The sequence below is a fragment of the Procambarus clarkii genome, chromosome 2 (genome assembly GCF_040958095.1).
Source record: "Procambarus clarkii isolate CNS0578487 chromosome 2, FALCON_Pclarkii_2.0, whole genome shotgun sequence".
Lineage (NCBI taxonomy): Eukaryota > Metazoa > Arthropoda > Malacostraca > Decapoda > Cambaridae > Procambarus > Procambarus clarkii.
The window spans coordinates 47,193,063-47,263,967 of record NC_091151.1 but is presented as its reverse complement, the minus strand read 5'-3'; the positions used below and the strand labels follow the sequence as shown (position 1 = coordinate 47,263,967).

Below are 70,905 nucleotides of genomic sequence, written 5' to 3'. Positions count from 1 at the left end.
CCCCCCAAGCCCTACCGAGAACCCAGCCCCAAGCCCTTACCGAGAACCCAGCCCCAAGCCCTACCGAGAACCCAGCCCCAATACCTACCAAGAACCCACCCGAAGCCGGACAGACACCCACCTGGAGCCCGAACAGTCACCCACCCGGAGCCCGCCAGTTTAGTAAACCGGAGCCCGCCAGTTGAGTGAACTGGAACCCGTCAGTTGAGTACCTGGAGCCCGCCCAGAGCCCTACCGAGAACCCACCCTGAGCCCGACCAAGAACCTACCCCGAGCCCTACAGAGGTTCCCCAAGCCCGAGAGCCTATCCCGATCCCGAAAGAGCCCACCCCGACCCCTACCGAGAACCCACCCCCCAAGCCCTACCGAGAACCCACCCCCCAAGCCCTACCGAGAACCCACCCCCCCAAGCCCGACCGAGAACCCCCCCCCCAAGCCCGACCGAGAACCCCCCCCCCCCAAACCCTACCGAGAACCCACCCCCCCAAGCCCTACCGAGAACCCACCCCCCCAAGCCCTACCGAGAACCCACCCCCCAAAGCCCTACCGAGAACCCACCCCCCAAGCCCTACCGAGAACCCAGCCCCAAGCCCTTACCGAGAACCCAGCCCAAAGCCCTACCGAGAACCCAGCCCCAATACCTACCAAGAACCCACCCCAAGCCCTACCAAGAACCCACTCGAAGCCGGACAGACACCCACCTGGAGCCCGAACAGTCACCCACCCGGAGCCCGACCAGTCAAACACCCGGAGCCCGCCAGTTTAGTAAACCGGAGCCCGCCAGTTGAGTGAACCGGAGCCCGCCAGTTGAGTGAACTGGAACCCGTCAGTTGAGTACCTGGTGCCTGCCCCGAGCCCTACCGAGAACCCACCCTGAGCCCGCCCAAGAACCTACCCCAAGCCCTACAGAGGTCCCCCAAGCCCGAGAGCCTATCCCGATCCCGAAAGAGCCCACCCCGAGCCCTACCGAGAACCCACCCCCAAAGCCCTACCAAGAACCCACCCCCAAGCCCTACCAAGAACCCACCCCCAACCCCTACCAAGAACCCAGCCCTAATACCTACCAAGAACCCACCCCAAGCCCTACCAAGAACCCACCCGAAGCTGGACAGACACCCACCTGGAGCCCGAACAGTCACCCACCCGGAGCCCGACCAGTCAAACACCCGGAGCCCGCCAGTTTAGTAAACCGGAGCCCGCCAGTTGAGTGAACCGGAGCCCGCCAGTTGAGTGAACTGGAACCCGTCAGTTGAGTACCTGGAGCCCGCCCCGAGCCCTACCGAGAACCCACCCTGAGCCCGACCAAGAACCTACCCCGAGCCCTACAGAGGTTCCCAAAGCCCGAGAGCCTATCCCGATCCCGAAAGAGCCCACCCCGAGCCCTACCGAGAACCCACCCCCCAAGCCCTACCGAGAACCCACCCCCCAAGCCCTACCAAAACCCACCCCCAAGCCCTACCAAGAACCCAGCCCTAATACCGACTAAGAACCCACCCCAAGCCCTACCAAGAACCCACCCGAAGCTGGACAGACACCCACCTGGAGCCCGAACAGTCACCCACCCGGAGCCCGACCAGTCAAACACCCGGAGCCCGCCAGTTTAGTAAACCGGAGCCCGCCAGTTGAGTGAACCGGAGCCCGCCAGTTGAGTGAACTGGAACCCGTCAGTTGAGTACCTGGAGCCCGCCCCGAGCCCTACCGAGAACCCACCCTGAGCCCGACCAAGAACCTACCCCGAGCCCTACAGAGGTTCCCGAAGCCCGAGAGCCTATCCCGATCCCGAAAGAGCCCACCCCGACCCCTACCGAGAACCCACCCCCCAAGCCCTACCGAGAACCCGCCCTACCGAGAACCCACCCCCCCAAGCCCTACCGAGAACCCCCCCCCCAAGCCCTACCGAGAACCCACCCCCCCCCCAAGCCCTACCGAGAACCCACCCCCCAAGCCCTACCGAGAACCCACCCCCCAAGCCCTACCGAGAACCCAGCCCCAAGCCCTTACCGAGAACCCAGCCCCAAGCCCTACCGAGAACCCAGCCCAAAGCCCTACCGAGAACCCAGCCCCAATACCCACCAAGAATCCACCCCAAGCCCTACCAAGAACCCACCCGAAGCCGGACAGACACCCACCTGGAGCCCGAACAGTCACCCACCCGGAGCCCGACCAGTCAAACACCCGGAGCCCGCCAGTTTAGTAAACCGGAGCCCGCCAGTTGAGTGAACCGGAGCCCGCCAGTTGAGTGAACTGGAACCCGTCAGTTGAGTACCTGGAGCCCGCCCCGAGCCCTACCGAGAACCCACCCTGAGCCCGACCAAGAACCTACCCCGAGCCCTACAGAGGTTCCCCAAGCCCGAGAGCCTATCCCGATCCCGAAAGAGCCCACCGGGAGCCAACCCCAAACCCTACCAAGAACCCACCCCCAAGCCCTACCAAGAACCCACCCCCAAGCCCTACCAAGAACCCAACCCTAATACCTACCAAGAACCCACCCCAAGCCCTACCAAGAACCCACCCGAAGCTGGACAAACACCCACCTGGAGCCCGAACAGTCACCCACCCGGAGCCCGACCAGTCAAACACCCGGAGCCAGCCAGTTTAGTAAACCGGAGACCGCCAGTTGAGTGAACCGGAGCCTGCCAGTTGAGTGAACTGGAACCCGTCAGTTGAGTACCTGGAGCCCGCCCCGAGCCCTACCGAGAACCCACCCTGAGCCCGACCAAGAACCTACCCCGAGCCCTACAGAGGTTCCCCAAGCCCGAGAGCCTATCCCGATCCCGAAAGAGCCCACCCCGAGCCCTACCGAGAACCCACCCCCCAAGCCCTACCGAGAACCCACCCCCCAAGCCCTACCAAAACCCACCCCCAAGCCCTACCAAGAACCCAGCCCTAATACCTACTAAGAACCCACCCCAAGCCCTACCAAGAACCCACCCGAAGCTGGACAGACACCCACCCTGAGCCCGACCAAGAACCTACCCCGAGCCCTACAGAGGTTCCCGAAGCCCAAGAGCCTATCCCGATCCCGAAAGAGCCCACCCCGACCCCTACCGAGAACCCACCCCCCAAGCCCTACCGAGAACCCGCCCTACCGAGAACCCACCCCCCCAAGCCCTACCGAGAACCCACCCCCCAAGCCCTACCGAGAACCCCCCCCAAGCCCTACCGAGAACCCACCCCCCCCCCAAGCCCTACCGAGAACCCACCTCCCAAGCCCTACCGAGAACCCACCCCCCAAGCCCTACCGAGAACCCAGCCCCAAGCCCTTACCGAGAACCCAGCCCCAAGCCCTTACCGAGAACCCAGCCCCAAGCCCTACCGAGAACCCAGCCCAAAGCCCTACCGAGACCCCCCCCCCCCCCAAGCCCTACCGAGAACCCCCCCCAAGCCCTACCGAGAACCCCCCCAAGCCCTACCGAGAACCCCCCCCCAAGCCCTACCGAGACCCCCCCCCCAAGCCCTACCGAGACCCCACCCCCCCCAAGCCCTACCGAGAACCCCCCCCCAAGCCCTAACGAGAATCCACCCCCCCAAGCCCTACCGAGAACCCACCCCCCCAAGCCCTACCGAGAACCCACTCCCCCAAGCCCTACCGAGAACCCACCCCCCCAAGCCCTACCGAGAACCCACCCCCCCAAACCCTACCGAGAACCCACCCCCCAAGCCCTACCGAGAACCCAGCCCAAAGCCCTACCGAGAACCCAGCCCAAAGCCCTACCGAGAACCCAGCCCCAATACCTACCAAGAACCCACCCCAAGCCCTACCAAGGACCCACCCGAAGCCGGACAGACACCCACCTGGAGCCCGAACAGTCACCCACCTGGAGCCCGACCAGTCAAACACCCGGAGCCCGCCAGTTTAGTAAACCGGAGCCCGCCAGTTGAGTGAACCGGAGCCCGCCAGTTGAGTGAACTGGAACCCGTCAGTTGAGTACCTGGAGCCTGCCCCGAGCCCTACCGAGAACCCACACTGAGCCCGACCAAGAACCTACCCCGAGCCCTACAGAGGTTCCCCAAGCCCGAGAGCCTATCCCGATCCCGAAAGAGCCCACCCCGACCCCTACCGAGAACCCACCCCCCAAGCCCTACCGAGAACCCGCCCTACCGAGAACCCACCCCCCCAAGCCCTACCGAGAACCCACCCCCCCAAGCCCTACCGAGAACCCCCCCCCAAGCCCTACCGAGAACCCACCCCCCCCCAAGCCCTACCGAGAACCCACCCCCCAAACCCTACCGAGAACCCACCCCCCAAGCCCTACCGAGAACCCAGCCCCAAGCCCTTACCGAGAACCCAGCCCCAAGCCCTACCGAGAACCCAGCCCAAAGCCCTACCGAGAACCCAGCCCCAATACCTACCAAGAACCCACCCCAAGCCCTACCAAGAACCCACCCGAAGCCGGACAGACACCCACCTGGAGCCCGAACAGTCACCCACCCGGAGCCCGACCAGTCAAACACCCGGAGCCCGCCAGTTTAGTAAACCGGAGCCCGCCAGTTGAGTGAACCGGAGCCCGCCAGTTGAGTGAACTGGAACCCGTCAGATGAGTACCTGGAGCCCGCCCCGAGCCCTACCGAGAACCCACCCTGAGCCCGACCAAGAACCTACCCCGAGCCCTACAGAGGTTCCCCAAGCCCGAGAGCCTATCCCGATCCCGAAAGAGCCCACCGGGAGCCAACCCCAAACCCTACCAAGAACCCACCCCCAAGCCCTACCAAGAACCCACCCCCAAGCCCTACCAAGAACCCAACCCTAATACCTACCAAGAACCCACCCCAAGCCCTACCAAGAACCCACCCGAAGCTGGACAAACACCCACCTGGAGCCCGAACAGTCACCCACCCGGAGCCCGACCAGTCAAACACCCGGAGCCCGCCAGTTTAGTAAACCGGAGACCGCCAGTTGAGTGAACTGGAGCCCGCCAGTTGAGTGAACTGGAACCCGTCAGTTGAGTACCTGGAGCCCGCCCCGAGCCCTACCGAGAACCCACCCTGAGCCCGACCAAGAACCTACCCCGAGCCCTACAGAGGTTCCCCAAGCCCGAGAGCCTATCCCGATCCCGAAAGAGCCCACCCCGAGCCCTACCGAGAACCCACCCCCCAAGCCCTACCGAGAACCCACCCCCCAAGCCCTACCAAAACCCACCCCCAAGCCCTACCAAGAACCCAGCCCTAATACCTACTAAGAACCCACCCCAAGCCCTACCAAGAACCCACCCGAAGCTGGACAGACACCCACCTGGAGCCCGAACAGTCACCCACCCGGAGCCCGACCAGTCAAACACCCGGAGCCCGCCAGTTTAGTAAACCGGAGCCCGCCAGTTGAGTGAACCGGAGCCCGCCAGTTGAGTGAACTGGAACCCGTCAGTTGAGTACCTGGAGCCCGCCCCGAGCCCTACCGAGAACCCACCCTGAGCCCGACCAAGAACCTACCCCGAGCCCTACAGAGGTTCCCGAAGCCCGAGAGCCTATCCCGATCCCGAAAGAGCCCACCCCGACCCCTACCGAGAACCCACCCCCCAAGCCCTACCGAGAACCCGCCCTACTGAGAACCCACCCCCCCAAGCCCTACCGAGAACCCACCCCCCAAGCCCTACCGAGAACCCCCCCCCAAGCCCTACCGAGAACCCACCCGCCCCCAAGCCCTACCGAGAACCCACCCCCCAAGCCCTACCGAGAACCCAGCCCCAAGCCCTTACCGAGAACCCAGCCCCAAGCCCTACCGAGAACCCAGCCCAAAGCCCTACCGAGACCCGCCCCAAGCCCTACCGAGAACCCCCCCCCAAGCCCTACCGAGAACCCCCCCAAGCCCTACCGAGAACCCCCCCCCAAGCCCTACCGAGACCCCCCCCCCCAAGCCCTACCGAGACCCCACCCCCCCCCAAGCCCTACCGAGAACCCCCCCCCAAGCCCTAACGAGAACCCACCCCCCCAAGCCCTACCGAGAACCCACCCCCCCAAGCACTACCGAGAACCCACTCCCCCAAGCCCTACCGAGAACCCACCCCCCAAGCCCAACCGAGAACCCACCCCCCCAAACCCTACCGAGAACCCACCCCCCAAGCCCTACCGAGAACCCAGCCCAAAGCCCTACCGAGAACCCAGCCCCAATACCTACCAAGAACCCACCCCAAGCCCTACCAAGGACCCACCCGAAGCCGGACAGACACCCACCTGGAGCCCGAACAGTCACCCACCCGGAGCCCGACCAGTCAAACACCCGGAGCCCGCCAGTTTAGTAAACCGGAGCCCGCCAGTTGAGTGAACCGGAGCCCGCCAGTTGAGTGAACTGGAACCCGTCAGTTGAGTACCTGGAGCCTGCCCCGAGCCCTACCGAGAACCCACACTGAGCCCGACCAAGAACCTACCCCGAGCCCTACAGAGGTTCCCCAAGCCCGAGAGCCTATCCCGATCCCGAAAGAGCCCACCCCGACCCCTACCGAGAACCCACCCCCCCAAGCCCTACCGAGAACCCACCCCCCCACTCCCTACCGAGAACCCACCCCCCCAAGCCCTACCGAGAACCCCCCCCAAGCCCTACCGAGAACCAACCCCCCCAAGCCCTACCGAGAACCCACCCCCCCCAAGCCCTACCGAGAACCCACCCCCCCAAGCCCTACCGAGAACCCACCCCCCAAGCCCTACCGAGAACCCACCCCCCCCCAAGCCCTACCGAGAACCCACCCCCCCCAAGCCCTACCGAGAACCCCCCCCCCCCCCAAGCCCTACCGACAACCCACCCCCCAAGCCCTACCGAGAACCCACCCCCCAAGCCCTACCAAAACCCACCCCCAAGCCCTACCAAGAACCCAGCCCTAATACCTACCAAGAACCCACTCGAAGCTGGACAGACACCCACCTGGAGCCCGAACAGTCACCCACCCGGAGCCCGACCAGTCAAACACCCGGAGCCCGCCAGTTTAGTAAACCGGAGCCCGCCAGTTGAGTGAACCGGAGCCCGCCAGTTGAGTGAACTGGAACCCGTCAGTTGAGTACCTGGAGCCTGCCCCAAGCCCTACCGAGAACCCACCCTGAGCCCGACCAAGAACCTACCCCGAGCCCTACAGAGGTTCCCCAAGCCCGAGAGCCTATCCCGATCCCGAAAGAGCCCACCCCGAGCCTGACCGGGAGCCAACCCCAAACCCTACCAAGAACCCACCCCCAAGCCCTACCAAGAATTCACCCCCAAGCCCTACCAAGAACCCACCCCCAAGCCCTACCAAGAACCCACCCCCAAGCCCTACCAAGAACCCAGCCCTAATACCTACCAAGAACCCACCCCAAGCCCTACCAAGAACCCACCCGAAGCTGGACAGACACCCACCTGGAGCCCGAACAGTCACCCACCCGGAGCCCGACCAGTCAAACACCCGGAGCCCGCCAGTTTAGTAAACCGGAGCCCGCCAGTTGAGTGAACCGGAGCCCGCCAGTTGAGTGAACTGGAACCCGTCAGTTGAGTACCTGGAGCCCGCCCCGAGCCCTACCAAGAACCCACCCTGAGCCCAACCAAGAACCTACCCCGAGCCCTACAGAGGTTCCCCAAGCCCGAGAGCCTATCCCGATCCCGAAAGAGCCCACCCCGAGCCCTACCGAGAACCCACCAACAAGCCCTACCGAGAACCCACCCCCCAAGCCCTACCGAGAACCCACCCCCAAGCCCTACCAAGAACCCAGCCCTAATACCTACCAAGAACCCACCCCAAGCCCTACCAAGAACCCACCCGAAGCTGGACAGACACCCACCTGGAGCCCGAACAGTCACCCACCCAGAGCCCGACCAGTCAAACACCCGGAGCCCGCCAGTTTAGTAAACCGGAGCCCGCCAGTTGAGTGAACCGGAGCCCGCCAGTTGAGTGAACTGGAACCCGTCAGTTGAGTACCTGGAGCCCGCCCCGAGCCCTACCGAGAACCCACCCTGAGCCCGACAAAGAACCTACCCCGAGCCCTACAGAGGTTCCCCAAGCCCGAGAGCCTATCCTGATCCCGAAAGAGCCCACCCCGAGCCCTACCGAGAACCCACCCCCCAAGCCCTACCGAGAACCCACCCCCCAAGCCCTACCAAAACCCACCCCCAAGCCCTACCAAGAACCCACCCCAAGCCCTACCAAGAACCCACCCGAAGCTGGACAGACACCCACCTGGAGCCCGAACAGTCACCCACCCGGAGCCCGACCAGTCAAACACCCGGAGCCCGCCAGTTTAGTAAACCGGAGCCCGCCAGTTGAGTGAACCGGAGCCCGCCAGTTGAGTGAACTGGAACCCGTCAGTTGAGTACCTGGAGCCCGCCCCGAGCCCTACCGAGAACCCACCCTGAGCCCGACCAAGAACCTACCCCGAGCCCTACAGAGGTTCCCGAAGCCCGAGAGCCTATCCCGATCCCGAAAGAGCCCACCCCGACCCCTATCGAGAACCCACCCCCCAAGCCCTACCGAGAACCCACCCCCCCAAGCCCTACCGAGAACCCACCCCCCCCAAGCCCTACCGAGAACCCACCCCCCCCAAGCCTTACCGAGAACCCCCCCCCCAAGCCCTACCGAGAACCCACCCCCAAGCCCTACCGAGAACCCACCCCCCAAGCCCTACCGAGAACCCAGCCCCAAGCCCTTACCGAGAACCCAGCCCCAAGCCCTACCGAGAACCCAGCCCAAAGCCCTACCGAGAACCCAGCCCCAATACCTACCAAGAACCCACCCCAAGCTTTACCAAGAACCCACCCGAAGCCGGACAGACACCCACCTGGAGCCCGAACAGTCACCCACCCGGAGCCCGCCAGTTTAGTAAACCGGAGCCCGCCAGTTGAGTGAACCGGAGCCCGCCAGTTGAGTGAACTGGAACCCGTCAGTTGAGTACCTGGAGCCTGCCCCGAGCCTTACCGAGAACCCACCCTGAGCCCAACCAAGAACCTACCCCGAGCCCTACAGAGGTTCCCCAAGCCCGAGAGCCTATCCCGATCCCGAAAGAGCCCACCTCGAGCCCTACCGAGAACCCACCCCCAAGCCCTACCGAGAACCCACCCCCCAAGCCCTACCGAGAACCCACCCCCAAGCCCTACCAAGAACCCAGCCCTAATACCTACCAAGAACCCACCCCAAGCCCTACCAAGAACCCACCCGAAGCTGGACAGACACCCACCTGGAGCCCGAACAGTCACCCACCCGGAGCCCGACCAGTCAAACACCCAGAGCCCGCCAGTTTAGTAAACCGGAGCCCGCCAGTTGAGTGAACCGGAGCCCGCCAGTTGAGTGAACTGGAACCCGTCAGTTGAGTACCTGGAGCCCGCCCCAAGCCCTACCGAGAACCCACCCTGAGCCCGACCAAGAACCTACCCCGAGCCCTACAGAGGTTCCCCAAGCCCAAGAGTCTATCCCGATCCCGAAAGAGCCCACCCCGACCCCTACCGAGAACCCACCCCCCAAGCCCTACCGAAAACCCACCCCCCCAAGCCCTACCGAGAACCCCCCCCCCCCAAGCCCTACCGAGAACCCCCCCCCCAAGCCCTACCGAGAACCCCCCCCCCAAGCCCTACCGAGAACCCTCCCCCAAGCCCTACCGAGAACCCACCCCCCAAGCCCTACCGAGAACACACCCCCCAAGCCCTACCGAGAACCCACCCCCCCAAGATCTACCGAGAACCCACTCCCCCAAGCCCTACCGAGAACCCACTCCCCCAAGCCCTACCGAGAACCCACCCCCCCCAAGCCCTACCGAGAACCCACCCCCCCAAACCCTACCGAGAACCCACCCCCCAAGCCCTACCAAGAACCCACCCGAAGCTGGACAGACACCCACCTGGAGCCCGAACAGTCACCCACCCGGAGCCCGACCAGTCAAACACCCGGAGCCCGCCAGTTTAGTAAACCGGAGCCCGCCAGTTGAGTGAACTGGAGCCCGCCAGTTGAGTGAACTGGAACCCGTCAGTTGAGTACCTGGAGCCCGCCCCGAGCCCTACCGAGAACCCACCCTGAGCCCGACCAAGAACCTACCCCGAGCCCTACAGAGGTTCCCCAAGCCCGAGAGCCTATCCCGATCCCGAAAGAGCCCACCCCGAGCCCTACCGAGAACCCACCCCCAAGCCCTACCGAGAACCCACCCCCCCCAAGCCCTACCGAGAACCCACCCCCCCAAGCTCTACCGAGACACCCCCCCCCAAGCCCTACCGAGAACCCCCCCCCCAAGCCCTACCGAGAACCCACCCCCCAAGCCCTACCGAGAACCCACCCCCCAAGCCCTACCGAGAACCCAGCCCCAAGCCCTTACCGAGAACCCAGCCCCAAGCCCTACCGAGAACCCAGCCCAAAGCCCTACCGAGAACCCATCCCCAATACCTACCAAGAACCCACCCCAAGCTTTACCAAGAACCCACCCGAAGCCGGACAGACACCCACCTGGAGCCCGAACAGTCACCCACCCGGAGCCCGACCAGTCAAACACCCGGAGCCCGCCAGTTTAGTAAACCGGAGCCCGCCAGTTGAGTGAACCGGAGCCCGCCAGTTGAGTGAACTGGAACCCGTCAGTTGAGTACCTGGAGCCTGCCCCGAGCCTTACCGAGAACCCACCCTGAGCCCAACCAAGAACCTACCCCGAGCCCTACAGAGGTTCCCCAAGCCCGAGAGCCTATCCCGATCCCGAAAGAGCCCACCCCGAGCCTGACCGGGAGCCAACCCCAAACCCTACCAAGAACCCACCCCCAAGCCCTACCAAGAACCCACCCCCAAGCCCTACCAAGAACCCACCCCCAAGCCCTACCAAGAACCCAACCCTAATACCTACCAAGAATCCACCCCAAGCCCTACCAAGAACCCACCCGAAGCTGGACAGACACCCACCTGGAGCCCGAACAGTCACCCACCCGGAGCCCGACCAGTCAAACACCCGGAGCCCGCCAGTTTAGTAAACCGGAGCCCGCCAGTTGAGTGAACCGGAGCCCGCCAGTTGAGTGAACTGGAACCCGTCAGTTGAGTACCTGGAGCCCGCCCCGAGCCCTACCGAGAACCCACCCTGAGCCCGACCAAGAACCTACCCCGAGCCCTACAAAGGTTCCCCAAGCCCGAGAGCCTATCCCGATCCCGAAAGAGCCCACCCCGAGCCCTACCGAGAACCCACCCCCAAGCCCTACCGAGAACCCACCCCCCCAAGCCCTACCGAGAACCCCGCCCCAAGCCCTACCGAGAACCCCCCCCCCAAGCCCTACCGAGAACCCCCCCCCAAGCCCTACCGAGAACCCCCCCCAAGCCCTACCGAGAACCCTCCCCCAAGCCCTACCGAGAACCCACCCCCCAAGCCCTACCGAGTACACACCCCCCCAAGCCCTACCGAGAACCCACCCCCCCAAGCCCTACCGAGAACCCACTCCCCCAAGCCCTACCGAGAACCCACTCCCCCAAGCCCTACCGAGAACCCACCTCCCCAAACCCTACCGAGAATCCACCCCCCCAAACCCTACCGAGAACCCACCCCCCAAGCCCTACCGAGAACCCAGCCCAAAGCCCTACCGAGAACCCAACCCCAATACCTACCAAGAACCCACCCCAAGCCCAACCAAGGACCCACCCGAAGCCGGACAGACACCCACCTGGAGACCGAACAGTCACCCACCCGGAGCCCGACCAGTCAAACACCCGAAGCCCGCCAGTTTAGTAAACCGGAGCCCGCCAGTTGAGTGAACTGGAGCCCGCCAGTTGAGTGAACTGGAACCCGTCAGTTGAGTACCTGGAGCCTGCCCCGAGCCTTACCGAGAACCCACCCTGAGCCCAACCAAGAACCTACCCCGAGCCCTACAGAGGTTCCCCAAGCCCGAGAGCCTATCCCGATCCCGAAAGAGCCCACCCCGAGCCCTACCGAGAACCCACCCCCAAGCCCTACCGAGAACCCACCCCCCAAGCCCTACCGAGAACCCACCCCCAAGCCCTACCAAGAACCCAGCCCTAATACCTACCAAGAACCCACCCCAAGCCCTACCAAGAACCCACCCGAAGCTGGACAGACACCCACCTGGAGCCCGAACAGTCACCCACCCGGAGCCCGACCAGTCAAACACCCGGAGCCCGCCAGTTTAGTAAACCGGAGCCCGCCAGTTGAGTGAACCGGAGCCCGCCAGTTGAGTGAACTGGAACCCGTCAGTTGAGTACCTGGAGCCCGCCTCGAGCCCTACCGAGAACCCACCCTGAGCCCGACCAAGAACCTACCCCGAGCCCTACAGAGGTTCCCGAAGCCCGAGAGCCTATCCCGATCCCGAAAGAGCCCACCCCGACCCCTACTGAGAACCCACCCCCCAAGCCCTACCGAGAACCCACCCCCCCAAGCCCTACCGAGAACCCACCCCCCCAAGCTCTACCGAGACACCCCCCCCAAGCCCTACCGAGAACCCCCCCCCCAAGCCCTACTGAGAACCCACCCCCCAAGCCCTACCGAGAACCCACCCCCAAGCCCTACCGAGAACCCAGCCCCAAGCCCTTACCGAGAACCCAGCCCCAAGCCCTACCGAGAACCCAGCCCAAAGCCCTACCGAGAACCCAGCCCCAATACCTACCAAGAACCCACCACAAGCTTTACCAAGAACCCACCCGAAGCCGGACAGACACCCACCTGGAGCCCGAACAGTCACCCACCCGGAGCCCGACCAGTCAAACACCCGGAGCCCGCCAGTTTAGTAAACCGGAGCCCGCCAGTTGAGTGAACCGGAGCCCGCCAGTTGAGTGAACTGGAACCCGTCAGTTGAGTACCTGGAGCCTGCCCCGAGCCTTACCGAGAACCCACCCTGAGCCCAACCAAGAACCTACCCCGAGCCCTACAGAGGTTCCCCAAGCCCGAGAGCCTATCCCGATCCCGAAAGAGCCCACCCCGAGCCTGACCGGGAGCCAACCCCAAACCCTACCAAGAACCCACCCCCAAGCCCTACCAAGAACCCACCCCCAAGCCCTACCAAGAACCCAACCCTAATACCTACCAAGAATCCACCCCAAGCCCTACCAAGAACCCACCCGAAGCTGGACAGACACCCACCTGGAGCCCGAACAGTCACCCACCCGGAGCCCGACCAGTCAAACACCCGGAGCCCGCCAGTTTAGTAAACCGGAGCCCGCCAGTTGAGTGAACCGGAGCCCGCCAGTTGAGTGAACTGGAACCCGTCAGTTGAGTACCTGGAGCCCGCCCCGAGCCCTACCGAGAACCCACCCTGAGCCCGACCAAGAACCTACCCCGAGCCCTACAAAGGTTCCCCAAGCCCGAGAGCCTATCCCGATCCCGAAAGAGCCCACCCCGAGCCCTACCGAGAACCCACCCCCAAGCCCTACCGAGAACCCACCCCCCCAAGCCCTACCGAGAACCCCGCCCCAAGCCGTACCGAGAACCCACCCCCCCCAAGCCCTACCGAGAACCCCCCCCAAGCCCTACCGAGAACCCCCCCCCCCCCAAGCCCTACCGAGAACCCTCCCCCAAGCCCTACCGAGAACCCACCCCCCAAGCCCTACCGAGTACACACCCCCCCAAGCCCTACCGAGAACCCACCCCCCCCAAGCCCTACCGAGAACCCACTCCCCCAAGCCCTACCGAGAACCCACTCCCCCAAGCCCTACCGAGAACCCACCCCCCCAAGCCCTACCGAGAATCCACCCCCCCAAACCCTACCGAGAACCCACCCCCCAAGCCCTACCGAGAACCCAGCCCAAAGCCCTACCAAGAACCCAACCCCAATACCTACCAAGAACCCACCCCAAGCCCTACCAAGGACCCACCCGAAGCCGGACAGACACCCACCTGGAGACCGAACAGTCACCCACCCGGAGCCCGACCAGTCAAACACCCGGAGCCCGCCAGTTTAGTAAACCGGAGCCCGCCAGTTGAGTGAACCGGAGCCCGCCAGTTGAGTGAACTGGAACCCGTCAGTTGAGTACCTGGAGCCTGCCCCGAGTCCTACCGAGAACCCACCCTGAGCCCGACCAAGAACCTACCCCGAGCCCTACAGAGGTTCCCCAAGCCCGAGAGCCTATCCCAATCCCGAAAGAGCCCACCCCGACCCCTACCGAGAACCCACCCCCCAAGCCCTACCGAGAACCCACCCCCCCAATCCCAACCGAGAACCCACCCCCCCAAGCCCTACCGAGAACCAACCCTCCCAAGCCCTACCGAGAACCCACCCCCCCCAAGCCCTACCGAGAACCCACCCCCCCAAGCCCTACCGAGAACCCACCCCCCCAAGCCCTACCGAGAACCCACCCCCCCAAGCCCTACCGAGAACCCACCCCCCCAAGCCCTACCGAGAACCCACCCCCCCCAAGCCCTACCGAGAACCCACCCCCCAAGCCCTACCGAGAACCCACCCCCCAAGCCCTACCGAGAACCCACCCCCCAAGCCCTACCAAAACCCACCCCCAAGCCCTACCAAGAACCCAGCCCTAATACCTACCAAGAACCCACCCGAAGCTGGACAGACACCCACCTGGAGCCCGAACAGTCACCCACCCGGAGCCCGACCAGTCAAACACCCGGAGCCCGCCAGTTTAGTAAACCGGAGCCCGCCAGTTGAGTGACCTGGAACCCGTCAGTTGAGTACCTGGAGCCCGCCCCGAGCCCTACCGAGAACCCACCCTGAGCCCGACCAAGAACCTACCCCGAGCCCTACAGAGGTTCCCGAAGCCCGAGAGCCTATCCCGATCCCGAAAGAGCCCACCCCGACCCCTACCGAGAACCCACCCCCCAAGCCCTACCGAGAACCCACCCCCCAAGCCCTACCGAGAACCCAGCCCCGAGCCCTACCGAGAACCCAGCCCCGAGCCCTACCGAGAACCCACCCCCCAGCCCTACCGAGAACCCACCCCCCAAGCCCTACCGAGAACCCACCCCCCAAGCCCTACCGAGAACCCAGCCCCAAGCCCTACCGAGAACCCAGCCCCAAGCCCTACCGAGAACCCAGCCCCAAGCCCTACCGAGAACCCAGCCCCAAGCCCTACCGAGAACCCAGCCCCAAGCCCTACCGAGAACCCAGCCCCAAGCCCTACCGAGAACCCAGCCCCAAGCCCTACCGAGAACCCAGCCCCAAGCCCTACCGAGAACTCAGCCCCAAGCCCTACCGAGAACCCACCCCCAAGCCCTACTGAGAACCCACCCCTAAGCCCTACCGAGAACCCACCCGAAGCCGGACAGACACCCACCTGGAGCCCAAACAGTCACCCACCCGGAGCCCGACCAGTCAAACACCCGGAGCCCGCCAGTTTAGTAAACCGGAGCCCGCCAGTTGAGTGAACCGGAGCCCGCCAGTTGTGTGAACAGGAACCCGTCAGTTGAGTACCTGGAGCCCGCCCCGAGCCCGACCGAGAACCCACCCAGAGCCCTACCGAGAACCCACCCTGATCCCTACAGAGAACCCACCCCTAGTCCTACCATGAAAACACCCTGAGCCCTACAGAGAACCCACCCTGGGCCCGACCAAGAACCTACCCTGAGCCCTACAGAGGTACCCCAAGCCCGAGAGCCCATCCCGAACCCGAAAGAGCCCACCCTGAGCCTGACCGGGAGCCAACCCTAAGTCCTACCAAGAACCCACCCCGAAGCCGTACCAAGAACATACCCGAAGCCGGACAGACACCCACCTGGAGCCCGAACAGTCACCCACCCGGAGCCCGACCAGTCAAACACCCGGAGCCCGCCAGTTTAATAAACCGGAGCCCGCCAGTTGAGTGAACCGGAGCCCGCCAGTTGAGTGACCTGGAACCCGTCAGTTGAGTACCTGGAGCCCGCCCCGAGCCCTACCGAGAACCCACCCCGAGCCCTACCGAGAACCTACCCCGAGCCCTACAGGGAACCCAACCCCCCCGAGCCCTACCAAGAACCCACACCCCCCCCCGAGCCCTACCAAGAACCCACACCCCCCCGAGCCCTACCAAGAACCCACACCCCGTGAGCCCTACCAAGAACCCACACCCCCCCGAGCCCTACCAAGAACCCACCCCCCCCCCCCCGAGCCCTACCAAGAACCCACACCTCCCCGAGCCCTACCAAGAACCCACACCCCCCCGAGCCCTACCAAGAATCCACACCCCCCCCGAGCCCTACCAAGAACCCACACCCCCCCGAGCCCTACCAAGAACCCACACCCCCCCGAGCCCTACCAAGAACCCACACCCCCCCAAGCCCTACCAAGAACCCACACCCCCCCAAGCCCTACCAAGAACCCACACCCCCCCCAAGCCCTACCAAGAACCCACACCCCCCCAAGCCCTACCAAGAACCCACACCCCCCCCCAAGCCCTACCAAGAACCCACACCCCCCCCAAGCCCTACCAAGAACCCACACCCCCCCAAGTCCTACCAAGAACCCACACCCCCCTAAGTCCTACCAAGAACCCACACCCCCCCCCCCAAGCCCTACCAAGAACCCACACCCCCCCAAGCCCTACCAAGTACCCACACCCCCCCAAGCCCTACCAAGAACCCACACCCCCCAAGCCCTACCAAGAACCCACCCGAAGCCAGACAGACACCCACCTGGAGCCCGAACAGTCACCCACCTAGAGCCCGCCAGTTGAGTACCTAAAGCCTGCCCGGAGCCCCGACCGACAACCCACCCCGGAGCCCCGACCGACAACCCACCCCGGAGCCCCGACCGACAACCCACCCCGGAGCCCCGACCGACAACCCACCCCGGAGCCCCGACCGACAACCCACCCCGGAGCCCCGACCGACAACCCACCCCGGAGCCCCGACCGACAACCCACCCCGGAGCCCCGACCGACAACCCACCCCGGAGCCCCGACCGACAACCCACCCCGGAGCCCCGACCGACAACCCACCCCGGAGCCCCGACCGACAACCCACCCCGGAGCCCCGACCGACAACCCACCCCGGAGCCCCGACCGACAACCCACCCCGGAGCCCCGACCGACAACCCACCCCGGAGCCCCGACAGAGAACCCACTTGGGGCCCGACAGAGAACCCACTTGGGGCCCGACAGAGAACCCACTTGGGGCCCGACAGAGAACCCACTTGGGGCCCGACAGAGAACCCACTTGGGGCCCGACAGAGAACCCACTTGGGGCCCGACAGAGAACCCACTTGGGGCCCGACAGAGAACCCACTTGGGGCCCGACAGAGAACCCACTTGGAGCCCGACAGAGAACCCACTTGGAGCCCGACAGAGAACCCACTTGGAGCCCGACAGAGAACCCACTTGGAGCCCGACAGAGAACCCACTTGGAGCCCGACAGAGAACCCACTTGGAGGCCGACAGAGAACCCACCCCGCGCCCAACCTTTCATGGAGAAAATTGAACACCAGGCGACAAAAATAATTGCAGAATGAGGTCTAGTTTCATACCATGAACGGTTGAGGGTCACAGGGCTAACAACACTGCAAACTAGGCATGCCAGGATGGATCTCACCGAAACTATTAAAATATCGACTTGAATCGACTTGAGAATGGTCCAGGACGGACCGAAACTCGTCGTCCCTTCAACTTCTAGTGTGTGGTCTGGTCAACATACTTCCGCCACGTTATTGTGACTCATCGCCTGCCTATTAAAATATTGAACAGTTTCGAAGATATGGATCCAGAGAACAACTTCAAAAGGTCAGATGGAACACGAACAAGGAACAACGGTTTCAAGTCCAACAAGCCGCAGTGTAGGACTGAAAACATAAGCTATATTTTCACCCACAGGGTTATAAACCCATGGAACCGCCTATCTGCTAAAGCAGTAAATAACATAACACTTGAATTGTAAAATCCAATTTGAAAAAAAAATCGGAACAAATGGGGGACCTGATCTGCTACCAGAAATTTTAGCCAAATATCCCCAGTCTGCTAACTGTAGGTAGTAACCGAGTGATTAAATTGTAACCTATCCACCGTTGCCCACTGGATGGGGGGCGGTGTGCAGGACAAACATAAATTGTGACACTAGCTCTCCACATATGTCAGGTGCTTAATTTAGAACCTATACTTGAGGTCGATCTCGAACCCATTGTTGATGTGACGACTTATATTGAATTTTGTAACAAGCTCATCAAGATTGTAACTTGCTTAGCTAAATGAATTGTGGGGTTCAGTCCCAGAGCCCATTATGTGCCTCTGTAACCCTTTCCACTACCGCCCAGCAGAGGTACAACAGATACTCAGAGAGAACTATCAACATCAGAGGCCCGAGACTGTTCAACACGCTTCCACTACACATAAGGGGCATAACTGGCCGACCCCTCACAGTGTTCAAGAGAGAACTGGATAAGCACCTCCAAAGGATACCTGATCAACCAGGCTGTGACGCATACGTCAGGCTGCGAGCAGCCGCGTCCAACAGCCTGGTTGATCAGTCCAGCAACCAGGAGGCCTGGTCGACGACCGGGCCGCGGGGACACTAAGCCCCGGAAGCACCTCAAAGTAGCCCACAAGATGGGTATGGGGTGCATAATAAACGAACTAAACTAACATTGATAGGCATTGTTCGAAGCAAACTCCATACGCGAAACCCCATATAATTCTATATACTGTGTATATATAAGATATAAATATGTCAAAAAGAATTATCACTCTTACCTGGAGCAATGTTGCCGATGTCGGAAATCAGCGGTACATGTTGTCGCGTTGGCGGCAGCGACACTACTGAGCAGCTGAGCCTTCAACGACCAACCGCTGTTTGAACGCCATTTTGAAATTCCAGGGGCCGGATTCAGGCCAGATTCACGAAAGCACTTACGCAAACACTTACGAACCTGTATATCTTTTCTCAATCTTTGGCGACTTTGTTTCCAATTATTAAACACTTAATGAGCTCCGAAGCACCAGGAGGCTGTTTATAACAATAACAGGAGTTGAATGGCAAGTTTTCATGCTTGTAAACTGTTTAATAAACGTAACCAAAGCCGTCAAAGATTGAGGAAAGATGTATACGTTCACAAGTGTTTGCGTAAGTGCTTTCGTGAATCTGGCCCCTTAGAGTAGGTCATTTTTTCTCTACTACATAACACTGGGATCGATTAATGATATTGGAACATGACCAAAATATTATAGCTGGTGAATCTAGTGAAGAGGAATCCTTCGTGTTAGTTATATATGCATTCTCTGCTTGAAACTTGAAGTAAATATGTGTTTGATGATAGTAGAATTAGTTTTATAATAGCAAGATATTATACCAGTAGTTATTAAGTAAATAAACACTGGTGAACATGAAATATGAGAGAAGGTGATGAGCCCTGCCTGATGGGATCATTTACTATCACCAAATGCCCCTGTTCACCTAGTAGTAAGGGTGTACCTTAGCTATACATACCCATTTCTAATTTATTTAGTTTGGTTTTATTTTGAAATTAAATCTGGGTGAGACATAAAATAAAAATATGCTGCACAAATGATGTTAGGTAAGGAAAAGGGTAAAAATGTCAAAAACTTTATTCATTGAATATTTAAAGCTATAATTATGACTATATAGACTACTAAAAAAGAGAGAGGGAAGTAGGGGTCCAAGACCTCTTCCTGTTATACAATTTGGGTGTGGAACAAGTAATTATCAAAAGAAGGCACCATGCCGGGAAGGCTATGTAGCAGTAAGGCAGTGAGGTGAGGCAGCTACTTATTTGAGAAATGCTTATTTTATTTACCTTATAAGCTGAGGCAACTTATTTTATTTGAGGAATACTCAGCTGATTCCTCTACATTTAGCATGGAACAAATTTGTGTCCAAGACCTCTTCCTGTTACTCAATTTGGCTGTGTGTAACCAAACTAGAAGTGCTCTACAAATCAAGGGACCCAGAATGTGGAATGACCTCCCGAATCATGTCAAAGGCTGTACCTCTCTCAACCAGTTTAAGAGTTAAACCAAGTACTGCCTAATTAACTCCATGTAACCTAACTTACCTCCTAAATGTCAACCCATGTCTTGCTATTTTTTAAACAACGCTGTTCACCAACATGTGCAATTGCTGATTTATGCTATGTTAACCCCCTTTTTGTATTTTTTATTCCTTCTTTCAACACAATTTATACCTAATCTCGATTGCTATTAAGTTTTAGTCTGTGTTTTTTTCCCCCCACACCTTGCCCGAAATGCTATGAGTATTAGTGGCTTTAGGTATTGTATGTACTAGCTCTGCCTATAAATCCAACATTATGTTTGTAAATCAACTGTATGTACTTTTCCTGAATAAAATGTATTTATTATTTATTTTTAATCAGTAAGTATTAAAAGAAGGCACCAAGCTGGGAAGGCTATGTAGCACCATTGTGTGTAACAATAAACCAATTTTTTTTTAACAAATAATGCACCTGTATGGGAAAACAAATCCTGTCAGCTGTAAAAATATTGATGCAGTTATTTAAATGAAAAATATAATGAAAGAAATATTACTGGTTTATTTTTATCCTATCTTTTAGTACTGTACAGTATATCCAAGGAAGTGAAAAATTAAGACATAATACACAATTTAATGAATGATTAGCATGGATTAGCAGTTCAAAAGAAATATGACTTGTATTACATATCAACATGAGATCTTAATGATCCATGGTCAACATGATTTAATAAGGATAATACAGTACTGTATTTGTAATAATACAAACTATAATTTAAAATCTTTATTACTGATTTTTTTTATTAAGAAGATTAGGTATACACAGCAATGTGCTGCTACCCTATTCTATATGGAATATTACGCAATGTAGATAAAAAACTAGCTATAAGTTTATCTAATACTCCCATCTCACAGGATGGTTAGACATACTGTACATGGAATCAATTTAGAAAATACCAGCCTCAATACAAAAAACAAATCAACTCTGACTAAACAACTCTTAAGCAATTTTCACAAGAGGTAAGCACTGAATCATGGAAACATTATATTATAATTACTCTTACCAGTTTCTACAAAACTCCTCTCAAACAACGTATTTTTAAGCATGTTTAGGTATACACAGCAATGTGCTGCTTCCCTATTCTGTATAAAGGACCACACAGTGTAGATCAAAAACCAGCTACAAGCTCACCCAACATCCTCACCTCACAGGATGGCCAGTCATACATGGAATTAGGAGAGAACAAAATACTTAATGCTGATCTATTAGCCTCCACTGGCAAAATCTGGGTGCAGCACAAGAATATCTTCCAATATTCCTGAGTGTATGAAGTAATTACAGAGCTCAAAGTACCTCATACCATTTGGTATGAAGTCACTGATAACAGGACAATCACAGATAGTATAGTGTTGGAGAGTATGTTCTCTCAAGTAGGACTGAAAACAGATGTTTTTTTTCCACCAAGAGGGCTATAAACCCATGGAACCGCCTACCCGCTGAATCTGTAAATGCCAAATTCCAGCTAAAAAATAACATTAATTCAATTGGCGGGCCCTTTAACAAGCCGCCGGCTTTCTGTCCTCTTCGAGGTCACTAGATAGTTAGTGGCCATTGGGTAAATTCAGTAAATATATACAATAATTGTCAGCGCATCTTCCGAGCAACAAGGACAGCTACACAGTATCTCTTAGAATTACGTAGGTAAACAACAAATGTAACATATTTGTTTACTACAATGTCGGTACTGGCTGTAGAAGTTGAAAAAACATTGTTTTACTTCGAAATATACTAATTTTATAAGAAAATTCGACGTAAATAGGAGGCAGTAGAGCTCCTATAAGCCAGCGCTAAATCTTCAATATGAAGAATGTTGCTGCTCTCTGATTGGCCAAACGAAACACAGTAGTGACCTCTAGCGATAAGCGCTGGCTTATCGGAGCTTTACTGCCTCCTATTTACGTCGAATTTTCTTATAAAATTAGTATATTTCGAAGTAAAACAATGTTTTTTCAACTTCTACAGCCAGCACCGACATTGTAGTAAACAAATATGTTACATTTGTTGTTTACCTACGTAATTCTAAGAGATACCGTGTAGCTGTCCTTGTTGCTCGGAAGATGCGCTGACAATTATTGTATATATTTACTGAATTTACCCAAGGGCCACTAACTATCTAGTGGCCTCGACGAGGACAGAAAGCCGGCGGCTTGTTAAAGGGCCCGTCAATTGTCTTAATGATATTTTTTAGCTGGAATTTGGCATTTACGGCTTCAGCGGGTAGGCGGTTCCATGGGTTTATAGCCCTCTTGGTGGAAAAAAAAACATCTGTTTTCAGTCCTACTTGAGAGAACATACTCTCCAACACTATATCTGGGATTGTCCTGTTATCAATGACTTCATACCAAATGGTATGAGGTATTTTGAGCTCTGTAATTACTTCATACACTCAGGAATATTGGAAGATATTCTTATGCTGCACCCAGATTTTGCCAGTGGAGGCTAATAGATCAGCATTAAGTATTTTGTTCTCTCCTAATTCCATGTATGACTGGCCATCCTGTGAGGTGAGGATGTTGGGTGAGCTTGTAGCTGGTTTTTGATCTACACTGTGTGGTCCTTTATACAGAATAGGGAAGCAGCACATTGCTGTGTATACCTAAACATGTTTAAAAATACATTGTTTGAGAGGAGTTTTGTAGAAACTGGTAAGAGTAATTATAATATAATGTTTCCATGATTCAGTGCTTACCTCTTGTGAAAATTGCTTAGAGTTGTTTAGTCAGAGTTGATTTGTTTTTTGTATTGAGGCTGGTATTTTCTAAATTGATTCCATGTACAGTATGTCTAACCATCCTTTGAGATGGGAGTATTAGATAAACTTATAGCTAGTTTTTTATCTACACTGTGTAATATTCCATATAGAATAGGGTAGCAGCACATTGCTGTGTATACCTAATCTTCTTAACAAAAAAATCAGTAATAAAGATTTTAAATTATAGTTTGTATTATTACAAATACAGTACTGTATTATACTTATTAAATCATGTTGACCATGGATCATTAAGATCTCATGTTGATATGTAATACAAGTCATATTTCTTTTGAACTGCTAATCCATGCTAATCATTCATTAAATTGTGCATTATGTCTTAATTTTTCACTTCCTTGGATATACTGTACAGAACAAAAAGATAGGATAAAAATAAACCAGTAATATTTCTTTCATTATATTTTTCATTTAAATAACTGCATCAATATTTTTACAGCTGACAGGATTTGTTTTCCCATACAGGTGCATTATTTGTTAAAAAAAATTTGGTTTATTGTTACACACAATGGTGCTACATAGCCTTCCCAGCTTGGTGCCTTCTTTTAATACTTACCGATTAAAAAATAAATATTAAATACATTTTATTCAGGAAAAGTACATACAGTTGATTTACAAACATAATGTTGGATTTATAGACAGAGCTAGTACATACAATACCTAAAGCCACTAATACTCATAGCATTTCGGGCAAGGTGTGGGGGAAAAAACACAGACTAAAACTTAATAGTAATCGGGATTAGGTATAAATTGTGTTGAAAGAAGGAATAAAAAATACAAAAAGGGGGTTAACATAGCATAAATCAGCAATTGCACATGTTGGTGAACAGCGTTGTTTAAAAAATAGCAAGACATGGGTTGACATTTAGGAGGTAAGTTAGGTTACATGGAGTTAATTAGGCAGTACTTGGTTTAACTCTTAAACTGGTTGAGAGAGGTACAGCCTTTGACATGATTCGGGAGGTCATTCCACATTCTGGGTCCCTTGATTTGTAGAGCACTTCTAGTTTGGTTACACACAGCTAAATTGATTAACAGGAAGAGGTCTTAGACACAAATTTGTTCCATGCTAAATGTAGAGGAATCAGCTGAGTATTCCTCAAATAAAATAAGTTGCCTCAGCTTATAAGGTAAATAAAATAAGCATTTCTCAAATAAGTAGCTGCCTCACCTCACTGCCTTACTGCTACATAGCCTTCCCGGCATGGTGCCTTCTTTTGATAATTACTTGTTCCACACCCAAATTGTATAACAGGAAGAGGTCTTGGACCCCTACTTCCCTCTCTCTTTTTTAATAATCTATATAGTCATAATTATAGCATTAAGTATTCAATGAATAAAGTTTTTGACATTTTTACCCATTTCCTTACCTAACATCATTTGTGCAGCATATTTTTATTTTATGTCTCACCCAGATTTAATTTCAAAATATAACCAAACTAAATAAATTAGAAATGGGTATGTATAGCTAAGGTACACCCTTACTACTAGGTGAACAGGGGCATTTGGTGATAGTAAATGATCCCATCAGGCAGGGCTCATCACCTTCTCTCATATTTCATGTTCACCAGTGTTTATTTACTTAATAACTACTGGTATAATATCTTGCTATTATAAAACTAATTCTACTATCATCAAACACATATTTACTTCAAGTTTCAAGCAGAGAATGCATATATAACTAACACGAAGGATTCCTCTTCACTAGATTCACCAGCTATAATATTTTGGTCATGTTCCAATATCATAAATCGATCCCAGTGTTATGTAGTAGAGAAAAAATGACTTATATCCAGTTTACGTAAAGCTACGAGTGGTCGAAACCACACTTAAATCCCGGAATGAACTTACGAAGGTTTTTCCACTTAGGGTAGTTAATTGAATACGGACGTAGCCGCCACGAAGGCGCTAAGACGGAAAACGCTCTTAGCTAAGAGGAAAAACCTTCGTAAGTACCTTCCTGAATCCGGCCCCAGGTGTTCAAGAAGCCTCATATTATGCCGCGCAGCTGGGTCTAGCCCTGGCTCTATCTCTACAACTACCGACGCTTCCTCTCACCCAAGCTATTCTTCACCTATACCCACTTCAAAGCTCACCCGAAGGGTATCTTGTCCTATATTTAATTCGATTCGATTCGAGGGAGTCGACGGGAGACATCTCCCGTCACGCAGGATGCAGTCGTACCTCCACAGATTTCCAGTATCATCTATTGATACTGGTAATGGCTCGAAAGGGCCATCACTTATGGGCTATTCATGCCCGTGCCCCCTTTTGGGTGGCTTAATCTTCATCATTCAATCACCAAGGGAGTCGGTCGCTCTCTTAGTGCTCTTAGATCACCTTGGCCTCCTGCAACGTCTGCCCTCAGCCTACGTTTTGTGCTGGATGCTGTGGTGGTATAGTAGTTGTCTTCAGCACCACCAGTATTTACTCATTTACTCATGTATTCTTTTCATTGTATTTCTTGCACAACTTATTCTTTTATTAATTTTCATATTATTTTATTCACCTTTGAAGGGTATGATCGCCAGGTGTTCTCATGTGCCATATTTGTTCATTAATATTTCAGTAAATTGTTTTAATTATTTATTTGATGACTTCCACTTGTTTTTACCTGCGACTTCCACACAGCAAGGGCCAAAAGCAGCATTTCTGTTTAGTTGTTTGATGGAGAGCCATATACCACCTTGATTCAGTATAGCTGCGATACCACAATCTGTCACAATGTATATTTACTGTATTTAATAGTCTTGGTTACAGTAGTCGGGTTGTTGGTAGTGTAGTGTAGTGAAATGTCATAGGAGTTCAGACGAAGCCTGGAGCAGAGCAGATGGCCGAGTGAGACCAGAGAGGGGTGAGAGAGAGCTCAGATGAGGGGTGTGCATAGAGCTCAGCATTCTGAATGTTGGAGTCGAGGAGCTTGGTGTGGAAGCTCTATGCAGCCAGTCTGATTGTCTGCTGTGTCGAGGTTGAAGCGTCTTGTTGGCAGATTTGGAATTTTTTTGTTGGCGGATTTGGAATTATTTGTTGGCAGATTTGGATTTTTTTTTTGTAGGTGGATTTGGAATTTTTTATTCATCGGATTTGAATTTTTGTTGGCGGACTTAGATTTTTTGTTTGGGAATTTGTGACTTTTTTAGTGCCAAATTTATTTTTCCCAAAATTAGGAAATTTTAGAAGATACTCCAGCCAACAAATTAGGTTATATAATTTCCAAATACAGTAAATATGCTCGGAAGTACACTTCTTTAGCACACACCACCTTCTGATGCTCATTTATAATATATTTTGTATTCATAAATTGATTAATGCCTATTAAATAACTGTCAAAAGGCAAAATGGAAAGAAAAATAACATTTAATTATTTTTAGGCTTTATTTTAGTCCACTGGACTAAAAAATATACAATTGTGTAGTTCTTTAAACAATTGGTACAGCTGACTGCCAAATGTCTTAAAATAATGTTTAATTATATTAATTATATTTATATTTATACACTATATATCTAACTTCATTCAGTACAGCAACTGTACAGTATAATTAAAGCATGTTTTATTTTACAAATGCCCTGAATATGTTAAACTCTTTAACTATTAAGTGTGTTCTTAATAACAATTCTTCTCCAGAAGAGGTTCATTCCCAAGAAGCCTCTCAAAGCCAAAGCGTTCTAGATTGATAGAACGGTACTCCCCGTAAATGATGCATTCCATGATGGCTCGGCCCACACCTGCAGCCTGCTGGAGACCTGGAAAAAGTCACACCACCAAAAGTTATGTAAGATTTTTGGTACTTGCATTATTTCTGTTACTATACACCCCTAAGTTTACTATACACCCTTAAGATCTCGTTTTATATGTACTGCACCATACATAGTGTGTTAAGTGACTACAGTACTGAACCACAGTATTCCCAAAGAATAAACCATCAGAACTAACATCCTCTCTCATACACAAAATTTATTAAAGATCAAAAGAGAAATCAAAGCTGCGTAATTCCAATACTGAAGCTTTGTTAAAAGTACGTAATTTGGATTTTCTAAAAAGGATTAATAAAGTAAACAAAACTGTAATAACAATGCAGAAAACATGTGATGAAATTTTGTTGATGCTAATTTGGTAAAAAATATATTGAATAAATTTTTGTTTGTTAGCAGTGTTAACTATTTGTGCAAACAGAACTCAAATTAAATTCTTAAACATTATGAAGACAGGCAATCAAAAGGGGTTCTCTGATGCCTCTGCATGTCATAATACAGAGCTCACCTTAAGCTCTATAATCTAAAGCTATTGTAGTTTTTATTAGTTATTCAGTCATTCATTCATTAGTAAACATGTAAGACTGATGCTATCACATTAAGAATCACAAAAAAAAAGTTTACAAAAGAAGTCAAACAGCAGAAGACAAGCGAGTTCAAACAAGACATTTAAGAGAAGGTTAATGGCTGTACTACCCATCTGAGTTACCACAGTAAAATCTCCAAAGTGATTGTGTAGCATATGTATTGCAACTATGAAGCAACTTGGATGAAGCATAAAGATTTACTCCTTCCCACTTCCCAAAGATCAGCTTCTCTTAACTTCTTATTCTCTTCCAGATATTCATTCTTAACTTACACTCAACTAAATCCTTATTCATCACTGTAAAAAACTTACCATGACCACTGAAGCCTGTGGCAATGAAGAAGTTGGAGAAAAGTGGATGAAGTCCAATGATGCCATTCTGGTCAAAGGTATTGTAGTCATAATAACCGGCCCATGAACTCCTCAGCTGTCAATAATAAACAAAATACTTTATACAAGATATGAAGAACAAATATTTATACAGAATATACAGTATATTCTCAAAACAACTTAAATATGTTCAGAATTAAAGAGCTTGACCACCCAAACCAGTGAGATTTTTAAGTATTCAGAGACCCCGAGTTAAACATTATCGGTTTAAATATAAAAAAAGGGGTAAAAATCTATAAAGCCTATAAATTTCATACCTTTAGGTTTTGGAATGAAGGAACACGAGCGGCAATATTTGGCCATACTGTATCATAGAAAAATGTCTCATCAACTTCAAGATTGTCTATTGAAGGCTCATTATCATCTCCTGGTGACTGCCCACAGAGGAAGAGACCACCTAAGCCCTCACGTCTAAAGTAGGTGCCATTAGGGTCAATCACCAGTGGACTGTTTAGCCCTGGACCATCTGGAGCATGGACACAGTATACATATCGTTTTCTGGAATAATACACATCACCTTAAGCTCAAATGTCCAGAAAATGTTAAATATATCTCAATAGTTCATAGGAATATTACATTTATAACATATAAAAAGAGATAAACTTATTATAAACAATTATTCATATAAGAATTGAAATAAAAATATAGCAAATAACTAAGTGCTAATTCAGGGTTTAAATAATTTACAAGTTGAGATCACCTTGTTAATACTTAGATATAAAGTAATAATGTGCTCAAATTTAATGACAAAATAATTTAATCAGAGCATCATTTTACACTTTCCTACTTCAATGTCATTTATGTTATAATACTCGGCAATACATTACACACATCAGGCCTACTCCAATCAAATTGTATAGAGTAGAAAAGCCAGGGTTAGTTAAGTAGTCAAAGTGAACAACAACAACAGAAGTGGAAGCAGATTATGATGGGAATAAACTGTTGTTATTGACACATCTGGATGAAAGTGATGCGGTGTCCTTTGCCGAGAGTAGAGAAAAGAAAGTCCAGCGATAATGTAGGAAAAATTATTGTTATGGCAATTGAAAGAAGTGAACATGATGTGGATTTTGTAGACCCCTATAGAGTGGCAAGACATAGTTGATCTTAACTAGAATAGAACTGAGGGAATACTGGAAGAGGAAACAAGTTTTAAATACTTCAGGGAAGAAGAAAACTATCAGGAAAAAGCACCAAGCCATTACAACCATATAGCACTTGGAAAGGGTCAGGATAAGGCTTTAGAATGGGACGGGGGAAGGAGTGTTGCTCAACCACTTGGACTGTCGGAGATTGAACGCTGGCCTGCATGAATCGAGACCATCGCTCTACCGTCCAGCCCAAGTGGTTGGGCACCTCAGGGAAGAGGTAAAAGTTATAAAATTCTAGCCCTTGTATTTGTTACTAGTGCCAATTTGTTGGGTTGTTTACTCTGTACAAACTTACAATATCAAAATTTACAGCTTAATTTATACATAACTAAACATAAGCATGACATGTCTGATTCTAGATAATAAAGCATATTAATTACCTTAATTAATTATTCATCAACCACAGTTGGCCTTCATGAAATCTAATTACAGTACACAGATTGAATAACATATATATTTTTTTCACATACCTTGGCTCAACAGGAATTGGAACAGACAAAATGCCATTGCCTTTCCCAATGCCAACTAGACGTCCTACTTCCCCTGACCAAGCCCCCGCTGCAACCACTAAAATTGCATACGAGATTTTGCGCTTTTCCCCATTTGGAAGGGTAACCTGCATTAACAAAAATTAATGGTAAAAACTCATTCTAAATAAGATTCATACTTAAGCTCTGGCATTTAAACATACTCCACAACATTTGATTAACATTTGACCAGTACAAGTGATTAGCATCTTTGAATAGTGCTTTATATTTTACTTTCAATTATTATCTAACTCTCATTGTCATCTTTGATTAGTGCTTTTGGTTAACAATAGGTTTCATTTGTCCATCCACACTTTTCTTGTGAAAAGTTAGCTTCTGTTTAATTAGGACAGATTGCAACAGGTTAGGTAAATTCTAAGTCATGTTGAGATACCTCAAGATAGTGTGCTTTTTTTTTGGTTAAGAGCAAAAAATAAAACAAGTAATAATGTGTCCAAAATGCAGTCAATAATGTAAGGTTGCTAGTCCTCTAATCACTGAAGCTATTTTCTTAAGTGGATTAAAAATGGTACCATAGGTTTTTGAAATAACTTATTTATGTATTGAAAGAAAATTGTCCAATAATATTACATTAAAATAAAATCTGTAAATGCAACACAAATTAAGATATTAATTTGTATTGCTGATACTGTATATCACCAAAATACATTGCTGATACAAGTTTTAGTCTGAGCCAAGAGAAGACTTTGGTCATACCTGTGCTGGTAGTATTTGATACATACTGTATTTGAATCATACTACAAATGAATTAAGACATTTGGGTACATTTCTGTATGCCATCTCACCAGCATCACTCACCTCAGCAACCCGAAGATTTTTAATGTTTGATTGATAGTGTGTCTCCAGATACACATCATCATAAACTACATAGTCTAACCCTGTAATTTTGCCTTCGATATACTGAGCTCCAAGGGAAACAGCCTTTCGTCGAAGACTGATTAAAAGGCTCCATGGGTCAAACCTAGCACAAGGCAAAGAAGAATTTAACATTAGAAAATGACAATACAGTACACAAAAAATGCAAAAATAGTTACTAGTACAGATTCTGTTGACCAAACTTACAAATTTAAAAATGATAATGCTTTGACACACATCTAGGAATACAAGTCGCTTTCACAATTCCCACCTCTGTTAATGGAAGAAGGAATAGTTTTGTTTAAACAAGTGCTAGCTTGATCACAGAGGCTTTCTTATTTTTAACAAAAGATAATATGAGAATAAGTGACACAGTAAAACAAAAAAGAAATTGAAAAATTGGAATGCATGACACACAACTGCAAACTGTGTGTAGTACATGTAAAAGAAATGGGGAAAAAGAATCAAAGATAAAAGTTGAAAGACATGTTGGTAGTGAACACACATAAAATTGGGAGTAACACGACATGATGAAACTGTGCAAGGGACAGAAAAGAAGAAACTTTGCATGATCTGTTGCATAATGAATCTGAAGAGGGACCTGTTAAAAAGTGTTGGAGGTGATAAAATAATAAACAAAACATTTGCAATAAGAGCAATTATGAACTGGTTGATTGTGGCACCTCCACTCATCACTGGCTTTATTCAACATTAACTTAAGTTATATTTATACTGCAGATTTAATGATTTAACAATCCTTTTCTCGCATGTGAAGGCAGAGCATTTCAGGCAATTTAAAAAAGTATTTGGAATTACCAAGGGAAAGAAATTTTCAGGGGGAAAGCACCAAGCCATTACAACTATACAGCACTTGGAAGGGGTCAGGATAAGGATTTGAGATGGGATGGGGGTAAGCTTCCCATATGATAAAGCTTTGAATGTTTGTGTACTTACCACCCTTCATTTTCCAGGCCCAAGACTCCAGCATCAATGCCAGTTGTATCAAGCCATGGAAACATATTCTTAAGTTGCTTTGCATCCATAAACTTCACTTTGGCACCCATTTCTCTATAATTTAAAGAGCATCTCAATACCAATCCAAGACATACAACATACATTATATATACATATGCATGCAAACAAATAGAAGGTACATTTTCAAAGAAATATATATAAATTATATATATATAATTCTAATATAAATATAATTATATATAAAGATATTAGAATATATATATGCATGATTTATGTAACATAAGTAATTTAATTACCAAAAGGTAATTACCAGGCTGAACAAAAATTTCAGTGTTCCTTAATATATGTGTACTACATATGTTGGCCTGTAAAAACACATCCTTTAGAACTTACATTTGTAATTTATAATTTTCTTCAAGCTGGGACATCCCTGCCTCCGATGCTAGTGTCAGATAACCATGAGGGTTAAACTGCATGTTAGGAGGATCCATCCCTTCTACTGCTAGTAATTTCGGGGATTGACGTAAAAACTCTGCCCCATACTGAGACAGCTGGATGTTCTCGTGCACACTGAACTGCTGTCGAATGCCGCCAACCGAGAGGACAGTTGATGCCTTTCTGTACTGGTAAGAGAGAAAATAGTTTTAATCTAATACAGTATTTAAGCCAAAAAATATCTATAATTACCTATAATTATAGATATTTTGCTATAAGCATTACATTATCAGTTTATTATAAAACTATAATTATATGATTAAAAAGATTGCACAATAAATTCCATAAATTTAAAGCAAACAATCAACAAATAACTCAGAATGTCACTACAGGATGGGAGAAAGCAGATTGTATAGTAATATAGATAAGCATAACAATATTTAATACTTACTGAAAAGTCTTCCTCAACAACTACTACATTTAACCCCTCTAGTGCCCGCTCTTTGAGATGATACGCAATAGAAGACCCCATGACTCCACCACCCACCACCAGCACGTCACAATGGGAGGGCCACAAAAGTTCAGGGCCATTCTGATGTACAGTGTTTTCTCCTGACGGCGCTTTAGCAGCTTCTCCGCTAAACATTTCTCCTGCATGGTGCAATTTTGAACGGATTCCAGAGAAATAATTTTTTATGTCGTCACTCAGTATACCAAACGTTCTTTTAATGGGATCCTCAAATTCATGCCTCCGAAAGGTTTGTTTTCGACTCTCTTCCAACTTGGGTGGCTTTTGCGAGTCCTCGCGAGAACAGTATGTTCTCGTGCTGGGAGCTAGACCTCGGCTGCTCAAATATCTACACACTGAAGGCACTTGCGAGCATTTAACACCTGTCCAACACTCTCCCAGTTGTCCCAAGGAGTTTCTGAGAATGCAAAACATTGCCATAGCTGGAACACAGGTCAGCACACAAGCACGTAGTATTTGCCGAGCAGCCGATAGCCGCACCAGATGTGTTGTGTGTGGCTTGTCTCCTGGAAACACCTGGGAAAGTCAGGCTTAGCTGTTATCTCTTATATGTTTATGTTATCTCTTCCTTTTTTCCCAGCACTCATGCTGCATGTGATCAACTTCGTATGTAAACAAAACCATGACATCGTCTGCAGTCGATGCCATGTCAGCATCAAATATGGATAATTTGAGAACATACACAAAATATATATATTTTGTTTATAAATTTCTGTATTTAATGATATGAGCTTTAGGTAGAAATTTATTTTTTTGTAATTTAAGTTAAATTAATTGTTTGTGAGGACTGTGTAAACTGAATTAAGTATCAAAATATCTTCTTATAAATTGATGCTGACTTTAAAATGGGTAGCTACTCTTTCTTAATTGCAAACATCACTATTTCTGCTCGATTGGCACATCAATTAATCATATATAGTTATGTTCCTTTATTCTGTTATTAAATGTTTTATTAGATGAAGCATATGAACAGTGCAACAAATACAAGGTCACAATATTGTCACGTATTTTTGTTTTTATTATCATTAACAAGCTTAGTGTTTTTATTAACACAGCAATGTGCTGCTACCCTATTCTATATGAAAATTTACACAATGTAGATCAAAAACTAGCTATAACTTCATCTAATATTCCCATCTCACAGGATGGTTAATCATACATGGAATCAGGGGAAGCAAATACCAGCCTCAGTACAAAAACAAATCAACTCTGACTAAAAATCAAGTGAGAACATTATATGTAAGGCTGTTGTATTAGCCCCAACTAGCAAAATCCTGCTGGGTATAGCACAAGAATCTTTGCCCAGTAAAATAATTTCATGTTAGCATTCGCCTGACTACGTAAAAATTGTCGTATTTGCTATGGAAAATCTACATCTACCGCCTACAGCAGAAGTATATAATTTCATAATTTGTTATTCATTCCAACTAATTTTAAAACGACATATATTTTTAATACAAAAGTTGTTAATTAAATATAGAGCATTTCGCTGCGATTTAAGAGGCAAGTAGACAAGTTATTATAAAATTTACTTGTATATGTATAATTATTTAAACTATGCATAGGTTTGAATAAAGATACAAATAATATGAAAGGTGTAATTAAACTTTGTTTTAAATCTTATTTTAGTAACATATGTATTGATGAATTAAAAAAACGTTAGTTATGGTTCATCTGGCAACAGAGTAGGTCAGCTGATCTACCATAACAGAAATAAAGTGCATCTGGCACAATTTAAACTTTAAAGATCCATAATATTTGTTAATTTTTCATATACTGTTGTCGCTAGCTTTGAAAACAGAAACAATACACATTTATATTTAAATAATTTAAATCAAAAGAGAGGCATAAGACGTAAACTTCAAGGAGGGACAGAAATATTGCATTTTATAAGTTGCACTAAAGTCTTGGAAGTGTGATACAGTAAGAGGCGTTTCAGTGTCTTCCCGAGGCACGAGATGAGGGGCTGTTGAGTTCCTTCCCAAGGTTACTATAGGTATAAAGTGTCAAGGGTTCTAGTGTATGGTGCGTTAACAGAGGAGTTCATCATGTCTGTGAACTATCTTCCATATGAGGTAAGCTAAACAAAAATTTAATCCAATCGGTAATGCGAATGAATTGGTACTTCTAATTCGTTTTATTCAAAATTAAAACTAATGCTTAGTCCTCTGTTAGGGGATGTTGAAATATACATAATAACATTAAATTATGCTACTGAACTCTCCTTTAACTCAAATTTAATATTGTACAGTATATAGTAGTAGGCATCCATCAGTCATAGGAGACTATGGAGTTGCGCTCTGGTTGTCGGTCTTTACAGTATATAATACTATGCATAATATAGTGTTACCAAAGCAGAGGTTGTCAGTCTGGGGAGGCCACTCCAGACCGACAACCGAAGCGCAACTCTATAGTCTCCTGAGACTGATGGATGCCTACTACTACCAAGGCAGAGCGAGATACGTGATATCGAATTTTACAGAAAATTACTTTTAATAAACTTTTTTTTTTATAGTTTATGAATGGCAATTGAAATTCATTTTGCCAATGTGAACACCAAGGAATTTTCCATGTACTCTGCTCTCAATTAGGGTGTTATTAATTCTTAGCTCAATTTGATTGGTGGACTTCTTTACAAACAAGATGTAATATAGTATGTTAGCATTCAGCCATACATGAACTTAATCAGTTCAGCATTCACTGTGTCGGTTAGAATAAGAGGGGGTTAGCATTTGAGAAAAGAAGGTTGTGTCATCAGCAAATAGAATTAGCTTCAGGAGTTGCATGGCATTTGATAGGTAATTGATGTAAATGAGAAAGAGGAGTGGACTGTGTATACTTCCCTTGTGGAACTCCAATTTTAACTGGCAGTTAACTGTCACTGAAGTAAGATCATTGAAGGAAATGACCACTAATTCTGTAGTGGTGCACTTGAGAAGATCGTTATAATTATTGTTGTTAATGGTGTCAAAGGCCTTATGCAGGTCGGCAAGTCAATTCAAGTGCTGCATGTATCAAATCCAGCATATCAATTGAAGTATCATTGGTGCTTTTTCTGGGACTAAGGCCAAATCTATTTAGTAATTTCAACAAAAAGGTAAGTTGACATTAGTGAGGTAATCTCAAGAGAACAAAAGTGGTAAGAAGCTATTTGTTCACATTTAAACACACAAGGAGTGTATGGACAAAAGGTTGTCTACAAAATTTCAGTACTCCAGTTCAAAATTCAACTAGGGAAAGCCTTCAGGAATAATTGAGGGGCCTATTGACAAAGTCACTGGCTTCATGAAGGCTACTAGAGATGGTGGCACTTGGGTAGTTTCAAGTAAATTCTGGTAAATTCAGGTATATTCACAATAATACATATAACCTATTCCAGTTCTAGCAAAAATTACTAGTTGACATTGTTAGACAGTTGTAGTCTTTTTATATAGTCATTTGATTTCCTTGGCAATGTTTTTCATTTGTCTACTACTATAACAAAGCAATGTTTCCCTATATAGCTTCTAAATCTAAATATGCCTACTTTAAATCATTGTAATGAGCTCTAACTTGATTTGCTAGGGTTAATACTTTGCTTATATCCACCTTGTTTATGCTTTTATTCATATGTATACCTCTATTATAGTGTATCTTTCATTGCTCTGTGCCTTTGAAAGAGTGCATCTTCAGTGTTTTTAATCTAACATTATTAGAAAGGTTTTTATTTCCAGGGATTAACTTTGTGATTCTACATTGAATGTTTTCAAGAAATTGACATCTGTCTTGTAGTATGGTGAACAGAATCACACAGCATAATCTAAGTTAGTTTTTACTAATAACATGTGTTTCTATTGCTGACTCCACTGTCATTTTCTCTCCCTCGCACTGAAAACAAGATTTTCTTTATGTAAGACACCAATAGACAACATATTTAGCTCTAAAATTTCTGCATTGATAGCCATATAATAATTATAATTGTGTCAGGGGACAGGAAGCCTTGTGTATTCATACACGTTTGGCTTTTATCGAGGTGGTCACTTTGGAGCTAAGTTCTTCAAATTTGTTAACCTAATAACAAATTCAAATTTGTTAACATATTCAATGTAACATTATCTGACAAGATGCATTAGTCCCTAGCCCCCTTTTCCCTAAAACAAGGAAGTTTCAAATAAACAAAGTAATGAGTGCCAAGAGGACTTGCTGATTTTCATATACTGTACTATACATTTTTATATCTCTTATCCCATTATACTTAACTCCTAAAGCTTATACTCACTCCTACTCAGGTGCTGGTTGATCTCTTCAATTACCTGGGTGTGAGTGACCTTCTAGCAGTTTCATGTGTGTGTAGACTATGGCGGGAAGCGGCTACAATCCTCTTAGCAGAAAAAGTCACCATCATGATCACAGATGATGCAGCTCCAGCCGTTGAGACCTTCAGTGCTTCAACCGTTCCATACCATAACTGGGTGTTTAAGGTGAGTTAAATCAAGGAATTCCAATCTCTGTTGTAAAAACAGAAGTGTACCAGGAAATTGGTGATGGCAGAAGGGCAGTCACTGACACTTGAAGGGCAGGAAGGACGAGTATAAAGAGTTATGATATGTTTAGAACCAAGAACTAATAATAATAATAATATTATTATTATTATTATTATTTAGGATAAAGTACAAACATGCAAAATAGGATACAAGAAGAATGTTGGATATCTAGGTATGACAAGTACAGTGCAGATACTGTACTGTATATACAAAATTTACAGCCATTAATATGCACAGTATTTCGAGCATGAATACAGTACTGCATATATATACATACATACATACAGACAGCACAAAATATCCACTAGACAGTGTGACATTGTAATTTACAGAATTAGGTTAGGATATCGATATCTATGGCAGGTGGCTGCAGGAAATGAATTTCCCAATGGTGACTGCTTCCAATGTAAACTATGTAATCAAGAACTAGGACATACTTTCCAACACTGTATCTGTCATACAGTAGCTAGTGCAGGCTAATGGATTAGACCCACATTTCAGGTTTTTCCCAATTCCACATACAGTATGACTAACCATCCTTTGAGATGGGGATATTAGATGGACTCATAGCTGGTTTCTGATCTACATTCTGTAATTCTTCATATAGAACACAGTAGCAGCACATTGCTGAGTATACCTAATATTGTTAATTAAGAAAAAAATAGGTTTGCCTGTTGCGTAAATTGTTAAGGTATTTACATATTGTGTGTTTTGATTTTTATGATTTATTTTCTTGCATATTTGCATGTATACATTGAATCTCATGTTCACTTACACATGAGCATGAGACTAATGAAACCTGAAGAAGATCTATTGGCCCTTGCAAGGTAGCTCCCATTTGTATCCAACCACAACTAATCATGAAACATCTTTATATAACCTATTCCTGAAAACTAGCAATCCCACATCTATTGTGTTATCCAGCAATGTATTCCATAAATCAACAACACTATTCTTGGAAAGGCTTCCTCTGTAGCTTTCCGGTGCTTGTGCGCTTATGCCACTATGTCTTATATTTATGCCAGGCCTTTGAAACCAGCTTGTAAGCACCGGGAAGCTACTGGGAAGTTGCTTGACAGTCATCTATAGCCATACTTTTTTGTTGAAAGTCCACTTCTTCCTGTACTGTGCTGCAAGTACAGTACAGTATCTGTTTTCCCATTCCGTCCTTTGAGATGGGGATATTAGATGGACTCATAGCTAGTTTCTTATTATTTTACAATATTTGCTTTTGGCCTCATCGTCTTGGCCTCTTGTGGCTACACACGTTCTGTCAACATCTCATCCTCCAACCAGAGCTTGTCTACTTTAGTCCCTCGAGATACCAAAACTCCAACATGTAGTCCTGCAGTACACTCTATTTCCACGGTGCTTTGTGACGATCTCACCGAGACATCTAGCATTTAATCACACATCCACTCTTCACTAGGCACACCATTGCACAGGATCTCTATACACATCATGCCAATCATTATTACCATTGTGGTATTCCATCTTTAATGTCATCACAAATTCTTTACAGTACTTTTCCAAAAATACAAAAATAGCGATTTTGAGTGTTCTGTAAATTATATTAAAATATTATATGTACAGGTACATATAATATTTTGGTTTAGGTCAATTGTCAAAATCAGTCTTGTTAATTTTCAATCTGGCTTTATGCTTATGGCTAGTTTAATAATGCAGAAAATGATGATTCAGTTAACGAGGGTTCTACTGTAGTTACCATGGTGGAAGTTATTAAATATGTAGAAAATTTAAAACCTAACACATCTCCAGTCCCTAAGGTCAAATAAAGTATTGGCCAGTGTCCTGAAAAATATAAAGATGAGCTGTTTACAATTACTTTAATTCATTTGGTGTTCATAAGGAATCACCCTTGCAATCTTTCAGTTATTTAGGACCTCAGTCATATAAGTATGCTGTTATCATTTTTCCTTCTGCATATTTATCTTATCTGAAAGGTCAGCTTATCTGAACGGTCAGAAGTCTTAAAAATAAAATATGCTTGAGTAATTGTATTCTCATTTATTTATTTGATCCTACAGCTCTCCCACCCCTCTTGTTGAAGTTTAATTTTCACAATAGTGGTTTTAATGGTCTTGGTATAACATCTCCTTCTACATACAGTGTATAAGATAGACTTAACCCATCAATTCTTGTCATTTATGCCTCTATTATTTTAACTCCTAATTTTCAATGTCACTCATTTCCATCTAACACTTTTCACTTAATATTCCCGGTCATAAAATATATTTAATGTATTTCCATCAACTTTTTTTTTTTTTTTAGTGTTTCATTTGAATATAGTCTTCCATCGTTCCATTACAGGAAGTGGACCTGTCCATTTGTGGGGTATGGGGGGATTGGTGGTTGGGTCAGGGAGGTGAGGTACGCTCCCTCAGCCTCCATAGTACTGGGATGAGTCAAGCTGATTTTGTTGGTCTCCTAGCGTCATGCACAAACCTTCGTGTTCTCAACCTTAATGGCTCCAGAAGTCTTTTTAGGGAGGGTTAGTTTATATATATTTTTGCAATTGTTTATCTTCTCTTTTGCCATGTGTTTGCACATTTTAGTTCAATGTGTAACCTAGCACTGAACAACAAAGTTCTCCTCTATTCACTCCTGAGATAAAGAAACTTTAACTGTTACATAATAGTTAGAGATAGTATATATACCTGCATCAAGTGTGTTTAAGAGCACAATGAGGAAACAAATACGACCCTTCCATTCTTTAGGATTGTTTATAACATTGTTTGAGGAGGACTTTGCTGCTCTGTTATCCTATTGATATCACCTGTGCTCACTTGGCATTGGCTTTAATTTACTCTTCAGGTTTGAAAAGTTTAGCTAAGCTCTCTGATGAAAAATGATTTTCCTGCTTAAATCTGCTTGAAATTTATTTGACCTCTAAATTAAATCGTAGAGGTCTATACAAGTATTAGTAAATGTAAATATAATACCAGTATATGATTATATCACAATGTATTATCATATATGGTAAACCTGCTTTTATGCTTGTCCTGCTTTTACCATAAAAGTACAAACTGCCAAAATTTTTTCTTTAGTTTTGTAAATCCTTAGAAGATGTATATTGTGTTTCGAAAAAGTACCGATATATTTGTTAATACAAAATGACCTTGTGATATTACTTCTAGAGTATCTAGATATGTACAGTACTTGCATGTGGATAAAAATCTAATCTTATCATAAACTTTGACTGTTCGGTGCTGTGTGTGTGCAAATGATAGGTGGCAGATGTTCACATCTTCAGAGACTGGTCATTCATATTTCTGGCGTCTACCTATGGCATGATTAGCAAAGTGGTCAGTGCGTGTTTTAAGCTGCTGGTAATATTGCTGGTCATCAGCATCCCATAGCATTTGACTACCTGCCTGCTGCTATTGTGTTGTAGTTGACTGCCTCCATGTGGCACGTTAACACGCTTGGATCAGTTGGCATTTGTAACAGATTCTGAATGTAATTAATTAAATCATTTCTAGCTGTTCAGTTTTAATTCCACAAAAACTGCATCATGAAACTGAAGTATTATGAAATATTATGAACAAAATCATAAATAATAATATCTTCATAAAGACACAACTCTTGTTTTTAGTCATGTTCACTACAGTACTTGTAAATCAAGTGTGAACTTCTTAACTGATCACTGACTTGCTCTAAACCTATAGTTATGAACTTGTATATGAGTATAGTTGATTGTTTTTTGGAGGGTTTGTTTTTATATTATAGACATTAATATCATATTTGTTGAACAAAACTTATAACTACTAAACAAGTGATCCCAATGATTCATTCCCACCATTCACCACCAGGTGGCAGCCAGCCCACTGCCAGTTCACGCAACACACCCACTCTTCGCTTCCTGCCCAATGATTAGTTGGGAGACATTATCATACCTGGCATTAGCTAATCTGACCATTAATGGCCAGAGCTTAACCTCATGGAAACTATTGAGCCATTGTCAAGAAAGGGACATTTCATTACACTTGGCACTCTGTTTTTTCTATAATGTACTAGTTTCCTGTCTGCTTGGTACAAATGCCTCCCCACACCATGAAGTGGGAAATTGGTTAATACTGATGATTCAGCTTGAAGTTAAGAAATATCTCTTCACTATTGCAGGAGGTTGACATCAGGCTACAGGGTCAGTTGGCTGAGGTTTGGAAGAAAGTCTCAAGCAATGTGAGGAGCTTGAAGTTGATGAATGTAGATGTCAGTCAACAGGATTTTGTCTGCTTGTTGAAACAATGTAGCAGCTTAAAAGACCTTAGATTTGTTGGCTTTGCTCACCTACTTATGGCAGGTAGATATAAGTTTATGTTCACTTGTCTGCTAGACAATTATTATTTGTTAACTTCTAAACATAACTATTCATTGTGTTTTATTTTGGGGGATGTTATCAGTTTCTCAAATTATATTTATAAGACGGCTATGTGAATTTACAGTACATATGTTCAATATAGAGTGCCTGTAACATGTTCAAGTGGTAGATTTGAATATATACTTCCTTAATTGTATGACTTCAATTTGTATCTTCTAGGTACTCTTTTAAGCAACCCTGAAGATGTTAAAGTGCTCTCATCTTCCCTCAAGAACGTGACTCGACTACATCTGGCTTGCTCGAGATACTTGACAGATTCTCTCTTCACTCGTATTATTACAGTTGTGGGGCCTCTGAGAAAACTCTCTCTTGCAGGCTGTCAGATCACATTCCATGAAGCCATCCATAAGAGGTTCTATCCAGCTGATGGAAGAATCACTGTGTCAGATCATGTGTTAACATTTCAGCATATATTAAAATTTATAGAGGAGAAGTCCAATACGTTGAAGGAAATTAGTTTAGGGAGAACAATAGTTGACAGTGAGGGCCTCTATAACCTATCAAAGGTACCAGGACTTAAACTTGAATCGGTGCATTTGATGTCATGTGACCAGTTGTCAAAACGTGGAATTCAGCTTCTTTGTGAAAACCAAAAGTCCATAACAGATCTGGACTTGAGTCTATGCTCACGCATTACAGATTATGCGGTGTTAGCTGTGTGCCAGCACCTGCCCAATATAAGGAAGCTTAACCTGCGGAGATGTCAGGGTGTTACTGAGGTATGTAAGATCGTGTGTTGATTATGTATTTTTAATTTTAATTGATATTTTTAGTTCTTTAAGCCTTATATGGATGGCTCACTTCCAGAGGTGTCATTCTTCTATAAAGACATGTGGGGCGCTTGTGTTTAATATATGAGTCTCTTTTTCAGTTATCTACAATTGAATGTGAAACCTTTTTAAAGGTTGTGTTACTGTATATAGGTATCCTTCAACTCTTGTATTCTCTTAGAATACTATAGGCCCTCAACTAGGTCACTGGATGCTTTGTATGTAAAAGGTATGCAAATAAAAACTGCATAAATAAAATGCAAACTTTTATAGGATAAATAAGAAGACTTTTAGACTCGTCACATAAACCTGTTTTTCACTTCTTTCTTAAAAAAATATACAAATTCAAATACTGCCACCACTTGCCAGATATGAGTACTCACCAATGATGTAGAGATGATTGTTACATGTTTATTAGATGGTGTTAAATGAGCTTCAAGAAATAATTTGAGAGAGTGGGAGGTTCTACCTCATCAGAGTCGGCTCTACCTTGTCGCTGGCATATGTTTGATACAGTGTCACAGTAAAGATAGTTCTATCAGACATTTACATTACATTACATTTACATTAATTAAATTTACATTAATGAGCTAGCACATGTTACAGAGAGACTAAGGGTTCCATATGTGCTACGTTTGTTTACATTCACAACCAAGAGAGGCAGCAGAGTCTGAACTCTCAAAATATTTTATGATTTAAAATGTCATAGGTGACTTAGTCAGAGACCGGGCTGCAGGGGCATTGATCCCCGAAATCAATGCAAGGCAAGGTAGGTCATTTCTAAAGATAACATTACCTGCAATTTCTTCAAGGGAGTATCTTGTGACAAAGAACTTGCAAGATGGTGGTGAAGTGACATGATTCAAGAGCATAATCTAAAAAGTATGTGAAGACAACAAAACTGTGAGTCAGGAGGTCTCAGGTACACAGTATTGCATTAACAGTGTAAAAATGGGGTACTGTACTGGCTAAGTGTCATTGAACTGCATTACAACATGCCACAACAAAACAAATACAAAAGCATGAGAGCGGTAATTGGCGTGTCGGGTAAAACGGCCAGGAGGCAAGGCATGAAGAGCTAGATCTCTTCCCCTATAGTCACTGATAGGTAAACACACACACTTGTACTAAAAAGCCTTTGTTCTGGCTTATAGATACGTGTTAAAAACTTTGTAATAGCGAAACTACTGCACCTTTAGAATCCACTCCAATTCAGAGCTTACTCTCATTTTCCATCTTTTCTAAAGAGAGTGCCTTCTCATCCTATAAAGTTGTATATGGATTAATAATTATAATTACATTTTTTTTTTTTCATGATATATAATATTTTAAAATTTATCATGATACAAGTAAATACTGTATATACATACCTTACACAGTACTGTATATACATACCTTACACAGTACTGTATATACATACCTTACACAGTACTGTATATACATACCTTACACAGTACTGTATATACATACCTTACACAGTACTGTATATACATACCTTACACAGTACTGTATATACATACCTTGTACAGTATGGTATATACATTACACCCTTAAAAACCCAGATTATATGGTTACAAACTTGATCCATTTTACTGAGAAGTAAAAAAGGAAATTGGCTAGTGTTTTTTGTGAAAAAAGTTAGAATTTTTGTATAAAAAATGATATAATACTGTACTATACACGTTTCAGCATATTCACACATACTAGTTCTGTATGATTTTTTTATACATATTAAGGAATCCAAGTTTAATGAGATCCAAATTTTTGGAAGATAAATTATGTGAAAATTTATCCATTGTTTAGAGGAATTCACTATATGGAGATTTGGATTTTTGAGTGTGCACTGCATATCATTTGTATGTACTTTTCTGTGCAAAATATATTTAATTGCTTCATAAATTTCTTAGTTCTTTGGAATGGTAATATTAAGCAAGGACTTTTATCTACTAAACTTAGCTACATTTCGTGGGTTATGTACTGCATACACGTATCTAAAATCCTCTCCTCATTACAGCACTCCAATATCTCCCCTTTTCTGAGTTTTCGTTTGAAATTATGGGATATATTTTTTGTACATTTTTCGCTACAGAATGGAATCAGAGCTCTTGGACAGTTGAGGAATTTGGAGGAACTGAATATATCCCACTTGGAATCTGTCACATCGGAAAGTGTGGAGGAAGCTTTGGGAAAGGAAGTGAGAGCAAACTTAAGAGTGCTTAACCTGGCTTCACTACCAGTTGATTGGAAGGTTATTGCAAAGTTGCCATCAATTGCCCCAAATCTCGTGCACCTTGATGTCTCTATGTGCATCACTGGCATTAATGACAAAAGTCTTCAGGTTAGATCCTCAATGTTTTTAGTACAGTAATACTATACCTCCGTTTTGTAGTAAGCTTTGATTGGAATTGAATGTTATGCTTTTTTGGAGCTATATGTTTCAGTTTCTAGATTTATCATCACATAATCTTCTATTTGGGTTTTGATATCCCTGTACTCTCCCTTTACATTATATCCTAAGGTACAATGAATTGATATGGAGTTCAGTCTTAATACAGTATTTTCATCAACAGGCAATATGTAAATCGTTGACGAAGCTTCGCATCTTTAACTTGAATGGCTGTACAGCTGTGTCAGACATTGGTCTGGCAGGCCACGGTCTTGGTCAAAAGGACCCGGATGGAATCCAGACAACGGGTTTCTCACTAGAGAACCTTGGTGTAAAGGAAAAGGGTACATTTGCAATTTGCAATATAATATTTGTTCACACACTATCCAGAGCTGTCTGTAAATTGATATACAATGCTGTACAGTATTATGGCATGTTTTGTCTGAACCTGTTCTTAACCTAACCTCCAGGCTTTGATAAAAAATTAAGATAAAGTTTCTACTGCTATTAGCATCTAGGAAAGTCACTGAATGGAGACTGTTAAAGATAAAAAAAAGGGAACATTTTTTTAAAAGTTGGGTTGGTGGAAGTGATTTAGGAGATAATGTGCAGTATTTATATTGTAACTGACAGTTCTTGAACAGCATTTTACACCTGGTCTTACAAAGTGGTTGAATATTGCTGTGGGTAGTTGCTAGTGTGTGATGCTGCATGTTAATCTGTAATGATATATATAGTGCAATACGAATAATGTAATGAATCGTTGTGACTTTTTATTCAGTACCATTAACTTTATTTCACTTTATTATTCCCATTTTTTGTTGACTGATGCCTCTCCATGCCATGAAATGGGGAAATGGAGGGACTGAAACTGATGACGTTACATAGAGATTTTAAGAGTGTGTTGGTAGGACATTTTGTATGACATTGTGCTTTTTCTTGTAGTTATTGTAACACTTGTCATCTATAGTAATCTTTTTCTGAATGGATAACTTTGGGCAGGGATGAACAAATCCACAAGGGCCGTGACGAGGATTCGAACCTGCATCCGAGAGCATCCCAGACGCTGCCTTAATCGACTGAGATACGACATGGTTAAAAGCAGGGTATTGGGCAGGGATGATTTAAGATTGCTTGGTCAGTTCACACCATAAAATACCCTCATGTTGGAACATTTTTGTTCTTTATTATAGATCCATTCAAGGTGCAGCTCGGGTCAAGAGCAGAAAAAATTATTCGACAAGAAGCAGAAGTCAAGAAGTATTTACAGAACAACATAGAACAGATTGTGAAATCATCTGAATTCAGTGTGTCAAATCTCAGTGGTGAGTTGTTTACACGTTCAAGTTAATTAAGTCTTTACATTTTCAAAAGTTGTCAGACTGAGATAAACTCATTGGTGGGGTCCCACAAGAACCAATATTGACCTGTTTATGTTCCCAATATATACATATAAATAAAGTAGTACCTTGGTTTTTCTAATTTAATCCATTCCCAAAGACAGCTTGTAAACCAAAAATTCACAAACCAAAACAAATTTTCCCATAAGAAATACAGTACATGAATATGTTTGAAGGTGATACAATAATCATGATCACTGAAACATTCCTAAGTTAGATCTGGGAAAACTAAGTGACTGAAGCAAGAAATGGGTGATGGAATTTAAATGACAAATATCTAGTACACATGGGAAACCAGTGGGAATAGGCCCCCCTGTAAGAACTATAGATTATATAATTAATATGCCAGTATTCAAAGAAAATTGGATAAAGAAAAGGATCTTGAGGTAATCTTAAGCAATACTTTATCGCCAGAAAACTATGTAAAAGATAAAATAGGGAAATTCTATCTAATTTTGGCATGTTTTAGAATAGGCCTTTAGAATATTAAATTTACATGGGGTAGAAAGACATTACACAAATTCTTTACAACATATGACATATCTAAACTGGAGTATGCAGCTTTGGTATGGTTTCTAATCTTAAACAAAATATAACATATGGTAAGACTAAAATAAAATGCATTCCAAAATTAAGAAACATGAGCATTGACACATGATTAAAGGATCGGGACATGCCTAAAATAAGACATAAGAAAAATAGGAGATATAATTATCACCTAAGTTTGTACAAGGATACGAGAGAACAGATGAAGAATATGAGAAAACAGGCGATGAATAAGTGTGAACAGATGGAGAAGAGTTCGGATTTCAATACTTTTCATAGTTTATAGTTGTCAAATGTTTCTTTCACCCTGATGCCCCTGTTACCTAGCAGTAAATAGGTACCTGGGAGTTAGACAGCTGCTACAGGCTGCTTCCTGGGGGTGGAGGCCTGGTAGAGGACTGGGCCGCGGGGACACTAAGCCCCGAAATCATCTCAAGATAACCTCAAGATATTGTATAACAATTCTAATTTGTAACATATAATTATATAATTAAGTTAATTTGACCCATCATAAAAAGATTTTAATTACTAGATCACAAATTATATTTTGAACACATTGTAATAAAATTATCATCATTTAAAACTACAATCTTGAATAACTATTTTTCTTTTCATAAATTCCTCAGGTTTACGCGAGCTGAACTTGTGTGGCTGCAAGAGAATCACGGACATCACTTTAATATATGCCTTTCACCTAAGGGAGCTTCAGTACCTCAATCTCTCACACTGTCAGGCAGTTTGTATTGTACTTCTTGGTATTTTAGCAAAGTAAATGTTATAATTAAATTAATTTCTTTATAAATGTTCTTGTCATAATACTGTACAAGGAAGACAGACATTGAAGTACTGTATTCTCAATCTTGACCACTGTCAATAAGACAAAAGAACAAATCAGTTTGTAAGTGAAATGAATTTACCTGAGGGCCACTCTCTATATTGTCGCTATGACATTGGCAAGATGCCAATGGCTTGTCAATTGTACCCACCATTCTTTCTAAGAATTTTTTCCAACTGAATTATGTCTTGGCATTTATGGCTTCAGAAGGCAGACAGTTGCATGAATTTATATTCCCATGGGTGAAAAGGCATCTCCTGTTTTCTATTCTCCATTATGGTTTGTTGAGCTTGAAGCTGTAGCCCTTTGTATGTGTTGTTGATTTGATAGTTGTGATGTGTATTGTTATGCCCTACATGCATTGCCTTCCATTGTGTTTATTTATTTTCTGGTTTCCTTAAGTCTGTTGGAATGTTGCATTGGCTTCAAGTGAGAGCTGCCAACACTCTTGCCCCTGTTGTTCTGTAGGGTGCTGCCATCTGTTTACAGTAGGAGGTAGTAACTAGAGCAAACCCCCTAGTTAGCAGAGTGATTATTGGTGTTCCTTGTGAATATAAGTATTGCTTGCAGGCAGATTTGAGTTGATTTGGTCCTTTGTCTTGTAGCAAGTTTGATTGAGAATTCCACAGTGTCTACCTCTTTGTATTACTCTTTAAGACCATTAACAAAGGTACTTGTCAATAAAACCTTGGTGTATCCAAGACTGTCCTGGTTTGACGCAGGTGTTTGGGTCGGGGGCAAATGAAGGGCAGAACAGAATGAAGCTTTTCACTTTATTCACTACTCTCTTTTTATGTAATTGATAACTATTTAAGATAAAAATTGTATGCATATTGTATTGTAAAATTTTATATTCTTTTTATTTGAGTACTGTACTTTGTATATTGTTTTTATTTGAGTACTGGATATTTTTTATGGGGTATGCCTTGCAACTATTTCTGCTTAGTATATGAATGTCGACCCCAACTTACCTTTTACACTTACAGAAAAAGCTGGTATTGTTTAACTTAAAATGCAAAAATAATACTTCTAGGTTGGAGAGAGTGGTCTGGAAGCAGTGGCCCGACATTGTCCAAGTCTTGAGGTGCTCATGCTTGCAGAATGTGGCCAGACAACTGATCATGTCATACTTGTCATTGCTCACTACCTTAAACGTATCAAAACATTGGATCTACAGGTAGGAATTATTTAATATATATACAGTATAAATATTTATACAGTATATGTGAATTCTTCTTGGATGTAACTGGATTTAATTTGTTTATAAGATACAGGTCACTTAAATTGAGACAATTTTACTTTACATGAAAGCGATTAGAACTCCTGGCATTTGCATCATTTGTAGTAACTTATTATAATTATGAACTGTTTTCTATGCACAGATGTGTGTGAAGCTTACAGATGATGCCCTAGACAGTCTGAGCAACTGTTGCACCTTACGCTACTTAGATGTCAGTGGTTGTGAGAAGATGACTCTGGAACAGGTGAGGTTCGTTCAAACGAAAATACCGAGGTTACTTAATCTGCACCACCGTGGCGTGAGGGAAATGAACCCTGATCCAATGGCAATGGAGAAACTGTCTTCTAAAGCAACTGTGCGGATTCCTCCCGCACCTCCTCTTTTCTCTAAACTTAAGAAGAAAGGGTCTGGCATTTAGAAAATTCAGTATAGGTGCAATTTCAGGCCAGAACAGTGAAGGTATGATTAGGTATTGTTATTTTCTTGTATTGTCTATTGTGTAATAAGAGTCTAGATTAGAAAACCCTGGATTATTATCTGTATTAAATCATTGATGATAATCCATGATACTGATTGTTTTTTATTTAAAACTACCCAGTATTATGATACATGAAATTAGCATACCAATGTAGCCCAGTGTTAGAAAATTAGTTAGTGAATGTACAGTTATAGCACTGTATTATGTTCATTTTATCAGATAATGAAAATTGTAGTTTTTAATTAATACAGATAATATAATTAAAAATATAAATGATATATTACAATGAATTCTTTAAGGTACTTTGTGTATGAACATGGCTTTGAATCTTGGGTGTGGGATAAGGTTTTATGCTATGTATTATTGCTTATAGATGTATCCAGATTAGTTTATTTATTTGAATAAATTATGAAGTGTATGGTTTTTGAAAATGTGATATACAGTATAAGGTTTGAATGCCATTAATTTAAATGTATTTGTTTTTGTTGGGGGTTGAATTTTTATTTAAAGATTGAACTTATCTAATGTGTTTTTTATTAAGAGTTTTTACTTTAAGTGTAGTATGTCTTCCCAGTGATAGTAGACCAGTTAATATATTTGAGTTAATTAAGTGTAAATATATATACCATAATTATATATGCTGCCGAATAGGTGTAGTAGCATGGTTCACCAAGTAATATGGTGAAAGGATGAATGCTGTTTTGTATGTCTTTAACCATCTTTTACTGTAATATTCCTGTATCTTCTCTGGGCAAACGTCAACCCACCCATTGAAGTGGGAGTCGGGATATTGACGGTATATCCATCACAATAGTTCTTGACAGATGGTTGTTCTAATATCATGTCCACTTTTATTTAAGTCACCAACTGCATACCGAAGACTAGAGTTATTTTAAAGTTAACAGCGGTACCAGTGTAAGTTACCGAAGCATGATCTCGTTAACATTACAGTACACTATAATAATTTTCCATTTAAAAATGGCTTTAATGTACAGTACTTTCAATCCTGGATCTGATTTTCAAATGTGATCATACAGGAGGGAGGGAGTTGTCAGGGGAAAGTGTCAAGCCATTATGACTATATAGCACTTGGAAGAGGTCAGGATAAGGATTTGGGAAGGGATGGGGGAAAGAAGCTGGCCAAATAATAATTTGAGGTCAGCTCTGTTAAGGATAGATAATGTGGTAGATAATGTGTTAAGGTCAATAACGTGGCTGAAAACAGATAACCCAACCCACTCACACATGAAAGGAAAGGGACAACGTTTGAGGCTATGCTGGACTAGAGGCTCCATGGCAGATCAAAATATTGTCACTTTCTGTTCATTACATACGTGTGGCTTGGGTTATTTATAGAAAATGTATGCATTGTATTAGGTATGCATAGAGACTTCATTAGTGTATCCATATTCACAAACACACTAGGCACTTATTTATATATACAAGAAGATACATTGGGTTTATAAGGGTATATAGCAGTGATTATTTTACATTCTTGTAAAGCTATTAACATGACTAGCATTTCGGGCAGGTCACTAATCTAACAGGTAATTAATATATTTGAGTTAAAAGTAAAAATATATACCATAGCTATATATGCTGCCGAGTAGAAAGTGTGGTGAAAGGATCAAAGCTATTTTGTATGTCTTTAACCATCTTTTACTACAATATTCCTGTATCTTCTCTGGGCAAATATCAACCCACTCTTAAGATAAATAGATAAATAATTAGATGAATAATCTAACACTTTCCAGGGACAGATGTTGCTGGACTAGCTTAACAATAATTTGGTAGTGTTTTTTTATTTTTTAATGTCAATATAGTTCATAAAAATTATTCAAATTTTCTCCTAATTATTTATGCATTTTAAAAATTGTCACATGGTGAAAGTACTTATACTTAATGGGCAAATTTTATTCCCCCCTCAGTTTTATATCACAGTCCGTCCTCCTAAAGTTTTCCAATGACAAGAAAACAGTTAATTTATAGTGTCCTCTCCTAACCTACCAGAGGATCCAAAACAGAAAATGAGACAGTACGTCACTTTCGTGAGCTGTTTCCCTTTTTTAGTAAGACAATTTTTGCCTTATTTAACACATACGATCGAAAAACAATGTTCTTTGTAGGACGACAGGTTGCATATCAGTGCGTTAGTATAAAGACTCCCCTACATAACTGTACAATATATTATAAGTGAATTTTCAGCTGACTGTGCATACTTTCACTATTTCATATACGTATGTAGACAGATATCTTTTTATATAAAGCATCTCTGTGTTTATAAAAATTTTGTTTATAAGCATCTATTTTCAGCATAGTGCTCTTGTCAATGTCAAGATAAAACATTATGTGATGCAGAAAATAATGAGTATGATATGTAATGATAACATGGTACATAAGCGTCTCTGCATTTGAAATGGTGAATGGAAAAAACAGTACTAAAAGAACATGGTTATATGATGAAAATCTCCACAGTTGGTATCAATGCTATGGCTGTTAAATCAGTGAAGAAATAGGGCTGTAGGAATTTGTTATAACCACTGTATTTCAGGGTATGGACATTTGTACACCAGTATTTAGCATTATCCTCGTAACATCAGTTAAAGAACAGAATGGCCACCTGTCCCATTGCTTGACCTTGAAGTTAAATCCTGTCAGATCACTAATCAATGTGATAACTGGATCAGTATCACCAAGACATTATTTTGGCAGATCTAACAATACAGATGTATATACAGTACATTTTAGAATGGTTTAGAAAGTAGATTAGCATTATTTTGACTACTCGTCTGATAACTTTGATCAGGCTCCATTTTCTTTCCATTTTGTCCAGGAGCTTTATAATTCAAAAGATTGAGCCTCCCCCTTTGTATTTTTGGTACAACATTTGGGTGTTGTATAGAGGTTGTTACTGTTGTTCATAATGAAATAACAAGAACATGATACATCTGTGAGAAAGTATTGAAGCTGTTCAACTGGAAGTCGGTAGTGTGTGTTCCTCATGAGTTCAGGGATGATACGGCACAAATATTTTCTCTTGTTACTGTTGTGTTGTCATGTTCAATGAATTCAAGTTTAGCTCATGTCTGCTCTTAGTACAGTTGATCAGGAGACCAATACTGTAAGTTATTGCTTAGTAATTGTTAATGAATTTAATATTTTTCTTTGTGTCGGGTCTTTGAAAAACTGGTTTACAGAGCAACAACAAAAATATATATATTATATTTTTGATGGCAAACGATCCTTGATTTAACAGTCATTTGGGACTTTCCATTTATATTGGTAAAAAATAGTGTTGTAGGCATTGATCTTTAAAATTTGTGTGTTTTTCATACTGAAGTTTCCATTAATATCACTTTAATGTTGTATTACTGTTACCAAAAGCTCTCACTGCAATATCTGTTATCAGTGTGATATTGCTTTGACAGAGGAAATGTACAGATGTGCTTTTTATACACACCTGTTAAGATATTTACACCACTGGTTATGTAAATTATATAAGCACAGTACAGCACAGTACCCTTAATATAAAATACATTGAGATAATATTCTGGGTATGTGTACATTCTTTAATCCTGCTACATGTAGCACAGTAAATATGTATATGACGTAGTCTCATAATCTGTAGTAACATATCTGTAATATACGGGGTACTTATATTTCAAGAATAATTCTGATGAAGCTTGAATATAAAAATAAATGATTTGAAATGAGCCATCCTTTCCTTGTTATTCTTGATACAAGTAAGGAAATTTGTTGTAATCTTGCCTACTAATTACCTAAATTTTCTAAACATAAATTTCTTATTTATCGTCTTGCTGAATTATTTTGGTGTGTTGCAGAAAATAAAGGACACTGGTAGGTGTCGTAGTGTTCATATATGACAATAGAGGACATACAGTACTGCCGATAGTTCAGCGCTGTAGGCATCAGTGCTTGTGGAGGACAAATAGAACATGCACTGGTCATAGTCAACACTGGTAGGTGTTATAGCATTCATGTAGGTAGTTGTGAACTAATACACTTTGAGATATAATTGTGCATGTGATTATATAGTCCATGCCAAGGTTAGATCTAATTTTCAACAAATTCAAATGTTTCAAGAAATTTTCCCATATCTTAATTTATAATGGTATTTAATTAAAGTACTGTATAAGATGCTTGTGTTGCTCCTTGCACGTCAGGATAATTTAGGTCATTCAGAATATAAAAATGTGAAAGCTCTTGCAGGTGTTTATATAATAAGACTATTTCTGGCAGGAATCCTTCAGTGGCTATTTCTTGAAGGATGCATTCAATGGCTCTCTGAAAACTATGTATGTAGAAAGTAGGGCAAGTGTAAGAGTTAATGGTAAAATTAATCACTTATTTGCTATTATTGTAGGTATGCATCAAGGTTTTGTGATGCCACCCTGGTTATTCAGTACAGGTATATACAGTACATGGCAAGGGTGATGTGGGAGAGCAAGGAACGAATGCTAGTGAAAGATCTGAACCTAGTGTATAGGCTTACTTTAAGTTATTATAAAAATATAGCACTAAGAAATTATGATTACATAGCACTGACTCATACAGATTATTGAGTTCCTAGATATCTTTTAGGATGCCAGTACAGTAGCAGAAAAACAGATGATTAGTACTAAAGGAATCATTACCAAGGATTGTATAGAGGTACATTTGGTGTATAGGAACAGCAGGATAGCCAAATTTTTGGTTATCCCAAAAATGAGGACATTCTTTTAGGAGATAAGTGACTGTAAGAGGAGCAATACAGTTCTGACACTAATGGGCAGTTGATGTGACAGACACCTGTACCTAAGTTAATCTTGTGTGGCCAATGCATAACTTAGCCAGAGACTTCTGTTAAAATTGCATTGTTAGTCTGACAGTTGTGCCTCTTATAGAATGTTTTAATTTTCAGGATGATCGGAAATTTTGCTTTCCCATTGTTTTTTGGTCATGTCCCTCTATAAATTCCTTGGTTAATTTGATTCCTTTAATATCACTTGTTTTTCTGCTCTTGTATTGTCATCCTGAATGATATTTAAAGACCTCTAAATATTCTGTGACAGATGTGTTGCATAGTCTTCAGGGCTCAGCACATTCCTTTGATAATTAGCCTGTACTTACTACCTAGAGACATTTCTTGTGTCATATTTTGATGATAGGAAGAAGGGCACTTGTTTACTAGCTGTTTAAATTGTTAAAGTAATTGTTATGTTTTGTTTGCCAACCTGATAATTACAGGTTTCATAATGAGAAAATTCACAGGAGCCGTGATGAGGATTTGAACCTATGCACTGGGTATTCCCAGACACCCACTTTAGACGACTTGACCACGACACGGTCAAAAGAATTGCAACCTGGGGTTCTGCTGAATCCACAAGGATTCCCGAGGCATCCACTGAAGCTGAACCAGGGTTTCACACAATTCACCCCTTGCACTCTTGTGTGAAACTCTGGTTTGGCTTCACTGTAATCCTTGGGAATCCTCGTGGGTTCAGCAGAACCCCAGGTTGCAATTCTTTTGACCATGTTGTGGCCTAGTCATCTAGAGCATGCCTAAGAATACCCCATGCATAGGTTCAAATTGCCATTCCAAGCAACAACCTGTTGGACCAAGCTCTTACAAATCAAGCCTGGCCACGGGCTGGGCCAGGGCGAGTAGAACAACTCCCAAAACTCCATCCAGGTACAATCCAGGAATCCTCATCACGGCTCCTGTGGATTTTCTCATTGATATATCACGTTACTATGATTTCTCTGTGTAGGTTTCATAATTTTTTGTATTTTTGATGTGTCAAAAATATTTTGTTTAAACAAAGGGAACATCTAGCAAGTTGTCACATATGACAGCTCTTGTTTGACGATTTATTTTTTATTGAGAGTTATAATGAAATAATATGAGGGGCTTATATTCTGTGGACTTTGTACAATACATACAATTCCAGACACTTTTTGTGTTGGAGATATAATAATAATAATGTTAGTAGTATTAATTATAATAATACTAAATAATATCACCAATACTCAACAACAAATTTTGAAGTCACCTCCATACACACCTTCAGGCCAGATTTGACAAAAGATTTAGAACATCAGAATAGTTCAACAATAATTCAACAAAAACAACTTGGTATGTACTGATATGTAAGTACCCCTCGACTACTGCCATACTCACCACCACTACCACCCTCAACTCCACCATGACTACCCTCACCACCACCACTACCACCACCACTATCACCCTCAACTCCACTACGACTACTCTCGCCACCAGAAGAAATTATCACAACATTCATGATACTGAGGGGAACAGATTTGGATAGCCTCTTCAAATTGAGAGAAAGCAGAAGAGGACACAGGAATGTAAGAAAATACTCATGCCCTGTATAGATCGTTAACAGTTAAGTGGAATGCATTGAACAAAGAAGTTGTGGAAGCCACCACCATCTAAAACTTTAAGGCAAGATTCGACAAAGAATGTGAATGTCATAATTATTAGTTATTGTAACACAAGTACAACAAGCCTAGTAGGCAGGGGGATAAAGATCTAGACCTCACTTTTCTGTAGACACTGTTAAGTAAGCACCATGACCACCACCACAGAAAGACCTTGATAAATTCCAGGAGTGTACACGAATGGCTACTAGAATTTGATCCCCTCAAGTGTAAGGTAAATCAAAGAGGAAAGGAAGAAAGGAGACCAGGTATCTACACCATAGAGGGAAGGCAACTACAGGAAAAGGAAATATAAGAATTTAAGAGTAGATATAATTCCAACCCTAACATCAGAGGTGCCCACAAGCAGTATATGGGTAGCTGGCAAACATAAGAATGTCATTAAAAATCCTAAACAAGGATAATCAACACAATTTAATAGCACAAATTAGGCCGGTTTTGGAATCTACACCTTATGAAACATTAAACCAAAAATGTAACAATTGCTAATGCAACAAAATTAGTGTCAGAGCTAAGAGGTTCAAAGGAAGTAAATCTCTTGACACCAGAGAAAAGCAAAAAACAGACCGGATATGATCACAGCATACAAGATACTGCAGCAAATAGGTACCAGTAAGGTGGATAAGGAGAGCCATTTTATATTGAGAGAAAGTAGGACAAATGTATGTAGGAAGAAGCAGGAAATGCAAATAAGTCAAAGAAATATAAGAAAGTACTCGTACCCTGTACAAGTAATCAAGTGGAATACACTGGAAACAGTAGTTGTGGAAGCCACCTCCATCCACAACTTTAAGGCCACGTTCGACAAAGAATTCCATCGTCAAAGCCGTTAAATAATAACGCAATAGGTACAACAATGCTGTTCCCTGTTCTCCAGCCCCAAGCTGGAGGTCTAACGCTCTATGCCCCATAGAGCGTTAGACCACATTTATCCATAGTCACTGTTGGGCAAACAGTGACTACTATCACTACCACATCCACTATCACCACCACCGTTAATCTTACCCCTATTATTCCAATTTTTTTTAACTTATCAGCTGGGGCTGGAGAACAGGGTTAATATTCCCTCCATAAACAGGCAAGAGCTACATTAACTAGCGCAAGATACGACTTAAATTAATTCTTGGGAGCTTGTATGTTGAGCGGTATAATAGGTACACACACACACCGCTGGAATTTCTCTTATAATTAACTCACTGTAATAATTTTGTTATTCCCCTTGTAATTAAGATTTCCCCCGAGTACTGGTCCGTCCTGCTTCAATTTAATAGTTGTTTCTCAGTAATTAAATTGTCATTTGTGCTGGAGGGAGAGCGAGGCTGTTAGGTTCGCTGTTTTTTGTTGTTGTTTGAAAGTTTTTTTGTAAGCTATTTGTTTTTAGGTTATCGTGGTTGCTGGCTTTTTGTTTCGGAAATGTGGTTGTTTTCTAGCAATTTAGGTGGGGTTCATAGAAGCATTATTTGATAGTGGCATTATTAATCTTAGTAATTAAGGTAGCTGTAGGTTTGTTTAGAAAATGAGGTTTTCTATCAGTTAAGGTGGAGTTGGCAGAGCCATCAGCTGGTAGAGGCATCAGTCTCTTGGTGCCCCGAGGGCGGCTGCTGCTGCTGGCGGTGTATAACCAGCTCCACTACCCACAGGCCGACAACAGCATCATCAACATTCATGCCTTAATTCGTTGCATTGTGAATAGCCATTTTTATCGTGCCGAAAACAGCGGTGCCGGCACTCGAATTACCCATCATATCCATGCATACACCCGTCCGCTCAAGGCTCCATCCTGGCCGCTAGCCTCATGCCGCTCTGGACCTTCTGCGGGGAGGCGGTAGACGTCGATGTCGCGAGGTGCCGGAGCGGGCTTGCGGCCCTCGTGGTCGGTTATCGAGTTAATAGGCGCGTGCTACCTCAATTTGTGAATTTTCAGAGGCTATAGTTCAAGAGCCGGAGACGTTGGGTTCTCCGAGGCCTCGGCGGGTGGGAGCGAGGGTGGGTGGCCCCAGTGCTTGCCTCCCGTCTACCATTTAACTGTTTACTCTGCTCTTAAGAGTCTAAAACATATTTATCTACTCGACACCTTGATCTACCGTCCGACTGGAAAGAAAGGAATCCATGTTAGCCATGAGTTAAGCTCGGTGTAAACCCGGCCGGTATTGGAGAGTAACCCCCCCCCCCGGCCTCCTCTTCAACAAAAAAGACAACAGCAGAAGTGGTGGAAGGGGAGAATGGCGGGAGCTTCGTTTAAAATGGTTTATGATTTGTGACAAGTGAGCGAAAAATAATGGAGAGCAGCGGGAGCTGTTAATTGCACAGTCATTCCATCAGGAGGTAAATTGAGCGGGTGTTGTGGGGTGGGGTTGATGGGGGTTGGGGGAGGTAACGTGGTGGGGTGAAGATTTACCTCCAGACGACGACCTATACGCTGGTCCTACAGCTTGCTGGCTCTGGCAACACCTTTTGTTTACTAGTGTAGCCTTCCCGGCTTGATGTTAGCCGGGAAGGCAAATTCTTGTAGCCTTATCCCTTCTTATAGCCTTATCTCGTTCTTGTAGCCTCATCTCGTTCTTATAGCCTTATCTCGTTCTTGTAGCCTCATCTCGTTCTTGTAGCCTTATCCCTTCTTTGATAATTACTTACTTGTTTACTAGTGTCTTTTTTTATAATATTTTCTTCTTTTTTTGTTGGGGGAGGGGAAGACTTTTTGGCAGTTGAACATTATTGTTATGTAGTACTTTTTCTTGTGCACTCTAGAGGTTATCTAGAGATGATTTCGGGGCTTTTAGTGTCCCCGCGGCCCTTCTTTTGTTTTTCAAGCTACACTTATTTAGACCTGACAGATCTTTGGTAACTTTCTACCAATACCCTCTGGCAATACTTTATAACATTACATATGGTAATATTAGCTGGTAACAGCTTTTTGGTTAATGCTCACTGACAAATCTTTTGATAATACTTCTTATCAATACTTAAGGAAACGCTCCCTGCCAACACTTAAGCCAAACGTTCTTAAGTGTACACTTACATTGTCAAGTGCACTTCTTTCCCACTGAAGCGCACTCTATCTCCATAAAGTGCATTATTCGTTCCCTTGAAGTGTATTCCTTCCTCTTACAGTGCATAATTCCATCGAAAGTGAATTGTCCGTATTACGGTGCAGTTTCCCATGTGTATATTTCCAATGTGAAGACGAAATGTTCATGTCAGCCATATTCTTCCATTCAAAAGCAGTTTTCACCAAACATTTTAAAAACCCTTGTGTATGTAAACCCCTTCGTTTTCCTAGTTTACCTTTGACTACACGTTGACTGCCCCCTCACCACTACTGTTCCACACTATCCCCCCCCCCTTGTCACACTACTATTCCTCCCTGCCACACTACCCCCCCCCCCCCCCCCGCCACACTACCCCTCCCCCCAGCCACACTACCCCCCGCCACACTACTCCCCCGCCACACTACTCCCCAGCCACACTACCCCCAGCCACACTACCCCCCAGCCACACTACCCCCCAGCCACACTACCCCGAACCACACTACCCCCAGCCACACTACCCCCAGCCACACTACCCCCAGCCACACCCCCGGGTGCTACAGTATAATCCCCAGTCCCACACTAACGAACACATCCTCCCTCCACACAACTTTTCTTGTCTGAAGTAAGTCAATTAGCGAAGAAGCGGGCATTCAAATTTGCTTGCTAATTAATCTAGAAACTCATTAGAGACGCTAATTAATTCGTCTGTTAAGTCATTTAAGGCCCGGCACACCAGACGGGCGGAGGTACCAAGGACGCCGTAAGGTTGAGGACAAGCCCCCAGACGGCTGCGGAGTTCCGACCTTGTTGCAACGTGTGGGTTGGCACACTCTCGCAGTCGTCTCTTCAATTAAGTCCCTGTCACAATAGTATGGCTCTCAGGGGGCTAAACGACCTATTATCATATTCAAGAGTCGCTGGATCGTGGCTGGGAGGGAGGTGATGGGAAGGGGGAGAGAGATGGGGGTGATGGGGGGTTGTTGAGTTTGAAGGGCAGGTATTGGTTCATGAGCAGTTGATTAGATAGATGACAGTACTACTAACATACTATTAGTACAAGTGTCTACACCAGTAACACAATAACAACATCACCATTGACAGTTAGGGTAATAAAAATCAATATAGCTGCCCCAACAGGTTCATAAGTTATGTCAAACACGCACACACTCGTTCTGTACGTGTAGTATGCTTGGAGGTTAGCCCGGCGCACGCACACACGTTCAGGAGAATCTGTACATCAGTTGATTGACAGTTGAGAGGCGGGACCAAAGATCCAAAGCTCAACCCCCGCAAGCACAACTAGGCAAGTACGGGGCCTCGTAGCCTGGTGGATAGCGCGCAGCACTCGTAATTCTGTGGCGCGGGTTCGATTCCCGCACGAGGCAGAAACAAATGGGCAAAGTTTCTTTCACCCTAAGTGCCCCTGTTACCTAGCAGTAAATAGGTACCTGGGAGTTAGTCAGCTGTCACGGGCTGCTTCCTGGGGTGTGTGTGTGTGGTGAAAAAAAAAGTAGTTAGTAAACAGTTGATTGACAGTTGAGAGGCGGGCCGAAAGAGCAAAGCTCAACCCCCGCAAAACACAACTAGTAAACACACACACACACATACACATACACATACACATACACATACATACACCCACCCACCCCTCCCTCGACTATATGACTCTCAGCGATCAATCTATCAGTTCCTTAACCGCTGACGGCGTCCCCCCAACGGATAATGGGCCAATCAGAACCTTCGATGAAGACGACGTCATTCGCATGACTGGTTCTAATTGGCCAGCGGAACCGACTCCTGGTAATTAACGAATCAGAGTCCGTGTTGTGAGGAGTAAATGAATATTCAGTATTCTAATTGGTCCTTATGAAGGGATTTCAATAATTCACCAATCAGACGGTCTCACAAAGATGACGTTATGGTAATGCGGCGTTTTGATTGGTTAATTAGACAGGAAGGAGGTCGTGACGTAACGGCCTGTTAACAGCATATCCAAACAGGTCTTAAAACAGCGTAGCATTATCCCGTTTTTTTCTTATTTTACAGTTTTATAATAAAAACGAAATGCTTTTCGCAATCTTTCCCCCTCACGTCAGACGAGAATGAATTCCGTCACGCAAAAGCGCAAAAACAAAACAAAAATAATAAATAAAAAGCAAAGAATCGCCGGCCAGAACCCCAAAACCAATTCTGACAAACCCGACGCTTAACAAAAAGGAAAAAAAACAATCTGCAGGATAAAAATGTGAAAGAGAAAGCTGCCCACAGATTTCCAGCAGCAATTTTGGGTACAAGTCTAGGAATACAGGAGGGAGGGAGGGAGGGAGAGCAGTCACGACCCCCTCCACAACACACACAACAATAAATGAATTGAAATCTAAACCTGGACGCCCGCCAGACAAACATCGGAAACACGAACACAATAAAGGATTCAATACTGGACAAATGGATCAAAACAGCAGCGAACGCCATTGGTTGGCTGACAAATTGATCACATATTGTCGTCCTTATTGTTATTGGTTCTGGCGGGGGCGGGAAGGGAGGGAGGTTTGGGGGAGTTATATGTGTGGGGGAGGCGATGGAGTAGTGGTGGTGGTGGGGAGGTGTAGGGGGTGTTGTAGAGATGATGGGGGAAGTGTAATGCTGATGAGGATATTAACGAGGAAATCTGAAGGAGGCGGAGAAGAAATGTAGGTGTTAAAGGAGTGTGGAAAGAGAGAGAAAGGGATGGAATACAGACCGCGATAACTGACTGCATCATTTAATGTACCGCCGCCACAACACGGACGAGAATAAAGGGTAAACAAACACCACAATCAAGAGAACATGCTAATCCCGAGAGCCCGCACTTTAAAAGATAAATGTTTTATGTCTGTACGTATTCTCGGGTCATTTACCAACCATTTACTGGGCCATTTGCAGAGTTGGGGCCATTACCTGGACGGCTAGAACCGTCCAGGTAATAGAACCTCCAGAACAATAGAACTCGGGTTTAGGTTCAACCTAGACTGCTGGTACTCGGGTTTGGGTTCAACTTAGACTTCTGGTACCCGGGTTTGGGTTCTACAAAGACAAAGGCTGGAACAGTACAATGTGAAGAAAACGGGGAATAAAGAGTAAGTCAGTGCGAATTTTGTCCAATACTTCTGATGCCGGCCGAAAATGATTCAAATTAATGAATAAAGCCCAATTAATAAGGAAACATTGGTTGTAGCTACAATATTTGTCCCCGTGGTGCATTGGGTGTACCATCACCCCGTGACTGATTTCGACTGGGTTCGAGCCCCGTCCAAGGGAGATCATTACCTAATTCTTAACTTGTAACGGTTCTATTGTTACGTAAAGTATGGTGACAAATAAACACAGACACTAAGATACTATATATATATTTGGTCGAATATACAGAAGTACACAGGTGATACGTTGGTACAGTATCTCGCAAGTGTCTGCTCTAGACCACACTTGAAAGTAGACTCTGGTTAATGTTTGCTATTGCTGCTTATATGCCCGGGCAACGCCTCACCTCATTCATCTCCAAAGGTTGACAGGAATATTAACAAAGCATTTGGAGCGAGTATATTATTGGGATAATCTACTCGCTACAAACTGTTCGCCCGGCAGTAATTGGGGATTTGGTTGTAGACCAATTGACGGGTCATATTATGAAAGGCCAGCGTTGTTACTCACGAGGGCTCCCGTTGTTAGCCAGGAGGGTCCCTGGATGTCAATCAGGAGGGCCCTCATTGTCAGTCAGAAGGGCCCCTGTTTGTCAGCCAGAAGGGTCTCCTGTTGTCAGCTAGGAGGGCCCCCCTGTTTGTCAGCTAGGAGGGCCCCCTGGTTGTCAGTCAAGAGGGCCCCCCCTGTTGTCAGCTAGGAGGGGCCACCCCGGATGTCAGCAAGGTAAAGGTGTCTCGACACTTAATATGCAAAGCGCCAATCTCGAGTGATGGGGAAGGTGTTAAGGGAGGGAGGGAGGAGTTATGGGGAGGGTCTGTAAGGGGGGAGGGAGGTGTCATGGGGAGGGGGTTTGTAAGAGGGTGGGGAGGTGGGGAGGGGTAAGTAAATTTAATTGAAAATTCGGCAGCGTAAAAATTCTGACTCTCAAACTTGCGAAATGGAGTTTGAAAAATCATTAAAGAGTTTGATGAGATGTGCGTCAAGTGATTCCCCGATGGAGGACCTCACCGCCTTCAGTCCATAAGGCTTCGAGTCTCACAGAGGCGTCACGGGACCAGCGACTTTGAGTTCCTGGAGCAAATGGCGACTTTTTGGCCCGAGGAACCCGTGTCATGGCTTCAGAGGATGTTTAGATTATATTCAGAACATGATCACGTGATGACAATTCGGACGAGCCATCATTCTTCCCCGTGATAAGACGTCAGAAAAGCCTCCCCGTCTACGCGACAGGTCCTGCGCACCCTGTCTAACCCATCAGATTTCAGTGTGCTATCATATCTTGATATATTAGGCTTCGTCATACTCTCGTCTTGGATATATATAACCTGTACTTCATCTTATCAATCGTTATCAGTCTTCAGGATTACCTAAAATTGGTTGGAATATTTCCATTAATTTGTGGTATTTCTTTTAATTTAAGGTATTTCTTTTAATCTAAAGTATTTCTTTTAACTTTTGAAAGGTGATGTCATTTTGTTTTGTTGGTCACTTATTTTGATAGTTTTTTCAGCTTCTTAGAATTTCTAGTTTGAGTTATTTTTAACTCTTTATCTAGCCTATTATAGTCTTCCAAGCAAAGCCGATATTTAACAACTTATTTTATCATTTTGACACCAGACGATATTTTATTGTCATGTTTTTAACTTTCAAAAGCCAATTCAGTTATGTATTGTAAAATACTTTTTGCTATCTGCATCAGTTTTAATGTCTCGCCAGTCACTTCCAGTTAAAACAATAATAATTTTCTGAACCCAGTCATTATATGGTAATCCACATTAGATAATTCAAGGTCCATTAAAAAAAAACTTTATTTACCTACTCAATAAAGTTTATTATACATCTAAAATCATAGTTGGGGATATGATGTACTTTTACAATCTTAGCCTTTGAAAATGTTGATGTACTGTTATTAATATTTTTATAGCTACTATATTTATTATAATTTAAGGTGAAGGAAAGACCCAATATATGTGTAACGATATTAATAAAAGTAAATTTTCGGATAAATCCTTAATTCTTTGTTAAAGTGGTGTCAAACAACGGCAGAAATGTAAGTCTAATGACTTTCATTTACTAATGACTTACTAATGTACGTAACTAATGTACTAACTTACTAATGTACTTACGTAAGTCTAATGACTTACATAGGGGCACCCACCTTACAAGTTGAACTGTTGGCTATTCTTGTAGCATTCAAATTTATTGAAAACTCTGCAGTAGACAGCTTAATTATCTCCCATTCCCTTTCCTCAATACCAACACTAAACACAGTATATTGCAATCAGGTTATGAGGTGCTTGTCGCTGAAGTTAGATAGATTTTTTGGTTTTATGCCTATTTAATAAAACAAAAATCTGATTGTTGTGAATTCCGTCACATTTGGTTTCAGGAACATGATAAGGATATTGCCCAGTCAATCTTGCAGTAAATAGACACATTGGTGAATATATTCTTAGACTATCAAATGGAATTCTAAAAAGTGCCCTTCAGACGAGAAATCTAAAATTAATCTAAGTAGTTCGAACAGGGATAAATTGCTTATTGCAATGAAATTTGCCATACAAAACAGTTGTATGGATCAAGTAACATTCAATAGAGTGAGGACATATGTCAAAGCTTGAATACTACTTTGTGAGTCAATTGTGTGAAGGGATGTTGCTGTGAGCAGTACTGGATTTTTGTTACTCCTTTTATAGATGGATGTGTATAATCCCTTGAATTACACGATACAGATACAACTGAAATATCATTAACTGGAACACTGCATACGCAAGGATTATTAAATTGACTGAGGTTGCTGGCACTTCTACTCGGGTAGTTTGCATGCTGGACAGACTGTCTGCTGGGGTATTGGTAGTATAGCTGAGTCCCTTATTAAACTTCCATGCTCTTGAGTTAATACGTATGATTTCCTGTTGGATTAATAACCTCTTATCCGACGAAGAAGCCACTCTCCATCATCCATTCTGGCGCGTTCACTCACAATAACACGTAAGCAGAATCCACTGTAATTTACTCTAAAAACTAAATATAATTATAAAAGTAAAATAAGGTAATCAATTTCTTATCAACAATAATCAGAATTTTAATATTTTCACAGGACAATAAATTGAAATTGAAATTGAAATAAGTTTATTGAGGTAAAATACACACAAAGGGATGAGGTGGCTCAAGCTATTCTCACCCCGTTCAGTACATCGTGTTAATACATACATAGACACACATCACAAACAATAAACATATTACCAAACATTCTGAGATATAAACATCTACATTTCCTGGACAATAAATAGGTTGATAGATATGATGAGCGATTATTTAGGAATGTTACCCCTTGACCTGTATACGGCCACACAGGTGACGTCATCAGTGGTGCCCTCAGCCAGACACGAGTGTAAACAAAACATTGGTGGCGGACGTCTGGGTGTTCCTAGAGACAATGGTGCTATAGTAACTTTACACATAGGTAAGAGACTGTCTTTAAAGATTGTTAATGCCGTTTAGAGAGGTGCAACTATAAATAATGATTTTAAATTCCTAAATAAGGCAGCCTACGGCAACCATTTGCAAGTCGCTTCTGCCAGCTGTATTAGGCTAACTTACCTAAACAAGTCTTAATCTAATCTAAACCAACTTAAACTAGACTTCGATTAAGTCAAGAAAAGCATGGCTTGCTGTAAGGAATGAGTTGAAAAGATGACCTGTGAAGTGTGGTCAACTCGCTCCGATTCCCAGGTCAGGTTGGCTTAGGAGCAAGCCGCTATGTTCATCAAAATTATTATGCATAATTCTGTTACAATAAGCTTCTAGCCACAGTGCTTCGCCTAGGGCCGTAATTAGTAATTAGTGGCTTTATAAAAAGTTACAAATACTGTATTTGCTATATAATTAATGTAATCAGATCCTCTATCCTTTGAAAGTATATTATTATTATTATTATTATTATTATTGTGGTAGTGGTCCACGGGGCGCTACGCTATTTCGTTATTAAACTGGAACGACTTCTGGATGGTATGGATTTTGGCCATTGATCGGGGACGGGGACCGGGTGCCGGCCAGACGATCGCTTCCTGGCTGATGTATATGTTTGTGACCAAAATTGGGAGTACAAGCTTAGTTCGGCCAACCTATACTATGTGACTACTGAGTTAAGGTCACGAGGTGGTTAGTTATGAAGACAGAGTTTAGTCTCTAGCCAGTATCACTCTGGTGAGCTACTAGGATATCTTCTAGTATCTGCGAGTATCTCCATCGCTTTACATGGTATGCAAGTTATGGCTACTGGTCGGTAATTCGGTGCCTCCTGTTTGTCTCCCTTCTTGTATATCGGGACTATATTAGCTGTCTTCCAGCTATTTGATAGTTCTCCTGTTCCCAGTGATCTATTATATACTCTGGAGGGTCGAGAGTATTATATACTCTTTTAGTCTCAATGGTGAGATTCTGTCTGGACCAACAGAACAACCATTGTCACGTCTAGTTCCAACAGATGCTTCCTTACTAAACCACTGGTAATCTCAAAATCCTCCAGTGGTGCTTGGTTAAATGTTCCCTCCAGTATTTCAGGACCCTCTCCTTGATCTATTGTGAAGGCCTCCGGGAATCTCTTGTTGAGTTCCTCGCACACCTTCTACGCTTTGCGTAATAGTGGCTTTAGGTATTGTATGTACTAGCTCTATCTATAAATCCATCAACGTTTTGTATCTCACCTTGTATGTATGTACTTTACCTGAATAAATATTTGATTTGATTTCCTGTCATTCACATTGAACCTGACTGCCCCTTTTCTCAGTGTCATTACCCGTTTCTTCACTGTTGTTTTCCTCCTGATGTGGCTGTGAAGAAATTTGGGATGGGTCTTTACCTTATTCATTCTGTTATTTCCTGTTTTTTTTCCATGCCCTTTTACTTAATTTATTATCTTACTTCCCTGATTAAACCATGGGTTCCATGTTTGCATTTCGTTTTTTATCCTTTTGGACCAGGAAAACTTATCTGTTGTTTCCTGAAAATTCTAGGTGATATAGTCCATCATGCCTTGCGCAGCCTTTTTTCTGATCTCTGTTACCCATGGTATTTCTATTAATAACGTTTTTTGTCCCAGCCTAATTCTGGTAGTTACTGTATCAGAGTTTGGCGGATGTTCTGTGCTCCTACAAAAATGTATGAGTGAATTTGAGCAAATCATAAATGTTTATGCTAATGATTTTTGACCATTGAGTGCGTGAATAAAATGTCAACTTTTCGTGTTAATACTTCCTGAGTATTGAGTGTTATTTTTCGCCAGTCTGTTCTGATTTCCATGAGCAGTGCGGGTTTAACATCAAAGTGGTTCTCAGCTCCTAGGCTATCCCTTGCTACATGAGGCTTCAATGTATCATGACGTAAAGTGTATCGTGTCACTTCAGTGTATCATGACATTCCTGCCGTTGTTGCTTTATTAGCTAGTTAAACAACTATTGGTTTGTTGTTTAATCTAACAATTTTATCTAATCTAATTAATAGTCAAATGCAACAAAGATTTTATATTTAAATCTAGATTATACAGTAAATAATTATACTCATAATGTTATGCTATTATTATGACTTTGTCTTTTATAAATAATGTATTTAAATTTTGTGTAAACTAAATTATAAAGGTACAACCATTCGTGAATAAATTTGTTGATTTTTGTATATGGGTAACAAATGCGAGCATGTAAAGTCTGTGCGGATGAACAAAGTCGTTAATGTGAACATGATGTTAGTGACCTTAGGCCGTTTACAAAGTCAGGTTAGGGTCCGTGTCGTGGCTTGATTATTGAAGTGTAGTATATAATTATATGTTTGTCAGTTACATTAATTCAGCCTTTCCATGTCCCCACATGACAATAACGTTCAAGAATCAAACTCGCAAAAACACGAAATCCCCGAGTTCAAACTCCCAATAATAAAAGCAATAAAGTATGTGCTAATTCACTATCTCCTTCCAGTTGGCGGCCATCAAATAATACCGTTGGATTATGCCTTGATATTTCCTGATCACCTCTTATTGGACGCCAGCCTGCCACTTGCCGCCACCTTCCACCACACATCGACGCTGATATCTTCGTCGGTTTTCATCTGGGATCCTTCGTCGCCTCCCACGCACACTGAGCACCACCTCCTGGTGAGTATTGCTTGATGGGGAAGTGGGTTTAGTGAGGTTTAATGGGATAAAATTGGGAGTGGGTATTAGAATTGGGTGAGCGCAGTATGGCAGGAGTGGAGGAGCGTATTGGTCCATGTATGTAAACTGTGCACAGCCTGGCCGCCTCTTCACACCTCGCTCTTTAACGCGGTGGATATTTTCGCGATTACCCTCATTCCCAAGCTCTAGGGCCATAGCCACCTCGTTAACCGCGAGCTTAGTTATTGTGTTAGACGCTGTAAACACCGTAAATGAAACCTCACCTTGGGATTCCATCACAGGAAGCGATGAGACGGATGCCAGTTGCAACCCGCCGCCAAAATAAGCTGTAGGGAGCACGGACAAGTTTGAGAAAGTTATTAATTTGAGAATAGCCCAAGTTTTGATCCGAAAATCAATTATATGAAGATGACAGACACAGATGGTCCTGGTTAAGACCAGGCGAAAGACATACACTAGGAAAACTGGTGAGCAAACTGAGAACTGAAAAAGGAGACGAGACACTTAAGGAACAATAATATATTATACCGATTAAATTCGGAGAGGGTAAGAATCTTGCAGATTAAGGAGTACTCGGCGCTGACGCTCGGAGACAACTCCTCATAATTCCTTACATGTATATATCTTGTCTTAGATTACCACTGAATGAAATGACCTTAGATTAGCACTGAATAAAATGAAATGAAATGCTACCTTACTGGGTGAAATCGATTGGCTGTAATACCTTTAACAAAGGTTATTTCTAGTCCGATTACCTCGTATACGAATTGCGATTATCCTATAGTCCGATTATACATTGGTCCAATTATTTGTTGTTTGATTACTTTTGATTCGATTTCTCATATTATCTGGGGTCTGGCAAATGATATATAATTCATTAAATAAGTTTGTGTATTCTAACTATCACATGTACTGTACTTGACATTCAATGAATGTTAATCTGTACATCCGCTAAATTGTTCAACGGTCATCAGGGGCCACAACCTGTTAACAATTTGACGTTTTAGGCCATTTTAGGTGTATGTAAACTTCGCAAAATCTCGTATGAAAATCTTCTTTCCTGTGTATTTATTATTTAACGTGATAATTCTTGCGTTTTAGCGTTAATTAGGGACAAGGTAATGTGATCAATGTAATTAAGAAAATAACAATATGCGTACATTTGATTTTTTAAGAATATTATGTCAATTGTAACTTTTATTAAAGAAGCTTTTAAAAGCCTCTTTAGTTAAAAGACATTAAAGTGGATTTCATTTAGTTTATAATGTTTAATAGTGAAGAGTAATGCAGGACAATTAAGAATATACTTATAACAGTGTTTGAGTATATATTTTGTATATGGGTTGGAAGAAGAGAGATAATGCGTTAAATCAACATTACAGTTTCTGAAATTAAGAATGCTATTAATCTCTCTAAGAGTGAATGTCTGTTTGTCCATGGTTGGAGGCCAGATGCTTGTGGGCAAGCCTCAACTAACTTGCACACTTGAAGCATGGGGAGCTATAGAAGTGTCATAGGCTAATTGGCCAGCCCCAGTGCCATACCTTAAGAAATATCGGCACATAACACAATCCCCCACTTCGTGCGGGTTTCATAAAGTCAAGTTTGAAATATTGGTTGTGTTGGCCGTAGAGTTCCTTTTAGCAATTTCAGTTCAAGTGCCTCGTCATGTATCTGGATGATGGATGGGGAAATGGGAGAGGAGAGAAAGGTGGGAGATTGAGAGAGGGTGAAGAGGGAATTAAGGAGAGGGGAAAATATTGAGGGAGAACGATAGAGAGGTGGATAGGGAAAGAGATGTGAGAGAGGGGAAGGGGTGGGGAAATAGACCCGGGTGCAGCCGGGTATCCAGTACGGAATAACATATGAGGTTTCAGATATATGCTATCAAATGGTATATTAAAAAAACTTAACAATTATAATCGTTAACTAGAAGTGATAGCAGGAGGATAACATGATTTGTTACTGAGGAGTGATAGCTGGAAGATTATAGTTTGTTGCTGAGAATGATAGCAATAACAGGATTTGTTACTGAATAATGGTAGAAAGATTTTGTTAGCAAGGAAACTGCTATTTAAAAATGTATATGTAAATCTAATTATTTTATGATTAGGCTTTTTTATATATGACCAAAAATTGTGGGTATAATAATCATTGCAACTTCATCATTGATGATGCATAACAACCTTCCCTCCCCCACCTCAAAAAAATTAGCCAGAAAATTGATCATCTTAAGTAACCGGACCACGAATGTGAAAAATCTCTCCCTTTTAAAGGTATCGAAATACAGACAATTCTCGGTAACCTGACCCCCTCCCCGGATAACCGCGGCTTGATACATGTTCCGGCATATATGGAGAGTGGTGAGCAAATACCCCAGCGAGAGGTTGACCCCGCCTCGCCTAATCCTATAAGATTAATTGGGGTTAATGCGAGGTTATTTGCTGTTTTGAGAGTCCGACGGAAAGGCAAACTTTGAACATAAGGCGACGGCGTCCAAACACAACTATAAAGCTGGGATGCTAAAACGGAGAGACGGATTTTGAATGTCTTGTTTTAATTTTACAGCTAGAGCCATATTTGAATGGTGATTGTTAATATTGCTATGATTATTGAAATATAGGCGTTCGTTTGGTAATGATGGGCGTTTTTGGTTGAGGAATAGAGGTTCGGGGACACCTTTGGTGGCATTCCGACGCGGCGGCTGTGTCAACATGCGGCTCCGACGGGCCAAAGCGCGGGAAATTTGAGACGCTTTAGGCGGGAAATTGTGGCGGCAAATTGTTTCACCCACTCGCTCCGTATGCAAATGAGGGGGGTCGAGTGTAAAGTGTCACTGACGAAGAGGCTGCGAGATTACGTTACCGAGTGGCAATAAACTTTTTATTTACCGTGTGTCGACATCACAGTTTAGACATTAAGAGTGCAACTTGGCGAGCCGAAACTTGTCTTGGCTTCATAACCCGGAGTTAACGGCTGCAGGAGTTGCCGCCACAACGACCAACCCCTCGCACGCCTTATTGCGTCTTGAAGCCTCACACGCACTCCTTCATTCTTATTTTCCATGATTGGTTCTCTTTTTTTTCTGTCTCAATTCGCCTGTTCCTTACTCCTCTTTTTGAAGGATTCTCTTCTCCTTTATTTCAGTCCTTCTTTTCTTCAATCATTCTTTTCTCACCTCATCCTCACCTTTCCCCACATTCACTCATTTTCCTCATCCTACTCCAAATCACGCATTTCTCTCAGGTCCTCCCTTCCACCATTTCATTCCTCCTTCACTAGATTCCATCACTTATTCCTTGATTCTCCTACCTTTCATGACTTCTTTCCCTTACTCCTCTCTTCCCTCTTCCCTCCCTCACGGGGAGGGTGGAGTACACCCCCACTTCACCCGTCCCCTCCTCCCTCTTACAAGAGAACACTCAACAGGGTTCATCTCGGCCAAAAGCCTCGCTTCGTTGTTGTATGCAAAGTCATTAGTGAGGTTTGTTGTGGATTGACGCTCCTCGGTCCCTTCCCTGGACCCAACATCCACCCACAGCGGTCCCTGGACTGGACCCAACATCCACCCTCAGCGGTCCCTGGACTGGACCCAACATCCACCCTCAGCGGTCCCTGGACTGGACCCAACATCCACCCACAGCGGTCCCTGGACTGGACCCAAC

At 44.2% G+C, this 70,905-nt stretch overlaps 2 protein-coding genes across 4 annotated transcripts; one reads left to right on the top strand and one right to left on the bottom strand.

The window, feature by feature from the left end:
* Window positions 1-25,957: 25,957 nt before the first annotated feature.
* Window positions 25,958-32,454, bottom strand: LOC123762307 (FAD-dependent oxidoreductase domain-containing protein 1). The gene is made up of 8 exons (XM_045748745.2): window positions 31,746-32,454; window positions 31,253-31,482; window positions 30,839-30,952; window positions 29,828-29,990; window positions 28,952-29,097; window positions 27,588-27,828; window positions 27,253-27,367; window positions 25,958-26,345 (listed from the first exon to the last, which is right to left on the bottom strand). Exons 1-8 carry the CDS (start codon window positions 32,241-32,243, stop codon window positions 26,206-26,208), a joined length of 1,647 nt encoding a protein of 548 aa, XP_045604701.1. The 5' UTR covers window positions 32,244-32,454; the 3' UTR covers window positions 25,958-26,205.
* Window positions 31,349-52,116, top strand: LOC123762306 (F-box/LRR-repeat protein 2). 3 transcript variants are annotated; one of them, XM_069325322.1, is made up of 11 exons: window positions 33,603-33,898; window positions 36,092-36,283; window positions 38,678-38,858; window positions 40,490-40,670; window positions 40,908-41,467; window positions 43,608-43,856; window positions 44,089-44,248; window positions 45,098-45,229; window positions 46,477-46,586; window positions 47,719-47,862; window positions 48,068-52,116. In XM_069325322.1, the coding sequence occupies exons 3-11, from the start codon at window positions 38,832-38,834 to the stop codon at window positions 48,341-48,343; spliced, it is 1,839 nt and encodes a 612-aa protein (XP_069181423.1). In that variant the 5' UTR covers window positions 33,603-33,898; window positions 36,092-36,283; window positions 38,678-38,831; the 3' UTR covers window positions 48,344-52,116. The 3 variants fall into 3 exon arrangements, with proteins under 3 accessions (XP_069181420.1, XP_069181423.1, XP_045604699.1); XM_069325319.1 differs by lacking the exons at window positions 33,603-33,898; window positions 38,678-38,858 and adding an exon at window positions 31,349-31,485; XM_045748743.2 differs by lacking the exon at window positions 38,678-38,858 and having other exon boundaries at window positions 33,607-33,898.
* The last annotated feature ends 18,789 nt before the right edge of the window (window positions 52,117-70,905 follow it).

Bases quoted from the DNA above. Each gene is read 5' to 3' on its own strand.
- LOC123762307 (XM_045748745.2), bottom strand. From the start codon at position 32,243: ATGGCAATGTTTTGCATTCTCAGAAACTCCTTGGGACAACTGGGAGAG. The intron at 29,991-30,838 runs GTAAGTACACAA...GCCTTGTGCTAG, and splicing joins GGCCTGGAAAATGAAGGGTG to GTTTGACCCATGGAGCCTTT. The intron at 27,829-28,951 runs GTATGTGAAAAA...GTATTATTCCAG, and splicing joins CCAATTCCTGTTGAGCCAAG to AAAACGATATGTATACTGTG.
- LOC123762306 (XM_045748743.2), top strand. From the start codon at position 33,872: ATGTCTGTGAACTATCTTCCATATGAG. The intron at 41,468-43,607 runs GTATGTAAGATC...TTTTCGCTACAG, and splicing joins GATGTCAGGGTGTTACTGAG to AATGGAATCAGAGCTCTTGG. The intron at 46,587-47,718 runs GTTTGTATTGTA...TAATACTTCTAG, and splicing joins ATCTCTCACACTGTCAGGCA to GTTGGAGAGAGTGGTCTGGA.